The sequence below is a fragment of the Bactrocera tryoni genome, chromosome 2 (assembly GCF_016617805.1).
Source record: "Bactrocera tryoni isolate S06 chromosome 2, CSIRO_BtryS06_freeze2, whole genome shotgun sequence".
Taxonomy (NCBI): domain Eukaryota; kingdom Metazoa; phylum Arthropoda; class Insecta; order Diptera; family Tephritidae; genus Bactrocera; species Bactrocera tryoni.
The window spans coordinates 29,280,453-29,350,745 of record NC_052500.1 but is presented as its reverse complement, the minus strand read 5'-3'; the positions used below and the strand labels follow the sequence as shown (position 1 = coordinate 29,350,745).

The following is a 70,293-nucleotide window of genomic DNA, read 5'->3' as shown; positions in this document are numbered from 1 at the left end:
TTCCGATTCAGTTTATACCACATACATATGTATATCGGTCAATATATAAGTTATCCTAATGAGCCTCTTTCCAATAACAGTCTATCCCTGAACCAAAATTGGATAACATCGGGTCATTCGGGTCGGTATTTAATGCCGTTAAAATCTGTAGCATTTCTGTGTTTTCAAATATCAATAAATTTTTTTAGTTCCGGCGATCGATAGCAAATGAGTGGTTATTTATTTACATTGTTTATACATATGTATTCTCAAGTGGATACACTTATTTATTTCTTACTTTAAGGACCTACATAAACTCATGATAACATATGATAACAACATACTTATGTATGTGAATCCCATCTATCATGATATTCATTCGGACTTTATAAAGCCACAACCAGTTGAGCACTGTATCAGTTTGATCTGACCGCGAATTCTAAAAACATGAAAACTATCATTATTATTTCGGCTGTGCTTTGCTGCTTCTTGCTGTGTCACAGCACAACGGCTTTGAAACCGCTCGATTCACTAATAGCCTCTACTGACGTGGAGCAACCAGAAGGTCTTAAAGAAAATAATGGTGACTTAACAATCGACGGCTCTATTGAATCCAGTGCACACATCGAAGTTCCAGAGAAGGTAGCCAAGGATTTACTAAAAGCTATGATCGAAGCTTTTCAACATATGCAAGTTTCTGGCGAAGTAACAGCTGAGGTCCAGGTTAATACTGGTGCAGAGGAACCGGCAAGCGTGGCGAGTGAGCCACAAAATCGCACGACTTGTGACTCAGGGTACTGTAGTATGTACTGTCGTTCGATAGGACGCTACGGTGGATATTGCAGCCTTTGGTCGGCCTGTGTGTGTGTATAACGCACATAGAATTTGAAAAAACAAAATACATTTTTAGAAACAAAGCAAATTGTAATGAATTTCAATTTATTTTTACACTCCCGCAATAAGTTGCTGCAGAGCATAATAGTTTTATTGACCAAGCAATTTGTATCACCTAAAACTAATCGAAATGGATAAAGAGTTATACTTATATAGTTATTCTGTTACAAGTTTAGGCCGTTATAACCATAACACATTTTTAGATATAATAATAAAGTAAATTTTATTTAATAAAGACCCCAAATTATATAACACAATAGACAAAATGATCTTGATTTTGTTTTTCCCAGGCAACCTACATACTGACCAACTGATTTAAATAAAATACTTGATCTTTTCGATTTTTGCAATCAGCAAAAATACTGATATAAAGCTTATATTTGTAGTGAGCGATCGATCATTCGTTAGTCATGATCAAATTATTCAAACAAGCGAATATTATTGAGAAACCATTTTGTCAGCGTCTACTGTATCAACATCAAATCCAAGAGATAGATCCGAAGTACGAATACGAACCACTAACAACCTAATTAAACGTCTTGTAACCCAAGAACGAAGACTGCGCCGAGAATGGCAGAGTAATCGATCCCAATCATCCACGATAAATTGAAATTAAAAGTTGCTGATAAAAAATTAAAGAAAGCTTTAGAAGATGAAGACGAGGCGCACTTAAAAAGGTTTAAGGACGCCGAACTCTTCTCAATGAAATTCACTAAGGAAGGCCGAGAAAAACTGTAAGCCACCAATAGAAATTGAGAGACCTCTCAGGCAAAACGCCGGTGCTTGGGCCTGTTCTGAAGAAGAAGAGACAAACTGTTTTGCAGATCATCTTAGCGAAGTATTTCAACCAAAGATGCCCTATTCCTCGATTCCATTTCTGTCCCACAAAGTACCGAGGACTATTCCCGAAGTGTGTTCAACTTCATCTGAGATAAAAGTTGTAGCAAAAATGTTTACTAAAACGACGTCACCTGGCTACGACCACATAAAACCGTAAATGCTAATAGAGTTGCCAAATATTGCTTTTAATTTCTTATCTCAACTTTTTTGAATGACATCCCAAAGTTTGTATATTTTCCGAAAACATGGAAAAAGTCGTAGATTATCATTATAGCCATATCGGAAAAAAACGCAACTCTGCTGTCATCATATCGACCAATTAGCTTATTGCCCGTTCTGTCCAAGCTTTTTGAAAAAGTATTGCTACCCAAAACCTTTACTCCTCTCCACCAATATGAAACTATTCCAATTCATCAATTCATCTTTCACGAAAATGGTACTATTGATCAGGATGGCATTTGAGGTTAAAGTGTACTGCTCAGCGATATTTCTCGACGTAGCCCAAGCATTTGATAAAAGTATAAATGATGGACTCATGCATAAAATTAAAATGACTTTGGCAAAGAACTGTTATCAGTTGTTCACATCATACTTTCCTAACAGGCGATTTACAGTTAAAGTTAAGGAATTTATTTCAGTGGATTATCCAATTATGGTTAGAGTTCCTCAAGGCAACGTTCTGGGATCAATACTATACATACCAGTGCAAAAGTGCTACATTCACAGACGACATCACTATTATATGTCGAAGCAAGTGCTCGTTGGAAGCTGGCTATCAAACTGGCGCATAAAAGTGAACAAGCAAAAGTGTAAGAACGTCACGATGTGATCCCTTAAGCAAACGAAGTTAAATACCTCGGCAACCACCCAGATAGACATTTGACTTGGAAAAGTCACATTTCTGCAAAAATACAGCACCTCAAACTCAAAACCGCCTGCCTAAATTGGTAACCTATGTTTAGACCCTAAAATTCTTCGATACAATTCAATCTTAAACCAATATCGATGTATGGTACACAATTATGGGGCTCTGCCTATGCAACTCATAAAATGCAACGATTCAAATCAAAAATGCTCATAGACAAGAATATACTACGTAGAGATTTTGAAATACCAATGGTAAACAAGTGACATATACCTGTCGAAACCGCAAAATCATCCTGATCACCTTTCGAAAATCTTATCTTTCCCAGCTAGCCTAACGAGCGACGTTCTATATATCATCTATTACTATTAATGGACTTAAGCAGTAATTCATTAGTTATTAAGATTATGAAACAAAACAAAATAACAATTATATTTATATTGCCCTTTTTGTTTTGAAAAAGAAGGCTCTTTTATAAACATTTTCCTTATAATTTTTCAGTCAATCTTTATTAAAGACCAGCGCTTATCTGTTTCCTGTGAGGATCCTATCGATTTTGATACTTTTTTTCTATAATTTTCTAAATTATCCGAAGATTGTTGAGAAAGCTTCACTGCTGCCTAGGATATTTTTCACTATCTACAGAAACTTTTTCCAAGCTTTAAGTTCTGGAACAGTCAGTTCATAAAATTTTTTATTAACTAACGTATTTGAAGATTATCAAAATTTTCCAAATTACGCACTTTCTATGTATACCAAGCTTTGGGAAATTTGTACGAACGAAGTTACAACTATATTCTCTTCCCATCTTTGACAAATTGCTTTATCATTTTCAAGTATAACTTTATCACGTATTAAACCACTGGCTGATTTTGGAACCCTTCCATTCCACTGTACAGGTTTCTGAGAATTTGGCTATCTCCACATTTGCTTTTTATTCAAATCTTCCGCATATTCGTACATGGAACGAATAAAATCGGGTGAAAACTCGCCCTAGACAACATAAACCTAACAGGCCTTATGTATCTGAAAGTATTACCACGTCTTTGATCCTTCTAAGGTGCAAAAGTCCTTACTTCTTTTTCGTATATTTTCGAAAAGGGGTCTGAGAGCAAGAATCACGTGATTTGCGCAAAACCTTTATCACAACTGGTAAAAGATATTCAGGGCAACAAAAAAAGTTTTGTAAAGTTATGTAATGTATTAAATGGACGATGTACAAAATTTTATCGGAAATGGTTAATTAAGATACAAAAATACCCAATTGAGAAATTCCAAGTCAGGGTGATGGTACGAGGTCAGTATAGTAAAATCCTCAAAGGGTTTGGCGTTCGTATGTGTCAGTTTTTTTTATGACCTTTTAAATTTTTTCCTTATCTTGATGTTTTTTCGCTTAGTTGTAATATTTTGGCAAAAACCCTTTGAGGGTTTTACTATACTGACCTAGTACCATCACCCTGACTTGGAATTTCTCACCCCCCAGATTAGCTGTTGTACTGTGATATAATACAATTTACATATTCTTTCAATTTACACAATAAAAGTTTACAGTCATCGGAGCTTTTCAAAACATGAATGTTTTTAGAGAAACACTATAACATATAGCTGGCCGATCAAAATAAAGTTCTTATATGAAAACTTTTTTACTTGTGAAGTGTATGGTATGATAGCTTCGATGGAACTGAAGTTCGCTTTTTTTTCTTTTCAACATATGCAAGTTTTACTTATGATTCAAAAGGCACTCGTGTATAAGTATTTTAGTCTAAGTTTAAAGTGTTCACTCGCGTAATGTTTGCTCACTTCACCTTGAGATGTATGGTGTTCATATTCTCATAGCTACATATATGATACCAATACTAGAATAGGCTGAGCATCTTGCACCAAACGGGGTATTTAATAATTGTAAACAATTAAAAGCAGCCATTAATTAGATATATGTATGTATACAAAACATTTATTTAACCAGAGTGGGGTCCTCACAAGGCTACTTGAAATTTACCACATAAGATTTACCATCAAGATTGACATGACATGATACATGAAGTACCTTATCACTTTGATACTGCTGCTGGGTTTGAATAGCCTCTGGATGTGACCAAAACACCAGTATCATTCTGCTACTAGTAACAGACCCGCAAACATGAATACTATAGTAATTTTTCTCTTGTTGTTTACAGGTTCTTGTTGTTCGTAAATGTTATCCGATAATGCCATTTTGAGCGATCCATTTCCAGCTCTGCGCTCATTACCATTGATGCTTTCAATCATGACAAGTCTCATGTAGTGATTTCGTGATCAGTTGCCGAGAAGCTGATCAAAATTATGGTGTAAGCCTTCCTTAGATGCTGCCCATTGTATTGCTTTGGGACACCACGGTAGCTACTGCAAGGATAAACCTATCTGCCAATGTCGTTATTTCGAAAGATAAAATTGAACGTAATGTTTACATAATGCCGTTAAAATATGTAGCATTTCTGTAAATACAAAAGAAAGACCGAATCAAATCTACATACATACATATGTATATTCTGAATAAAATAATAATGGGAATTTTGAAAATGGCAGAATAGAACAGATGTTTGCAAAGCGATCAGCGTTCGATTGTGCCACACGTGGCCCCGCCCTTTAAAAAGTTTAATGTACATATCTCCTAAACCTCTTAAGCTGCAACAATCAAATTTATCTGAGTACAAAACTTATAAAAACTGTTACCGACACTGTAAAAATGGATGAAATCGGATGATAACCCCGCTCACTCCCCACATAATAGTATTGTTAAAAACTACTAAAAAGTATGAGCTGGTGTGAAAATTTGATAATGGGTTTGGCACCGCCCACTTTTTGGTGAAATCATATATCTCAGGACTCGACCAACTGACTTTAAATTTAGTACATGGCATTCTACTTACATTCTTATGTCACATTGTAAAAGTGGACGAAATTGAACAACAACCACCTACTTCCGATATAGCACAATTTTAAATTCCACTTGATTCGGTCAGTTTCTAGTAGAATAATGTCTATGGTCATTATGACCAAATATTGTATAAATTCAATAAAAACTGTTCAGGTACTTAGGGGACCGAATATTTAAACTCCGGCACCTATAGTTAACTTTTGATCAAAAATATCGGCCAATGTGTTATATATAACTGAAATTATAGGATAATCCTTCCCTTATAATTTTATGTCAAATGAATTTTGTTAATTAAATATTAACCCCACAGTGAAGCAACAGTTGTAAAGACCCATGATTAGTATCTGAAGTATGCAATATCTATAGAATACATATACAGTTATGTATACATGTATTTAATTAAGAAATTAGAATCAACAAGTTAGGAAGGGCTAGGGCGTGATGCAGCGTTATAAGTAAAACACGCTCCTAAGGGAAGTATTGGCCTGATTCAACCCATTTGTGGTATACAGACTTCCTATACCAGGAAAGGAGTCTCTCTGAATCTCAATTATACTATGCCTCACACATTGACTGATGCTTTCAGTCCGATTTTTCACACGGTAACATAGTAATGTCCGTAAAATGTCGTTTACCAAGTTTGGTTGGAGTCAGTCGGACGGACCTCGAGTTACGTGTTTTTATCTAAGAGTGGGCGGTGCTACGTCCAGCGTTCAATTTTGACTCCGACTCCTTTAAGGGGTTACATGGGTTTTCTCGGGCAAACAGCGGCCTTTTTTCAATAATTTTTTTACATATAAAAAATTAAATATTTTAATGAAATGTTGTTTTATTTAAAATACTCATATTTAATAAACATTTTGTAAAATTTTCAAATTTTGTAAAATTTTCAAAATGGCAGTCATTACGACGCCATTTCCGGCAGTCCCTCGGAAAAAAGGTGCACCCGCGTTGTCAGCAGAACTTCTTTCAGGATCATCTCAAATAAAAATAAAAAGTACGTGTTTTAGTAAAGACAATAAACTAGGTATTGAACGAAGGGGAAAAAAAGAAAATTGGATTTTTGGCAGACGTTTTTATAAAAAAAATGCAAATTTCGATGAAAATTTCTCGACATTTTTTTTTTTAATAGTTGTAATTAAAAAAAATCCTTCGTTCAAAACCTTGTAAATGATATCTTGAAGACCTGTGTAAAATTTCATCAAGATCGGTTGAGTAGTTCGCGAGAAATCTTGACAACCGACTTTGAAAACATAGTTTCGAGATCAACGCGTTTAAAGACGGCGCACTTAGCTAAGCTAGCCTCGAGCGCACAAGTTCTCAAGGCTGTATTTCCGAAACCATTAGTCGGATCAACTTGAAAATTATGGACAATATTCTAGAGATGTTATAGAATTTAATAAGACAAAAAAAATTTCGATTTTTTTGAAACTGTGAAACCCATGTAACCCCTTAAAGCCACGCAATTTAAATGCGAGCTCTTATTATTATTATCAACGAACGGCACTTGAATCAAACAACAACAACAATTTGTACTGATAAACTGAGTGAACGAGGAAAATCAAAATTTGCTGACTTCACGTCTACCGCAAACTGCTGCGGTCACGTGGCTATCCATGTGACATATTGTGGTTGGTCTAGGATTTGATTGGTTTATGAATAAAGTTTAGTTCCAAAGTAACACTTAAGAGCTGAGGATTCATTTCGTCTAACTTATGGCAAAATTCAATAAAGAAGATCAGATGCAAAATAGAAAAATTTTTGGAAATCAGGTAATTGTATAAATTGTATATGTATATGTATATAAGGGTGATTAAAAAAAAATTTTTTTTTTTCAATTGGTACTCGCAAAAATAGGTTCCTAGATACCTCTAAGAAAGCCTCTCCAAATATGAGTTTTTAATTGAAACGGGAAGGTCCTCCGCCCAACGGTTTTCTATTTTTTCTTATTATCAGATAGAAAAATTTATATCTCGCTTCCAACTACTTCAAAAAATATCTTGTTAATTAGGTTTTGTAGGAAATTGAATGCTCTAAAATATGGTCTCTTATGATTTTTTCGTAAACCCAACCGTTTAAAAGATATTAACGGTTGAAATTTGACTATTTTTGGAAAAATTTTTGTTTCTTATGAATTTTATAACTCAATGAAAAAAAATTATTATGAATAGATTTTTGGAGAGGCTTTCTTAGAGGTGTCTAGGAACCTATTTTTCAGAGTACCAAACGAAAAAAAAAATTTTTTTTTTTGATCCACCCTAATATGCATTGATGTTTGACGATGAATATCTCGTAAACGCTTAACTTAACCGAAATATCATAGTAGACCATTTTTATAGAGCAGTAAATTTCCTACAAAACCTAATTAACAAGATATTTTTTGAAGTAGTTGGAAGCGAGATATAAATTTTTATATCTGATAATAAGAAAAAATAGAAAACTGTATGTAGGAGAACCTTTCCGTTACAATTAAGAACTCATGTTTGGAGAGACTTTCTTAGAGGTGTCTAGGAACCTATTTTTCCGAGTACCAAACGAAAAAAAAAATTTTTTTTTGAATCACCCTAATGTATATGTTTTCAAATGTAAAATTACTTAAAACGCCATGTTTTGATGACCAAAAGATTTTGGTAGTTTCGCAACAAATTCGGTGAGCATTTTGATACCAGTGAGAACACTGTTCGTTCTATGAAAATATTAATTGTACCTTTTTGTATTATGTAAGCGGGTAGGAAATTAGATTAGTCTTTTTTAACACCCAATAGAAGTGATGCGTTTTCGTCATGGCCAAATGTTACATTAACATTTGCATGTTTGGATTTGTATGTATGTTAACACACTTAAAATGCAAAAAATAAAAAATTCGAAATTGAGTTTTTTATTTAACAATTCACTATATCATATTATATACATATGTATATTATTTAAGCTCCCGCTGTCCAATATATCCAATATATAACCATTTCATAACCAAAAAACAAATTTTGTTTCAATATGAGTGGTTTCTGTTATTTCGTTTTTCCTTCACTACTAAACGTATGTAACGTATGTGATGTTACATTATTTTGCATTTTAGGTGACGATATGTAGATACTTACATTCATATATAGTTAAAATAGCTTACTCCACACATAGTAGTCTTACGTTAAGAAAAGGTTACAATATATTATGAAATTGTGTTGCTCAATCAGATTAGAATAAGTATCACCTAGACTGCTTATATCGCCGTCTGTAAAAACTCAAACATTTTCTCTAGCATTATCTTATACATATGTATAAGTATGTTCTTTGCAGGTACTTCCCCTATGCCTATACAACTTTCAACACATATGCATGTACATATGTAGAAACAACAATCTAGTAAACTTGCAAAACAAATAAAACAAGACACAAGTAAAACGTTACATTCGTTTGAACAAAAGCGATAACGTCCTTCACAAATAAAAAAGTTTTTGCAAAACCACTTGATTTTGGTCGTTCAGTTTGTACGTCAGCTATATAAGTATGTATATGCTATAGTGGTCTTCTTTGGGAGAAAAATACTTGACTGATTAACCGAGGGACTTGTGCGCGTACACACATATAGACGGACATGTTTAAATCGGCTCAGATCATCTAATCATTTATTTATACTTTATTTGGTCTCCCACGTTTCATTCTGGATGTAACAAACTTCGTGGCGAACTTAATATACTCTGTTCAGCGCATAATTAAAGTACATAGCCTCGACTGTCGTTAGCAGAGATAAGGTAGAATTTATCAGACAATCGCTAATACCGCAAAAAGACCAAATAATGCAAGTAGTAACACTGAGTATTTCCGAAAACGATCAGATAGTCCCGCGTTTTCGTGAGTTTAACATGACATCATCTTAAAATATTTGTACATTTAAAGGTAGGTTTTTTATAAAATACAAAATATGGGTGTGTCAAATTATCCCAAAAGAAGTAGTTCACACGCGGAGTAGATCTTAAAAAAAATTAATATATGCTTTATTTAGTAATTACCTAAATCAATCATTCTCCTCTGCTATCGCATAGTGTTTTCTTATCAAACATTTCTGAAGAGCCCACTTCAGCGTCAAATTAATGTTGACAACTGATTTCTTGGAAATATTTAAATAAACAATTTTTTGTTTTCAATAAAAGTGTCCAAAACGGAAATCTTGAAATTTGTATAAATAATTCATCTAATTTTAATTTAATTTAATATATGTACCTTGTACTCAATATCACATTTCTCTGAAATGGAAAGCACTTTAAAATCGACTTACTATATTTCTTGCTATCTCAAGCAGTTCAAACTTAGCAAACACTTTAACTACACTCAGAAGAAAATATCAAGTCTGTATGTGTCATGACTGTTACACAAGCCAGTATTTATTTGAGGCGACCGTTTCGCCCTAGTTTGGTCCACTGCTTGATAGCTTGTTGGTACAAAACCTATAAAAACTATTAATAATAAAGGCATTTTGCCTAAAAGCGGCCACAGCTATTTTGTTGGGCCCGATAATTGTTCTGTTTTGACAGTTATCTGCGAGCCCCTCAGCGGGGCGGAAACCGAGCCAAACAATCAGTAAAGGTGTAACTGAGAAATTGGTACTTCCTTTCAAGTACCTCTTCAATTACAAAAAAATACTCAATTTATTTGCGTCTGTGAGTCTTCTGTACTCCTATTTCCATTTAAATATCCGCAACTCATGATAGATAAATCAGTTCAATTCACAACGGCAGTGATCAGTAGAAAACATGAGGACTCTGTCTAATTTATCGGTTGTGTTGTGCAGTTTTTTGCTGTTGCATGTTGCCTCAGCTATTCCTGCCACCGAAGCTGAATTAAATGGTCCAGCTCAGGTTCAGCAACCTGAAGATCCTGATATAGTGAAAAATAAAAACGGCGACATAACGATCGATGCCTCGATTCAATCCAATGCTTATATCGAAGTTCCTGAGTCGGTGGCAGAAAATTTGTTGAAGGCCATGGTTGAAGCGTTTCAAAAAATGCAGATTTCTGGCCAAACCACAGGCCACAGCCAGGTACATGTACCTGACGTGAAACCGGTCAACATACACGAAGGTGCTAAACCAGAGGCTCGGACCTATTGTAGGACACGCCGTTGCGACTCCCACTGCTTCTATCGTGGCTACCGTGGCGGATTCTGTAACATATTTTCCAAATGTTTTTGCTATTAACTATATTTACCGTTTATGTAACAAAAAATGACATTCAATGTGCAATAAAAGTGCTTTTTTGTTTCAAATAATGCAGCGTCTAAAGTCTAGCTACTGAGTTAGAGGGCTGAAAGTGCTAACCTACTCGTTTTTAGTAAAAAAAGATTATTTTTCGAAATATTTCAGGGCACTGCATTTAGACATCACAATATATACGTACCAATCGCTATAGCCGCTTTATTCGAACCCACAGCTTTTGGTTTTTGTAAGAGATCGACTCATCCACTTGCTGTCGTAAAAGATTCGTACTTTGGCCTGGCCGAGATATCACCACAAACAAAACATATCTAGGTAAGTAGGTGTACCCTCATCAGGGGTTCAATTAGCGCCAGACCTTTATAATATACCTATTTCGTTTCACAGTTGCGTTCAAACCCTTCGCTACTCTCAATGAAACTACTTATATTCGCTATTCTTTTTGTAGAGAGCCACTGAAACTTTGTAGCCTAATACGATCCAAGTTCTCTATGCCGCGTTTTAGATAGAGCAGAGAAAATGGAAAACATGGAAAATGGTTGCAGCTGGCAAATATTGTTATAGAACAGACCTATTTTTAATACTTGTTCTCCAAAATCAGTTATCGGTTATAGTCGCTGTATGTCTGCATGTTCTTTCCCTGAGCTTTGCGTATAAAGCTCTCTCTTGATCGTTCCCAGCGCACATGGTAATTAACTCCACCGCCGATTAGTCTAAAGAGCTAGAAGTCTAGGAGTCTCTTGGCCAACTCTTCTATTTTTTCGTGGCTGAAAATGTTACTGTGACCGCGAATCCAATCAATGAATTGACCTGCCTGTGAACTTAAAGCTTTTCGTCAATTGTCATCTATCCTGGACTTAAGCTTTCGGGATCGGGGTTGCTTTCTGAATTCACCCGTAGTTATTAAATAAAACTCCACTGTTCTTCTCCAGGCTTTGTACTTCCGCTTAAAAGATGTTGGCTGAGTTTAGTAGGCGGGTAGAGAGAGAGTTTTATCAACTTTTGACCCGTTGGCATATACAGAGGCAGTATCCTCCTTCCCTACTAAACCTCTTCTCCATTCACGTCTATAGCTTAACCTCCTTCGAAAGTCACAATCTAACCTTGTCTAATTTATTTAAGTTTAGCTCGTTCAGTATGGTGCTATGTCAATAATTCTTCGGCTAAATGGTTATTGCACGGTGAAAGGCCCCGGAAAACGAAAAAGTCGGTCAAAGCAAAGTTTCATCTAGCCTTTTCTTGGAACAAATGGAATTATGTGCCGACAACTCTTGGTTTTTGCACCACGATAATCGACAGTCGCATACTACATGTATTCTTCTTGAGATTCTCGCCAAATTTACAACCAATAATGAGCCGCAATCACCTTATTCGCATTGTTTAGCTCCGTATTCCCGACCGCTGCGGGAAAACCGTTTTGAAGACATTAAATGTGAATCGCTAGGTGCACTGAAGGCTATTCCGGAAACTGACTTTAACAACTATTTCAAGAATCAGAGAACACTTTGGCGCAAGTATATTGGGGTCGTGCGGAATTACTTTGAGAGGACGACCGAAGTATATTTCAAAGAATAAATTAAGAATTGGAGAGTTATGAACAAAGTCTTACTATTTTTCCCATAGTAGTAGTTATATGCATATATTAAATGAGCGATGTACAAAATCTTATTCGAAATGGTCACTTCTTGCTTTCATAAAAGCCCACAAACGATGTGGTCACTGTTCAATAGCAGCACGCACGGTTTCGGTTGGTATATTGGATATGTATTAAAAGAAACCCGTTATCAGCAACAAACGAATTCCACATATTCTCACCCAGTTTTAGCTTCGTTCTGTTTACTTTCTATTCAACTGACTTCAGTCCACTGTATAAACTTATCAGTATGTCTGTGTATGTACAATGCTTCAGCCATTCAAACTTGAGTTTCATATTACGTGCCACAAATGTAAACAAATATCAAATTCACCAGTTCATTTTTCCACAACCCTCATATCCACCCCCACAATTTCGCCGCAAAACAAAGGCGAGAAACTCCCTTATCATTTATTTTCCACCCCTTTTTCGTTGGGTTGCCAAACCACACTGCTCCACAGGACAGCCTTTCACTGCGCAACAGCAAGTCCGAGTGTCAAGAGCGCTGACACTCAGCATAACAACATGTGGCAAAGGCAAAGTGCGGTATAACGGCATCAAGAAGGCAGTAATCGTCAGTCTAACAACCGAAGTGTGGGCATTCAGTTTTTCTTCTAAGTTTGCTTATTGCATTTCATTCTAGAGTTTATTTTTCGCTTTTTAATTGCAATTTAAACAAATTGCAGAATAGTTATAAAACGCAAAGGCAAAAAGCAAATATATAATAAGTAACGAGGCGAAGGAAATATGCAATGCATTCACCGATAAACGCTTTCGAGTTGAATGAGCGTCTGATGACCGCAGTACAGACGGGCAACTTCCATGGCGTGCTCGATTGTCTGATGGAGGGTGCCCGGGCAACCATTGTTTCCACATCGTGTGGGCGTACAGCTGTTGGCACCGCGGCGCTGGTGGGTGATGCTGAGATCCTTGAGCTGTTGATACAATCCTGTGAAGAACCTGATTTGGATATATTTAATAGAAGTGAGTGACCAAGTAGTAATGACCAAGTAGATACATGCATATGTATTTATGAGTGTGTGTGTGTATAAATAATAGAAAAAATCGATATGTGCATAGGATGCAAAGGATAGGGCTTTTGAACCCAGCTGTTTATTTTAATATATTCATATTGAATTCATATCTCTTAAGCTAATTTTTACCGAAAAAGACAAACACGAACCAATGAACGTAGAAGTCGTAACCAAGTCCCTAATAAACGAGTATAACAAAGATAAATTATATTTATATTTGATTATCAACCGCCATTTTCCCCCAAGGTCAACCGACTGATAAGGAACTGCACTTTAACTCATTAAAATACGATTTTCTTAACTTCGAAAACAGTCGAAAACTCCTTGTTCCAAACACAAATTGAACCAGAACAAGTAAGGAAGAGCTAAGTTCGGGTTTTGTCGAACATTTCATGCTCTTGCTACTTGCGTGGATTAAAGCCGGGGTAATACATTCAGTTACTTGTTAATTATATGGAGTCTAGGGAAAGTTTTCACAAAACTGTACCGTTATTAGAACGAATTTTTAAACACGCTCTCTCAAATGCATTAGAATAACTCACATATTCGCCGATATAAGCGATATAAAGTCACCCGGAAGTTCGAAAATCTTTATATGTAGGTTGCTATATATACATATTTCTGGCCTAATAATGTAAATAGGCATATTTATCAACGAAAATGTTTTTTTTATTTTTATTTTTTGTTTTTTTTTTTTATTTTTTTTATTTTTTATTATTTATTTTTTTTTGGTCGATTGCTGTTTTATTTCGGGCTCATACGCATAGATCCATGATTCGTCACCTGTGACGATCTTATAAACGTCTTTTGAAGCACCGCGATCGTATTTTTTCAGCATTTCTTTACACCAATCCACACGAGCCTTTTTTTGAGCGATTGTCAAATTGTGCGGGATCCAACGAGAACAAACCTTTTTTACGGCCAGGTGTTCATGCAATATCGAATGTATGCTGGTGGGAGAAATGCATAGGCATGCCTCTATCTGAAAGTGTGTTACATGACGGTCTTGCATTATCAGTTCACGTTTTTGGACGACCTTCACGGAATTCGTCTTTGAGCGAGCGTCGGCCACGATTGAGGTCGTTGTGCCAGTTTTTCACAGTGCTGTAGGATGGTGCTTCATAGCCATACAATGATTTTAGTTCATCGATGCACTCTTGTCGTGATAATCCACGTCGAAAGTTGTGAAAAATGATCGCACGAAAATGTTCACGAGTTAATTCAATTTTTTGGCCGAGAGGAATTTTTTTATTCCCTGTAAATAAAACAATTCACGATTAAATGACAAAACGTTCTGAGTGATGTTATGCTAAAAAATGTCAAACTTTCCAATGGAAATGTCAGATTGCACCTGGCAACACTTAGTGTTGCCCAAGGCCAGAATATATATAGCAGCCCTCGTATTAGGAATATGGGAGCAAAGGGAAGTATTGAACCTCCTCAAACCATTTTTGATACAAAGATATACTATTATCAGGAAAGGATTCTCCTAAAATTTCAATTGTATAACTCATATATTAACCGATATTTTCAGTAAAAGTCAACTATATATACTGAAGTCCACATATTCGGTACCCAGGAGCTTGAACAGTTTGGGTTCCATTTTTACAATTTTTGTTCATAAGCTGGCATACTTCAAAGCTTGAATCTTCTTGATTTGTATATAGGAAAGTGAAAGTTTTAAAGGGAATTGAAAATTGTGTTATATGGGAAGTAGGCGTGGCTGTAGTCCGATTTCGCCCATTTTCACACTGTAACATAAGAATGTCATGTGACTTGGTTTAAAACGGCCGATCTGTCCCCGAGATCGGAAATTTCACCTAAAAGTGGGCGTAGCCACAGCCATCATCCAATTTTTATCCAGGCTCCTATAAAGCTCTCTCATACTTCCTTAGGCACTTTTAGTAGTTTTTAGCAGCACCGTTATGTGGGGAGTGGAGAGGTTATCATCCAATTTCATCCATTTTCACACTGTCGGAACTCCATAATATTTGCGCAGGGCGAATTAGGTTGTTGTAGCTTGAGCTTCTTCAAAACTTTTTTTCCCACAGATGCCCCTTGCCCCTGCGATCTCCTGTGCCAAAATAGAGTTCTTTATTGGTTTCGGTTTTGTGGGCGTGGCATTGATCCGATTACGCCCATCTACGAAGTCTTACTTTTTTTCACCAAGTTCCATTAAAAAATCTTCATTCTTACGCAAATTAAAGCTTGCACGGTCGGAGGGACAGACAGACAGTCACCCGGATTTCAACACGTCTCGTCAGCCTGATCATTTATAAGTATATATGTACATAATCCTATGTCTATCTCGATTAGTTTTTGGTAATGCGTACAAAACTATTATACTCTGTAGCAACATGTTGCAAGAGTAGAAAAACGTTAACTTTCTTTCCTCCGAATCTATAATACCTTTCACAAATGTAAATGTTTCTACTATATACTAGATTTCGATCGATTAGTTTATCAGTTCCGACAAATGAGGACCTTTTTGCGAAAAAGAGAATGTGTAGATAATTTTAGATCGATATCTCATAAACTGAGTGATTCTTCGGATATATGCATACAGACATATGAACATTGTCAAATCGACTCAACTTGTCACGCTAGTCATATATATTTTATTGGGTCTGGGTGTTACAATCTTCGTGACAAATAATGTACTCTGTTCAGATTGTAAAGAGACTTCGAATTAATTGGTGTTTCGAAGCAGCAATCTTTGGATGCGATAAATATACCATTGAGACAATTGAATGTGTACTAGAATTTCCAAGCGTTTAGGACTGTTACAGAACTTCAGTCCTGTCAGTATCTAAAAATTTTATACTTCTAAATATAATACATATCTCACTCCTTTTTCGGTACACAGACCACTCCAACTCATTTGAAATGGAAACAGAGTGCACCCCGGACGGCATGGATAACCTCGAGTGGGAGGATGAATTTATCGAAAACTGCAACGATTGTGAGCAGAGTAGTGGAGAGCACGTAGCACAGGATGCTGAAGAAACTTCCCTCTATTATTATTATGCCAAAACGTTCGAACGTACCGGTGCCATTATCACGCGCATGGATGAGCCATATGCTATCGCCACGAACTGCGGACACCAGCAAGATGTACATCGCGCAGATGCGCTGCTGATGACACCGCTACATTATGCCGCAGCTTGTGGACACGTAGAGTGTGTGCGTGTACTACTCTCACACGGCGCCACAGTGGATGCCGTTAATAGTGACGGTTACACACCATTACATGTGGGCGTGGCCTATGCGGAAGTGGCGCACATGCTGCTGAAACACGGCGCCAATCCGAATTTAAAGACGCTAAACACCGGTGAAACAGCGCTGCATTTGGCTATAAGGAATCATTCCGTGGCAGTGGTAAGCTCATTGATACGTTTTTATAATTTCTGCTAATAAAATATGCGTTCGTTACAGGCCAATGTTATTTTGCAAACAAATATGAATATCAACGAAACGGATGACATCGATCAGACGCCGCTGATATGCGCCATAGTGGCTAACCTGGACGGTCTTGCGGCGACACTGATCGAACGCAGCGCACGCATCAACCTGCAGGACAAGGAGGGACGCAACGCGCTCTACTACGCGGTGGTGCAGAATAATGTGCCGCTCACAGTGCGCTTGTTGCAACGTGGCGCACGGCGCATCACTTCCCATTACCTGCTGCACCATTGCGTACGCTACAGCATGCGAGAAATGGCTGAGACCCTAATCAGCCATGGCGATAGCTTGAATGTGCGCAACAAGGATGGTCTCACACCCATTCTGATTGCGATACTCAGCCAAAAGATCGACATGCTGGAATTCTTGCTGCGCGTGGCCACGGCGCAACAATCACAGGGCAACACGATAGTTGATACCGTCGAAAACGAGTTGCTCATCGCCGTGCAATATATAGATACCGTACAGGACTTCATACCCATTGCGCGCATATTGTTCGCGCATAGTGAGGGGCGTTGGATGTGTGCTTCATTTACATCGATGTCGTGGTCGTGTTACATTCCGTATTGCCAGACGCCACTGGCGCGCGCCGTTATGCTCAACAAATTCGATATCGCCGAGTTTTTGGTCAAAGAGGGCGTGGACATAACACAGGTCTGTGGCGATCATGGCATCAATCATTTGCGCGCTACAAATGCGTCTGGTGCATTGGAGTTCGCCAAGTTGCTGGGTGAGCGAATAATTTCGTAGTTTAAATGAAAAGGGAAATAGCTTTATTATATTTTCTATGCTTTATAGTACATACTGGCTACAAATTCCCAATACTGCGTACCGAATTAGCCAATAAATGGACCGACGAGCGACGTCACTTTGAAGTGGAAATGTTTCGGCTGCGCAGCACACCCTTGTCACTGCAGTCGCTATGTCGTATTGTGATAAGGAATCAACTTTTAGGCCTGCTCAGTGGTTCGGCCGTGATGAGACAACGATACTCAACAACGAAGCGTGAATCGAGTTTGAGTCGTATGATAAGTCTTTTGGGTGTACCAAAGATACTTCAAAAGTATTTATACGATTTCGATGACTGCGCGTCTGTGATGAAAAATACCTGTAATGTGGATGGCGGTGGTTAGCATGAAAAGTAAGGCTGTTATATAGGTATAAGTGGATAGTTCGTAAAGTTTTTTTTAGGATTAAGATAGGATTTCACACAGTAATATTGGGTTGACGAACGAGTAAACTCAGCGTATGTGTGGTACCCATCTTTAACATTACTGAGAGTCATTAAATATGAGTAAAAGGGTTGGATTGAACGTACACTTAACCTAAAAATAATGTAGAATGAGTTAAATGATCGCTTTTCAAAGTTGATTACGAAATATTAACGTATTCATATATTGATATTGTAAGTTTCAAAACTTACTTCCAGTCATCAGTTGGTATTTTTCGATCAGCATACGATAGACTAGGCATTATTAAAGCATGGCGGTTTGAACAGCTCGTCAATTAGGTTAGGGGTTAGGTTATAGTCAGACTCATGAAAAATTACCAATTTCAAATCATTTTATTGCCAGTAAATGATTTTATTTTTTAATTTTATAGCATCATTATATAGGGCTTTGACTTGCCTTCCAGAAATTTTACAAACAAATTAATAATTTTAAAAGTAATGACTGTTTGTGTTGCTCCAGCTCCAACAGAAGCTTATTGAGGTGTCCATTGCTAATCCTTGATTATTCATCAAAAATCAAACGCACAAAAAAATAATTTTTTTTGATGGAAAATCTAGTGCCTGGTCGATGCTTTTTTTATTTAACAAAATGGTGGTCTCTGTAATCACTTTTTTTTCAAATTTTTGAAAAAAATAATCGTTAATAGTTTATCGAAATTATAAAAATACTGGGCAATTGTTTTTCATGTTTTCAAAAATCTGTTTAAAGTTCATTGAAATCTACCGAGCGGTTTTCGAGCTACAGTAGTCTAAAATTCAAAAACCATAGTTTTGAAAAACGCATTTGAAGGTTTACACGAACGTTACAGACCATTCAATGCACCTTTTCTATTTATCGAGTAATTCGAAAATTATTTGTCGGATCTACACAGAGAATATTTCTAAGTTGCTACACTTTAAGGCGTTATATACAGTTAGAAGCGAAAAAAGCGAATTTTCCAGAATTTTTTCTGACAAAACTTTTAATTTGATTGATCCAAAAATTTTTACACTTATTATGGCATCTTTTAACTGTATTTTAAGACTTAATATTGGTAAAAATATTTACTTGGAAACTACTGCTAATCTCCGGGAACTCCTCTCACAAAAAGATCTTTTACAGTGACCACTATATCTCTGAACTGGATCCGCTGAAATTAAAAAACAAATAACTTCAAAACCAAACAGATTTCGTTAAAGTAATGTTAAATCTAGTAAAGCAAATCGAAGGAATAAGAAAAATTAAATTTTTTGACATAATGATGGTTCCTAGAACAAAAAATCGATATTTGACCAAAATTTCGGTCTTTAATTGTCTATAAAAACAAATTTTTGTCGCTAAGAAAAAATCTTCATTTGAATACTAAACAAATATATTTAAGTTGCTCGTGTTAAAACTTGATCCTAAACGGTTTAGTTAAGCCGTTTACGAGTAATGTTGGTTGCAGACTTTGAAAACACGATTTTGAGAAAAACGCGTTTAAAGTTTGGTCTTATACCTCCAAGCACTCTGAAACGGCTTATAAAATTTGCGTGTAATTTCAAAAATATTCACAGGAGCAATATGAAACTTTTTGTGTGTAATCTAAAATATATTTACATTAAAAATATAAAATTAAAAAAAAATCGATCTTTAGAAAATTCTAACTGTATATAACCCCTTAAGAAAATGCTAATTCGATTTTTTTGAAAATTCTGACATCTCCCAACCCCTTTTATGAGCTGACAAGCCGTTGTTAGAGCAAACTTATATTTCTTGCAATTGAAGTCCGGGAAATGGCTCTTATGCACTTAAGGTTTAAAGAAACAAAACATACATACTTACATATTTATGTACATAGTTTTAAAGAAAAGCATAAATACATTTAGTAATAGGTGCGGCACATTTCAAGTGTTCCTTAGGTAAACCCTTTTATCGACATAGAGGTACCCCAATTAAAGATTGCATTTGAAACTAAATGTTAACAAAAAAAATAAGCATATTTACTTACTATGAAGTTGTTGTTCTACCGTAGTCGCATAGTAGAAATGCATTGTAGAATACAGCAGAAGAATAACAAACATGCATAATTATCATTTTGAAAATTTTATAAGTATATAGATATCAAATTTTATTCGTTTTTGAAATGCAATTATGTATTTTAAAAAATGATTTTTAAACTTTCTCACATCATTTATACAGTGTTTTAAGAAAAGTAAATATAAAATACAACATTTTGAATACAACTCATACATATGTATGTATGTATGTAGTTTGTATGTAATATATACGCATATAAATGGTTACATACATGATAAAAGCTCAATAGGTGCAACAAACACATAATTCCAACCTCATCACATTAATAAGATCTCGTAGCGTGTAGTTAAAAATATATTATAGCATATACATACGAGTACTATAAAGTTGTAGTTTAATTAATAAACAAAAAATAAACGTCAACAGGTGAGCATGTGCTACATTTGTAAGGCCAAAGTTCCAATTAAGCAATCGAGTCAATAAAACATTGCAATACATCCAAATATCTAAAATGCCAAACTTTTATTCCAACAATGCTTTCGAAACAAATGTATTTGGTTTCCTAAATAAAATGCAGTTTTCTTATATTTTAAACTAATAAAATACTACAAAACGGATTAATATACATATATGTATGTATATATGTTAACCAAATTGCACCACATCGAAATCAATGTATGCCTCTGTGTAAAAATGCAGCTAAGATTTCGCTTTTGCGTCTTTGCTTGATACTTTCTTTCAACTAATTATGCTTCGGTCGCATTTTCTGTTTGCTTTAGTTACTTTGTATGCTCCTTCACTTCGACTCTAAGGCTTAAGTAATATTTTGAAATCGTCGTTGGCATTCTCCATTATATATTCGTAGGGGATTTTCTCTTTCTTATCCTTGATTTCCTTCAATTTCGGATCCTGCTCCAACAAAAATTTACAAACATCCAAGTGTCCACGGATAGCAGCACGATGCAGCGCAGTCTGCCCGTATTCATCTTGCAGCTGGAGATTAGCTTTCGCAGCAACCAGTAATTTCACAACATTTAGATGACCTAAAACAGCAACACAAAATTTCTTTAATTGGAATATTAATTAATGGCGTGCAATATATATAATTACCCATCATGGCAGCGCGATGCAAGGCTGTGGCGCCCGCCTTGGTGATGGCATCCACGTCGGCTTTGCCATCTTCAATTAACATTTTGCATATTTCCACGTTGCCATTGCGCGCTGCATAATGAAGCGCAGTGTAGTCGAAATCATCGCGGTCCATCGATTTGCCGCGGCCAATGAAATTGCGCACGCGCTCCGGCTCATTGTAGATGGCTGCAGGGAAAGAAAAGTAAACCGATAAAAGAAGATTTTAAACGAGACTAACCTACTAATTCACAAGTGAGCGAAGAAACATTGGAGACCCTATAAAACATAAGAATGAGTCGATTTAGACATGCCTGACTGTCTGTGTACAAGCGTGCTAATCGAAACCATAAAAACCGTTCCCACGATAGTCGGGTCCAAGTAATCGGAACGGATCCGGATTTTTATCCGAACAAGGACTGTCAACTCGGCATCATGCCTCGAAATTACTATAGGAGTGTTTTCTGCCGCTACAACAACTACAAAAAGTCGGGTCTAAGTAATCGAAACGGACCCGGATTTTTATCCGGCCAAGGACTGTCAACTCGGCATCATGCCTCGAAATTACTTTAGGAGTGTTTTCTGCCGCTATAACAACTACAAACAGTCGGGTCTAAGTAACCGGAACGGATCCGGATTTTTATCCGAACAAGGACTGTCAAGTCGGCACCATGCCTCGAAATTACTTCAGGAATGTTTTCTGCCGCTACAACAACTACCAACAGTCGGGTCCAAGTAATCGAAACGGACCCGGATTTTTATCCGGCCAAGGACTGTCAACTCGGCATCATGCCTCGAAATTACTTCAAGAGTGTTTTCTGCCGCTACAACAACAACAATAAGAACAACCACAAACTGGTCGATAAAAATTCAGCCCTTATATGGAAGACTTTTGCATTTGACAAGATATCCTCATGAAATTTGGCAAGGATTATTCTCCAAGGCAACAGTATAATTCCCGAAGAATTTGTTCAGATCGAACTGCTATAGCCATGTAACTCCCGTACGAACTGATCAATCAAAATCAAATTAGAGGTCTTTTTATACACTTTCATGCTATAAGAAACGCACCTGTGAATGGTATACTAGCTTCGGTGCAACCGAAGTCACGTTTTTTTTTTATAGAAATGCTCTAGTTATAATTATAGAAAGATTGTTTTTAAAGTTTTATTTGAATTTCGTTCAATCGCACCTGCATTCCAGATTCCGCGATCGAATTCCATATCAGTTAGCGTTTGTTGCGCTGGCGCCGCCTGCTTGTGACACTTGCAGTGATCCGCGTCATGTTGATCCATTTTTACTAAATGTTTATAATTTTACTTTTTAAGTTCTTTTGAATTTTGTTCGATTTATGTATGTATATTTCTAATGTGTGCTTTTCAATGTTTATGATGTGAACCAATTTGCGTTTTTAATTTCGCTTTTAGCTAAATGAGAAATTCAACACTTATTTTTGGGGTTTTGGAAAAAAGTTTTTTTTTTTTTTTAACTCCTAACAAAGAAAAATAATATGTTTACAATTTTCTTAAACTTTTAGTTTTATACGTATGTTTTTAGTATTAAATATTTGTTGAATACACTAGATATTTTCATTATTCTTTTTGTATAGCATAGAATTTATGTAAATCTGTCGGTTATGTCTTTTTGTTAACAATTAAATTTGCAAATTTCAATAAGTATTAAACTTTAGTTGTTCGGCTGTCATGCTACGAAGAAGGGTGGTTTAAATTTCACGTTGCATAGTCCAACTGATCTCCGCCTCACCACAACTACAAATCACTTTATAGCTCAATTGCGCCAATGTATTTACCATATCCATCGGTGGAATCGTTACCATTACACCATTCACGGCACCCTTTAAGCCGTTACCGAAACGTTTGGACAACGCTTGGATTTCCGTATCGTTAAGACCGAACACGGCGCATGAGCGATCGTGCAACGAGCCCTTCACCGTCACATATGTGTAGTTCTCTTCGTTTTGTACAATCGGTACGGGTATGGTAACAACATTCGCCACCGAATTCGGCACGGAGTTTGTTGAGGTCGCCGTCTGGGCAGCCACCGATGATGTAGCTGTGGTGGTGACGTAATTAACGGCTGCTGCTGCAGCACCGATATTGGTGTTCGGGTTGCTGGGGGCGGGTTGCGCCTCTGCGGGCACAGGTTGTGCGGGCGCTTGTGTTGGTATTTGGGCGTCCATTTTTTTTTGCAACACTTGTTTCTTTAGTTTTTGTTCAACTTGTCACTATGCTTTGGTTGGTGGAAAATTTAGTTTAAATGCAATTTAATTTAAAACAAAAAACGAAGAAATTAAAAGTGTAAAACTTAATTTCTTCTAAAGTCTTTTTTATGATTTCAACAAAATTACTTCTAAATTATGTTTTCTTCTTTCACTACTATGCGCGTTAAGCACAGCGATAGCTTTTGATATTGTTGTATTCTGTAATTAGTAAAACTGTTTCGATTGCACTCGTTTGTTGAAACTAATTTGTTCTAACTTTGCGCGCGTACTTTTTCGTGATGCAACGTTATTTTTGTTGTTGTTCAATCTCTTTAATCCACCTCCTTTTGACTTTTTGCATATGTTTTTCTCGTGGCGGGGAGATCAGAGGCTAGTCACGAGCTTTCGTTAGAAATCACATATAGAGTTACATATGTATGTATATTTTATGTTTACTTTATTTAATTTCTTATTCAGGCGAGTCAACTTTGTGATAGCTGCCCAAACCAGCTGCTTCGCGTCCTATATTCGAAAGATTCTCACGCACAACGGATTCTGTTTCTAGCGGCTCTGGTTCGTGGAACTCTTTGCGCATAGTCCACATATACTCGTTGTAGTCCTGCTTAACGGATGTTGAGGAGGAAGCGACCACACGAAAACCTAAAATCTATGTAAATACAAACGAAAATTAGTTGAAATATATTGAAAGATTAAACTGTATTTTATATATATTTTATATATATACATACATATATAACAGTGTGCGTTAATATCAACATTTCATTAAATTTATTAGTTTACTATACATTTATTGTTTCTAATATGTTTAATCACTCTTTTTCATGGAAGAACATTTGCGTCGCTTTTACGAACTTATATTTTGTATTGTCATTTTTGTTACAACAAAAAACTTAAATAACCTCATTTTATTCTAATAATACCGTAAATATGGAAATATATAGGCCACCGCGGAATAATAAGAATAAAAGATGCTATAAAATTTACAAGGAAATGGCTTAATTCTGACCAACCAAAATGAATAACTGGGTTCCCACAAATGACAGTCGTCAGCAACATCTACAGTTACATTTACATAAAAAATGAATAGTCATGTTAATGACAGCGGTTTGAGTAGACTGGACTCATTAAGAATAACATGACACACATAATCGAATATTTCATAGTCTTGCAACTAGCATGGATCACAGCCGGGGAAAATACTTACAGGTGTTGGCAAAATTTCATATTAAAAAATTTTGTGAAAGAATTCAAAATCCATTATTGGACGAAATCGTGAATGGAAATCAATTAAATTCGGTATCTTACTAATTTGTTGAAGGTCATGTGCTCACTTAGTTTTAATACTATATTTTACTTCGTGTCAGCGAAAATTATATGAAAATGCTACTCAAATAAGATATATATGACATAAATTCAACCGAAGATGATAAATTTAATAAATTGAGTTGATGAGGAAAACCACAACCAGAGCATCGGAATTAATATTTATAAGGGATAAATGATTTTACATCATATGAAAAGTCGGAAATCGCTATATAGAGTATATTGAGGGCAGAAAACGTTGTACGCTGATTGCATTAAATATTCAACAACGATTATACTATATTTCTATCACTTTATTAGCACTTGATTTATATGCTGTAAAGTGAAATATTCATATGGAATTTACAATTTTTATATATAGGAAGTAGCCGAGGTTCTTGTCACGCACCAAATATTGTTGAAATGAGTCGATTAGGTTCCTGACATAAAATACTTCGCCTAAAGGTGGGCGGTGGAACAAATTGTCCAGTTATGATACCGACTCCTATAAAACGCTTCCGTACCAGCGCGGGTGTAAAACTTAAAGCCTTCGACGGAGTTATTTCCTGTTAGTAATTTTCAACATAACCGTTATATGGGGAGTGGGAGTGATTAATAACTGTTTTACTCATTTAGCAAGTTGGGTTGAAATAGCTTTAGTAGTTTGTGAGATAAGATATAAAAATCCAAAATATTAACTAAAGTATAAAACTCTTCTTTCCTCCGGAACTTCTGCCGAAATACAAGCTTCTTATAAAATCCAATCCTTCATACTTTGCAATTTTCTATTTACCGAACAAATTTGCGGATAAAAGATAAAGTTCTTAAAATATTTGCATTATGTTGTGTACAAAATTAAATAAATCTTATGTACATATGTACCTCAAGCGCTGATAAGATTCGACATGGATGCACCAGATAAACTATTGTTGTCTCATCACTGTAACCGCCACATGAAAATTTATTCAACTGTTCAATTTCATCCGCTGCAAAATATATAAAAAACATTAATTTTATTGTAATATTATTATAATATAATATTTTAAAACATTTTTAAGAAATAAACGTAGAAATAACAAATCAATTTGTATTAAAAACAACAATAATTTTTGGAGCTTTCGTAAAAATAAAAATGCCAGCAAATTTGTTTGGAAACTCGTTTGCGATATTGAAAAATTAAGATCCAAATAAACAACGAAAAAAGCTTTGCACAATACAAGCAAGTATAAAATTTCACGAGTGATAGATAAAGAATAGCGAACAAAAGCAGACTTAAACAATATAATAAAGAAATTTAAAGCAAAATCACAAGTGATGTCATCACAATGAGTGACGATTGTAATTAGCAGGGTGGTGTTGGTGCTTGGCCACAACTGTAGGTCTCGATCGAATTCAGGGCGAAGGATTACTTCATCGCAGGAATCAATAAAATGTCCACATACATATTTGCGGACACAACACAAAATTATACGAAGTATTCAAAGATATATCGAATTTTATCAAGGAGTTCATTGACGTTTGTGTCAAAGAAAAGTTTAGCAGCACAGTGTATGAGTATTTACATACATATATGTATGTAAATGAACATACTTAGGCACGAACGTTCTTAGGGAAAAATGCAGTAATTGACAAAAGCAAACGAAAAATTAAGTCATTCACACGCACTAGCCTTCGTATTATGAACGTATTTAATTTACAAAACAAGTGAATCGTCACGATCTCTTTCTAAAAGGTGTTTAGTTCTGCTTCACACAAATTGCACGGCATTGCAAATGTAAAATTTGTATTGTCAACGTTATTCTTAATACGCAAAAACATAAATACACTTTCGATTTTAATTGAAATATTTTTCTTGTTTTGCAATTTCAAAGCGCATGAACTTAGATTTAACAAGTCAATCGGCGAGACGTACGAATAGAAGCATTTGAAGATTTGCAAATGGACTAAACAGTAATGTAAAATTCAAATGTTAATATTTTTAGATTTTTCCACAAGTACACTGGTATTACATATATGGTAAATTGATTTGTAGCTGCGGCTGCTTTTACTTTTACTGGGAACTAGCCAGCATATGGCACAAAATCACTAAACGACGTCCGTGAATGGAATGAATTGGCATTAAATAAAATTGAAGTGAATGCTCCTCTCTCCATTCGGATAGAGTTGGCAAGCAGTTGCGCTGCTATTAAATTGTTGTTTGGCTGCGTTATTTAACTTTTGTTTTAATTTTGTTTCATGTTGATTTGTTTTGCTTGTTTTCTCCTGTTCTTTGCTCATGCCATTTGCCGGCGGTGCGTCATTCAGTGTATTTTACTGCAAAATATTGCATGGGTGAAAACAGTATATAAATTGACTTTAGTACATACAGTTGTTCACAAAAAAATAGGAATGACCACATAAATAAAAGGAATTTTTCAATTTTATATAAGAAAAATGTTTTTTGTCACCAAAATTTTGGATATACATACATATGTATATTCACTAATTATGTATGTATTAATATTTCCATAATCCATATGTTTTTGTATATACATATTTCAATTGAGTGTAAATAACATGTTGTATCACAGTTTATATCAAATCAACTGAAAAACTAGTTCCACATAAAATTAGAAGTATTCTATGCAGTATGGAAAACTCAAAAAAATTTTAAATTAAAGCGGGTTCAAACCTTTAGACAATAAAATAATAAATATTTCACTGAATAGCTAATATTTTTTTTTTTTTGCAAATTGCCTTGAGTTTCTTTGTCACTAGCGGTACTTTTCGTGGACTTTTTGTTCTGTAACCCTATATCGGGATCGTCACAAGGACTAGGTGTCTAATTTTTATTTTTGTTGGAAAGCAATAATAATGGTCTCCGATAACTAGAACGAAAAATAACAATCTTAAAAATGTATTCCGTGTTTTAATGTTAATATCCCGTTATGTGTACGGCTATTGTACCTCATCAATTGCATGTGATCCAGAAAATATATAATAAATACATTTTTAAAATTGGCACTTCTATTATTTTATGAACAACTGTGCATATGTATATACTAAGTAGAAAGATATCATTTTTACATATCAGTTGGTTAACATTAAGTACGTGTATCTAAACACGCGCAGAAAGCCCAAAGGTACTGCGCATACATATCTTCATACTTATGTATAGAGGTTAGTTATTTTAACCGCATTAAGGTTATTTATTGGATTTTTATGGGACACACCTAACGTGAAAAATCTGAAAATTACCATTTTTTTGCCATTTTCGTATTTCAATAGTGTATACCATTAAAAATAATGTAATGTTTGAAATAAGTATTTTTATGCATTTAGCTATTCCCAATTTCGTTATAGTGTGCACACTTCTAGCAGGTACATATAAATATGTATAAACTATTTAATCATTCTGTAGCTACCGTATGAAAATGTCACACACCTGCGATAAACTGGAACGTGCACATTGCTACATACATATGTATATGGTACATATACTCATTATTTGAATATATAACCTTATCATAGCCTATGGTAGACACTAATTGCTTCTATGAAGTAAAAGCAACGAATACAAGTAAGAGATAAATTCGGTTGTAACCGAACATTTTATACTTTCGCAATTTTGAAAAGCCAAAGTCGGAGGCATATTTTTTGATATTGGCTAATTTTATTTAAAAAAAAAGACGCTGCGAAGAAGTCCAACATGTATTATTCGAAGTTTAAATGGATAAAATTAAAAATATTTAAAATCACAGATGCTTTTTTCTACTCTGACACATTGCACCAAATTACAATTTTGTATATATCGGTTTCGATCAAGTTTCTGTGGGTGACGGATATTCCGATTCCGCCCATCTATGGCATTGTTATGCTTCCAAGAAACACGTGTACCAAGTTTCATCAAGATATCTCAATTTTTACTCAAATTACAGCTTGCACGGGCAGTCAAACAAATGAACAAAATAATAATACTCTGTAGCAGCAGGTTGCAAGGGTAAACAATTTAAAAAATATAAACAAAACTTTTAGCGATTTGATTAAGATAATTAGCATGTTTCAAGTAGAAAAAAATCAAAACAGCAACAAAAGAGTTACAACAAGATATTTGAGTAAAAAACATACATACATACATAATGCGTTCATAGGTTTTCATTTGTTACCTTTTAGGCCGGAAACCAAGACACGCCAGGGATATTTATGGCTGTATGACGCTAAATTGCCGCGTATGATAATGTAAGGCATTTGTCCAATAACGATGGCGTCAGCTATACTCTAATTGTGAGAACACTTTTACAATAGCGACGGCGAAGAAACCTAGGTATCAATTAATCAGTCATTCACTTTATTGAGTAACGTAATGAATTGAGTATCGTAAGTCAATAAATTGCCATAAATTATCCAGGTAGCAAACAAAAGTAAAACGCTTTTAAATCTGATAGTCAAACGTGTGTGAAAACTACGAACACCTCCAAACAATCACGACAAAGCTTCTAAACTAACTGATTTTTAATAATTTATTCAGTAGTTACGATATGCTATACAAGTATATATGCAGTCTTAAAGCTTTTAGACCAGGCTTTTTTGCACAAAAGCTATTATACCCTTCTCATAAACAAAAACATTCTACAGTCTGATTTAAACAATTTCTTCAGGGAATTGTATCATTGCTTTTGACATGAAGATATCTTGTCAAATAAAAAGGGTTTTCTAGAAGGATTGAATTTTGTTCAGTTTGTATAATGGCTAAATGCTGTATTCGTCCGATATCGGCAATTCCAAAAAATTAACAGCTTTTTGGCGAGAAAATGACGTGCGTCGATATCTCAAAAAGTAATTAGCTAGTTCGCAAAAATGTTCGAGTTAAGGGTTCAACGTTTCCTTCTTGTTGCTACAGACTTTTTGGCATACTTTATGAACCCTATTCAAGGTATAAAAATGCAAGTAGTAAATGTTTCACTTGCGAACAATCCATGTATGTAGTTCGCTTTAATTATTTAGACGGACAATATTGCATGACAGTTATATTGCGTGTTTGGAAGTAAGTAATATCAAATAAATATTAAATTGTATGTACTGCTACCGCTTTCCTTGATTAGGCGCAAGTTTAGCTAATTCTTATCCTATGCCAACATTTTTTTACCTACAGCGTGAACATAAGAACATTTTTTTATTGGTCATAATAAATTGATACATTATGCACCTACGTATTTTGTTTGCATGATTTCTGATGATAAGCTTTATATTAATATTTAATAGCCCCACTAAAAACAACCTATAAAATATTCAGGAAACAGCAATATATTCTTTTCACTTTTAACAATAAAGGGCTGTACTGCATGGTAAAAGCTTGTTGTATATTTGGCTGCAAAAAAAAGTCTGAAAGTCAAAATGAATAACCAAATAACCAGTTCTCTTCCGACCTGTCCAATTTTTTAATTGCAAGAGCATTGGTCGCAACTTTCACAATTTAATTTATGCAACCTCATAAGCACAAATCATTTTAATTCACTGTAGCTATGATAAAATATTAATTTAGATAAAATTACGCTGCTTTGATTGACTCACTTTATTAATATTTATTGTAGTTTTTCACCGCATTCGTGGTTGTTAATTTATGGTTGTGCTCTTGTTTAGATAAATATTTGTTATACCAAAATGCAAAATTTTTGTTGAAAAACCCCGAATTCACCAGATTTTCTATTAATTTAATAGTATTTTTCAGATGGCTTATTACTGATTCTCACTCAAAATTTTCTACATAAACGTCAGAAATAATATAACAAAAATGGATAAATAATAACGCGCATCTCCACTGGCAATATTTTTGTGTGGGCATTTGTTATCATGCAATAATCATTATAAAAATTGCATTGGATACATATATCTGTTAGAAAAATGGAAAATGTAATAAATCTACTTTTTCGACAAATGTATATATATCTTAGAAAAATTGGGAATTACGGAATGTCCATTTACCAACTCAACAAAAAAAATATGCAGAAACAGTTACATATGCTAACAATTATTATGTACATATGTATGGTATTTAGATTTATACTATTATAAAATTTCTGTTATGGCTATTACTTTGCTAAATATAAATTTACGGAACCAAACCTCAAACATCCTGCATGGCATTTCTCCTTCCTGACCATAATTTTCTGCAGAAATGACAACAGCTGTCAAATATTAAATTGACATTTGATTTCAAAATTTATATTTCAAAAAATATTGCTAATCATACAAAATATGAAGTCTCTGCTTGCGAAATTGACAGCAGCATTTCTAGACATCGTCTATAGCCTATCGAGCTGCCACGTAATTAACGGGGCATCTCGACAGGATAAAATCTATGTCTTGCGAACTGTATTGCCGTGCCTATTGCCTGTGGAGACTCCACATTGCTTATATCTTACAATATATCGCAAACTAATTCATATGCCATATATCGTAAGCTATAAGCTGTCACTTCAGCAGTTTGACAGCGCAGTTTTCATTTCTATAAAATAAATTTCGAAGAGGCAACATATCCCATTTGCACATATGCCGACGGCATTTTCATTTCGGTAATATGAAAATTAGAAGAGCGAGTATTAAGACGGTTGTGTTATATTATAGAAATACAGTACATTTTCAGAATAACATTTTTTCAAAAAATTAATATTTAGTTTAATATTGTTAATTCACAGAAAAATTATGCAAATTGGGTTGGGAGTAAGCGAAATTTAAAATATAATAAACTTATACTAGCGAAAATCAAAATATCATTGCTCATTTTAAATTTATTGTTTTAATTGGTATATAAAGTGTATGCCACAATTATGACATAGTAGTCCAAAAATATGAATTCTTATTTTTCCCAGAAATATACATTTGTAAAAAAAAAGGATCTTTATCCTTTGTTATTATTTCATTTTTCCCAGAAATACATTTGTAAACAAAAGGATCTTTATCCTTTTTTTTATTTTCCACATAAAAGATTTAAACAGTTCAAGGGCTCAAAACATGGGCTACATCAGCTACCTACCCAAATGCTACCTTCGCAAATGATAAAATAAATTTTTCAAGAGCTCAAAGCATGCGCTACATCAGCTCGAACCTACCTACCCTACGCCTTTGCGCAAATGATTATCTTATGATAACAAATGCCCACATACAGATTTGGCAATGGCAATAGCAATAGATTTGACAGTTCGCAAGACATAGATTTTATCCTGTCGAGATGCCCCGTATGAATTAGTTTGCGATATATTGTAAGATATAAGCAATGTGGAGTCTCCACAGGCAATAGGCACGGCAATACAGTTCGCAAGACATAGATTTTATCCTGTCGAGATGCCCCGTAAGGGTAAACTCAATATTCAGTGTTGCTATTGCAAAATAGAAAATGTAATCGAAAACGATAATAAATCGTAAGAATTTTGTCCACAAAGGACCGATTAAAATTTTTAATTATTGTCATATACCACAATTAATCTGAAAAGTTAATTATTAAAAAACTGACGGCTAAACATCTGTATTATTAATTTAATAAATTTCTCGTTAACGGAGAATACAAAAATATTAGCCGAAAGGTTCACTTATAATAAAGTTTTTTGTTGCATTCTATTGTTCTATAATTAAATATTTAAATATTTGTTTTCTTTAAATTTCTGGCACTCATTATTTACAAGATTTATACAAATGTAATGTAAATTTAGTTAATTTCAAAACATTTTATCGATAAAAAAATTAAGGAACATAACATCCCTGTTGTTGTCGGAAGAGCCTTCCGATTAATGTTTTCATTCTTTTCTTTTCATGTTTTCATATATAAACAAACAGATAACTGAGTCAACTAGAACAAAAATAACTAAACAATTTTAGAAATAAGCATTTGGTATATATTCTGATAATATGAGTGTAGTTTTAATCAATTGAATGGCTGTTCTACCATTCTTGAAAGTAACGGAAGAACCATTAAAAGCTTTACGCGAAGGTAATATATCTAATATTAAAACAATGTTATAATAAAACTACAATACCGAATGGCATCGGAAACTTAGCAGTGCAGTTTTATATACATACACCCATGCTATTATTTATATTATATACCTACAGGATGCTGTAGTACGAAGAGCAACTATAGAAAATATCTATACATCACTAAAAGAAAATATACAATATTTTAGTCTTAACTCAATTTTTCAGTGAGGAGCATTATCGCCGGTAGCCAGAGCTTGTCTATAGTTACATAAATTTCCATATATACGCTCCCTAATTTCAATGTATATGCTGCGAGACAGTTGATGAGCGATCAGCAGCTGTAGCGGGCAATTGAGAGCATTTTACATTTGTTTGCAAATTAACCGTGTGGCATTAATATTGAAAATAATAGCAAATGAAGTTTACAAAGTGAATATATAAACCAAAGAGAATATTTCTTAATAACAGCACCTTGAAAGTACCATATTGCCAATATAAATATTTCAAGTATTTGAATTTTAAAGTGGTGGCGAAGTCAAATTCCTTTTACTCAAATAGGCTTAGTGTATTTAAATCTACAGAGAAAAACAGTCGCACACACAAGTGGCAAAGACCTTGGTCTACAAGAACGTTTAAAGTGAAATTCATATAGAAAAATGTCGCACCTAGGAATTTTCTTTTTGTTGCTAGCCTTTGTGCTAGTTGTTAACTCTATACCTGCGTATGCAGGGGTCGCACACGCTCATAAACACGAAAAACATAACAGTAAAGAACGGCTTAAGGATGGAATATATGCTGGACGTGATGCACATCATCATGAAGACGGTGACCATAATGTGGAATTTGATCATGAAGCAATAATAGGTGAGTGGAAATTGTATTTTTATAGGAAGTTCAAATTTTTAAAATGATCAGATTGCCAAAAAATAATTTTTCCATATATTACTTTATTTACTTTAATTATTATTAGCTACTAAACCAATTTATTAAAAACATTAAATAATTATTAACATTCATTAAACATTCCGCTATTAAAGCAGACATAAAAGCATTTAAATTGGTCTACAAAATTTTTTTGATTCTTCTAATAATACAATTTTTTAGATATATGATGTTTAAATATAAAAGATAAATGCGCAAAAACTGCCAATATGACAAAAAATACCTTGCTGGATTTATGAGCAGATTCTTTAAGAATAAATTAGCTTCCTATAACTCACAACGATTGTGTTGTTGTTGGTGTTGGCATTACCAACGTTTTGAAGGGACGTGTCAATTGTTTATACACGTGTGTTTCTTTTATTTCCAACTTATTTATGCATACACATGTTATTAAGAGAAAGAATGGAGGCAAAAAACTTCCGCATAAACATTTAATTTAGAATTGTAATTTTACTAAAAATTATGTATACCGGTTTTTCTACCTTCCTCTTTTAGGCAGCCTCAAAGAAGCAAAGGAATTCGACAAACTTACACCTGAGGAATCTAAAAAGCGATTGCTTGTACTTATAAAGTTAATGGATTTAAATAAGGATGGCTTTGTTGAGCGTCATGAGCTAAAAGCTTGGATTTTAAGGTCTTTTAAGTGAGTTTTATGTTGTTGATTAATGCTTTCATTATCTTCATTCTAAAAAAGCACTATATATTACTTTAAATTTTAAAACATCACGACAATCACGTGCTAGTTGCCTCCGCTTGCCGGTAAAAATTCAAATTAACTTACATAATTTGTATGGTATATAGGTTTATCAACCTCACTGCCATGTCGTTGGTCTATTCTTATTATAATAGGGGTACAAACAGATACACATACATTTTATTATCCAGTATTACAAATGATTATACATGTACATAGTTACACATGTAGATCAGCGAGCTTAATACTATTAACATGTGTAAATTTTTTTGCTAAAAGCTTTCTAACCTGCTTTTGGCAATATTTCTTTATTCATTACCTTTGGGGTTAAGTGTAATCAGACAATTTGAATTTTTTTTGCCAGTAAACAATTTATTAATCAATATCTTTGGGGTTAGGTGTAGTCAGACAAATTTAATTTTTTTTTTTTGCCAGTAAATAATTTATTTTATTAAGGTATTTATCTAAAGTTTCGACTTGACAAAATTAAAAAAATAATAATTTTAAAGTAATCGCTGTCTGTGTTGTTTCAGTTTCAACCAAAGCTCCTTGCGGTGACCATAATTAATTCTTGGAGATTCAACTAAAATCAATCAGACAAAACAAATTGTTTCATTAACAGAGCATCATTTTAGGCCTATTTGAAGCTTTTTGTTAAATTAACAAACTGGCGCCCTTGGAAAAATGGTTTCCAAATATTCGGGGAAAAAACCAAAAGTTATTTTTTTCTTTCGACCAGGCATTAGTTTTTCATGTTTTCAAAAAGTTATAATAATTTCATTGAAATTACCTAGCGATTTTTAAGTTACAGTGGTCACTATTAAAAAAAAAGCATTTTGAAGTTTTACACAAACCTGATTTACTTCAAATTTTCAAAAAATATTTCTGTGATATATATGTATGTATGTAATACTTTAAATTCTTTGGCTAGTCAGAATAGCCCTAACCAAATACATATACGCTTAATTGCTTTAATAATAAAGTATTTACAAATTAACAAAACCTATTAATATATCTAAAAACAAATTTAATAACTTAAATATGTTATGTAATAATTAATATCAATTTCAAAAACAAAAACAGAAAACTTGGTGAAGAGGAAGCAGCAGATCGTTTGGAAGAAATCGATGCGGATGGTGATGGAAAAGTCACATGGAAGGAATATCTTAAGGATACTTTCGAAATGGAAAATGAAGACGAAAAAAAGGAATTAATTGATTTCGATAGCTACGATGAAGAGAAAGAAATGATTAAATCAGATAAGGAGCTATTCAATGCAGCAGATTTGAATAAAGATGGCGCATTGGATTCAAAAGAATATGTGCTTTTTTATTCACCAGAAGAACATCCAGAAATGTTACCAATCGTATTGGAACACACGCTACGCGAGAAAGATACCAACCATAATGGTGAAATAGATTATGCGGAATATATTGGCAGTGCAGGTCAAGATCGTAGCCGCGAATGGTTAGTTGAAGAAAAGGATCGTTTCGATCACTTGGATGAGAATGAGGATGGTCTACTAACCGGTAATGAAGTACTCAACTGGGTGGTGCCGAATAGCGAGGCTATAGCTACAGATGAGGTCGATCATTTATTTGTATCGACAGATGAAGATCATGATGATCGCTTAAGCTATTTGGAAATACTAAACAATTACGACACATTCGTTGGCAGTGAAGCTACGGATTATGGCGATCATTTACAGAATATAAATCATTTCCTTGACGAGCTATAAGCGGACAAATTAAACAGCGGGTTTAATAAAATTTCCGTTTAATGCCATATTTTTTGCGACACCAAACGCTTGCCCAAACGTACAATAGCAAATTGTGTTTTAGATTTTCGTTTAGAAAAGTATATACATAATTATTATTAATTATTTAGTGTAGTTTTATCATTTCTTAATATTCCTCCGCCTACTTGTATGTAAAATAGAATTTTCTAAGTATTTATTGTACAGTAATAAGAATCAATAAATTCACCACCACCACTATATTGTGTTTGTTTCTAAAAACCAGCAACCGGTTGCACTGAAGTGGTAATACGCTTCGCACAAACAAAAGAATCTACACAAGAACTTGATTTCGTCGATTACTTTGTATAGCAGCTATATACTATAGTGGTCCGATTTAAGCAATTTGTTCGGAGATTATACCGTTACCTTAGAAAATCATCTGTGTCCATTCTTATGATAATCGAGTCTAAGTAAACGGGGCGGACCCGTACTTTTAACCGGCCAAGGACAGTCAATTCAGATTATGCCTCGAAATTACTTCAGGAATATTTTCTGTCGATACAGTACACAATAATCTGTGCCAAATTTCGGAAAATATCTTGTAAAATAAAAAAGTTTTCCTACAAAAAGTTGATTTTGATCGCTAAGTTTACCCACCTGAATGCTTTCAACACAATTAAGATGCTTTCCCGCTTATTTAGACACACATAGTTTTTTTTATTAGACATAAATAGTTTTATAATGCGTGTTGTTGAATATTTTTCACATTTGAACAAATAACTTAACTAATTACAGTTATTTTCTAAAATTGCTGACTGCCGATGGCATTTTTATTTTTGCGCTAGCAGTGCAACAACTTATATGACTAGAATTCACCCAATTCCGCTTTCGATAATTTACATTTTTCAATATTAAAGCCTTGCATATTTGCAAAACGTTTTAAATAGTTTTAGGATAGGCGGAAATTTTGTTAACTCAAATGAACAAAATAAAAAGCAACACAGTAACAGAGTTATTCAATAAGAAAAAAATTGTTCGTTTAAAAAGTAAACTAATTACAAAGAAGGATCAGGGTAAAATGTATCATATATATTTATATATGTGTTTAAACACATGCTGTGTATACAATTTACAAAATAACTGAACATTAACCGCAATGCAAATGTATACTAATACAATCTTATAAGTTATCACAATATTGCACCAAATAGGCCTTTGTATTTTTAAATAATTTTACACTAAGTTTATTTATGTGTATGGAATAGGCATACAAACGTCAAATAAAGAAAAGTTATCGAAATGTTTTCCGATTAATTTACAAATAACAATACAAAAAAAAAGAAGAAACATTAACCTCCTTCACAAATAAAGAAGTTTCTTTACAAGAACAAAGTTTTGATTGGCCGGTTTGTATGTATATCTCAAAAACTGAGAGACTAATTCGCGTATATTCAGACGGACATGACTAAAACGGTTCAGCTCTTTACGCTGACGTGTACATACATACATATGTACATATGTACATATATATTGATTCCAAATACCTTTATATTATAACATAAAACAAAAAAAACGTCAATTTACAAGCAAAGAGGAAAATATTCCAAATTCGTTTATATTAAAACATAAAGCAAAAAAAAAAACGCGAATTTACAATAGCAAATAGGAAAATATTATAATAATAATACTGATTGAAATAAAAGTGATTTGGAACTAGATGTCATTGAAAGTGCAATTTATAACTGCTTTTATGTCAAAAATATATCAAATCTAAAAACACATATTAAAAATATAAAAATCACACCAAATATACAAAAATTATATCTTTTATAGATTAAATTTTACTATATACCTATATTTAATTTTAAATATTTTTTATGTTTTTGTCAAACTTGTATTGGTCATCATTCATTTCTTCATGCCTTAGTTTACGCCTATTCAATTTCCTGCGCTTGCATTCAAGTTTTTCTAAGTTTTATTTTTTTTTTAATAAATGCAAGTCTAATTATTGTTTTTGTTTACATCTAATAATTATTTGTAGTGACTAGCTTTTATGTAGTTATAAGCTTCAAATACTATATATGTATGTATGTTCATGCACAAGTTTGTATACAATTTGTTGACTTTACAGTACACAAACTTCAATGAAAAAGTTTATGCGACAATTTCCTGCTTATTTGTATGTGTGTGCCTTAGTAGCGAATTTACCATATAATCGAAGCAAATGCAGATAGACAGATTTGTTTATATACAAGTGCATATAGTCTATATCTTGCATAATATATGGCACGGCGGACTTCACGGTTTATTAAATTATGCACTAAGATTTATAATACATTTGTTCAGAACTCTTATTACTCACTTGTTTTAAACAATATTTCGCTTCAGAAATTAATTAAAATTAAAGTTTAACTCAAATTTTAATCATCGAAATAATTTTAACAATTTAGTAAAAATACTGATTGCGCCTCAAAATATGCATTGACATTCTATTTACGCTTCTCCGCGTTGAGCTTTTGTGCTTCAAAGTAGAAAAGCGATTTTAAACGCCAATTTGTCAATAACCATTTAGGTGAGGCCAGGCTGTACAAGTGGCTGAACGTTACAGGGCTCAATATGGTACTATTTAAAGAGCATAAGAATCTCTAATGTTTACGTTTTTTAGTTTTCTCATTAACAAGATTAATTATTATCAATTATTATCAATTAATATTGACGATTATTTTAATTATGAAAAGATGGTGTACCGAATTGCGTTGCGTGAATTTGACATTCTTGTCAATAAGCTTACTACCTTGTTCTCATGTATTTTATACCAAATTAATTACATCGCGGATTGCTCATATGCTGATAGGAGTGATTTGAAGCAGTTTTAAAAATTAGTTCAAATGTTCCAGCAAACAAGGACGCATATATAATTATAAACTATATTTACAAAATTCAATTTGTATAAATACACACACACACACACTCATATACCCATGTTAGTACCACCGTTCTTTTAGTATTACTCCAAATTCCACTTACACAGTGTCAGCTGTTACAATTTAAAAATCGCATAAAATGTCATAGTTGTCCACTTGGCGCAGTGGCGCCACATCGTTCACCACTTCGCTCAAATATTGCGTAATGAGTGGCGGCAATTTCAATTTTACCAAATCCTCTCTCGTCTTGACGTGCTTAATAATTTCGGCTCGACAACGATCTTGCAGATTTACAAAATCCCGCCGCGTACATTTCAGAGTCATTTCAGTTTTCGCCGCAGTCGAACAGACAATCGGATATAGCGGTTCCTTTATCTGTATAGATTAATGCATATGTAAAGATTTTCAAATTAATATATTCAATAATTTTTGCTTACCTTATCTAAACCCCTAAAAGCTACACCCAAACATTTGCCATCTTTGTAATAGCTGAGCGTACCCTCGATGCCATCGAAGAGCACGCCTATAACTGTGGGGTGATTTTCTTTGAAACGTTTAGTGTACAGCAGCGCTACACCTTTGTGCCAAAGCACACCCTTGTGCGATAGACCCCAGCCATGCTCGTTCTCACCGAGCATATTCCGAAAGGAGTTGGCGTGAAGTCCTGCAATGTTAGAATTATGTGAATAGTAAAATTGTCATTGGGACAACCGTAAAACTAAAAAAAATTTGAAGGGAAAAGCGAGCTCAAAGCTCTTTAAGGTCTCGCTGAGAGTGCGAAGACAGCGGAGAGTCGATTCGGCACCGTTCGCATCCACTCGGTCCGACGTATGGAACGACTTGGCGTATTTTACGGCGAGATCTTAAATTGAAAGCGTACAAAATACAGCTTGAGCAACAACAGGAACCGTTCGATCTTCCCAAGCGACATCGCTTTGCTCTATGGGCTTTTGAAAAGTTGCAAGAAGACCCGACGTTTTCGAGCCAAATTTTGTTTAGCTATGAGACTCATTGCTGGCTCAAAGAGATTCATGAGTTGCCATTTCAGCCAGAAAAAATAACAGATTGAAGTGGTTTGTGGGCCAATGCAATAATCGGTCCATTTTTCTTCAAAAATGATGCCGGTTGAAATGCTCGAACGAGTCAATGAACTTAGACTCAACGGATGGACCATCTGAGACGTATCCACCGCCAACATTGGAAAAAGATAGTGTTCAAAAAATAAATGTCAAAGAAAGAAGTAGGGAACCTAGAAATGGATCACTCTTAACTTGTATATAATTGGAGCCAACAACTGTGACATATAATAAGCGTTTGTTACTGCTTATCGCCTCGCTCCCAAGGAGCTTAATATGTAAATATCCATTCGGCTGATATGAGCTCAAGACTACCGAACATATACTAGCCGATGTCGGAATTTTTAAAAAACATTGGTTTCTGATGAGATTTAAACTAATGATTTGCGAGTACTGTTTTGAATAGTAAAATGCTTACGTGCTTGCTTTGTGCCGATACCAAACATAATACTGGTGCCGAAGACACGCTGCGACACATGCAATTCCCAATAGAAGCGGCCATTATTCAGCGGGCGTTTGCCTTGTACACCCGCCGTTCCTTTACTCCAATTTGGATGAAAATGCACTGTGCGATTATTGGGACCACTCAGCACTATTTCTTTCGAACGATGCCGTTTACTCCACGTCCAATTGTCCTCGCAGCCATGCTCCAGCGGCATGACTTTTTTACGTCTCACCAATTGAGAGGAAGTTCCACTTCCGCCACCACCACTTCCATTAACCGCATTTGTATTGGCCGCCGACGAATTCAGCGCCGGCATCGATGCGCCATTTAACGGTTCGTTAAGTCTTGCATCCGATTTGGCTGATGAGTTTAACGAATTATTGTCGTCATCCGAGGACATTTTACTGCCTTTACTTTTACGTTACAACTTATGTATGTATGTACGTCCAGATACTTGTAATTAAATTGTTGAGCTACAGTATAATCGATTTCAGTGCCACGTTGCACTTTTCTAGTGTTCTACTGTTACTACTAAGGTCACTACTTGACAGTTTCTAGCATCTAGAAAACGAGAATTCTACAAGCGGCAGGTGTTTTTGTATTTCTGGCATTTGAGTAGTCTAGTCACTGTTGTCTGACGAAAAGAAGGTCACTTCCGGTTGTTGCGTATTCTTCACACCTGCAAAAGCACTTTGTCCTGTTCAATTGCACCTGTATAACGGTAAACGTTTTGTTACATACACATTTATCTAGTATCACTGCCAACACAACTTACACGTTTGACCCACTCGGCACAAGTGCTTTGTCTCGAGAACCCTTTTGTGTCGCTGCGTCTTCTTGGTTGTCGATATTTTCAATTCTCTCTGTTCGCCTGTTGCCGTTTAACTGCTAATAGTTATTGTTTAAGGTACCAATAAGATTGCCGTTCTTGTATCTAGTTGAAGTGAGAAAGGTTATAAAATATATTTACTAAAAATGATTACTAAAATATTTCGCTGGATATGAGTAAACAAAATAAAAAAAACCGACAAACACGATTTTGAGGAAATAAAAATATTTCAATCATTCGTACATACACCCATACATACAAACATGCTCATTGATGGAAAATAATTGGTGTGCTCAAATAATGAAAATTATTTGCTGGGTTTATCAGCACCTTATACCCGAGCACAACTTATTGCCGAGCAGAATTTCGCATGGGAACGCTATCTTCAGCCAAATCAAAGAAATCAAGGAAAAAGAATCATTCGATCTACGACCTTAAAAAGTTTTGAGGTAAAAATGGAACGATGTCGCCTTTGGCGTGGTCTACCTTTTTTGGGTTTCAAAATTTAGTAGTTTTGGGGTGAGTTGCTAGAGCCAAGAGAAAATCGGATGAAATGCCGCAACTTACTTTTCTTCTGAAGCTCGTGTAGAATGACGCCCAACGACCCTCAAAAGTATCCTTCAAAATAATATATGTATAGTATATAATACTCATAGCAAAAATACGCAAGAAAGATTTCCCATTGACTGCTAAAGTTCAACTGGGATTAGGAAGAAGTTTTTTTGTTGATCGGAACTGCGATCGGAGCCTGGATCTGTACATGCTTACGTAGATAGATAAATAAATAAATAAGTGAGGTAAGCACCGCGACCTAAGGTCTATTGTTTCCTCTCCTAAGTCACAACGACTCACTTAGCGCCAGCACATTGATGAATTCCAATATATTGCTTGGTGCTATTTGGAAACATGGATCCAAGGGCCTTTATCATGCGTCTGCAGACTGCTGTCAAGAACCGCCAATTTGCACAAGAAGATAGGACCATGTTACATAAGCGCTTCTTAAGCTTAGAATGGCCAGAAGTAGCCGGAGTTTTTCTTTTGGGAGGTTGATTTCGTGGTTAAAACCCTATTAGCAACTTAGCATAGCGCATGCCTTGGAGTTATTGCCAATACCTTTCCTGCCTACTCCTTCCGCCTTACGGAGCAGCTCCATTATGGTATGAGAACCAACCGCAATAAAAGATTCCGGCCCTAACATGTCGGTCGATGCTGTGAGCTCGTCAGCCAGTTCATTCCCGGCTATAGCTTTGTGACCGGGCACCCAGATAAGCTGCACTTGGTAAAGATCTGATAAACTATTCAGTCGTTCTGTATACTCCTGCACCAACAGCGATTTGACCTGGTAGGCAGAGATCGCTTTACGTGTCGTTAGACAGTTGTTGAGTATGGCTATACGTTCATTGCGATAGTTGCGTTGGAGACTTATATCTACTCATCATCTTTTAGCAAAGACCTTTGCTTGGGCTATGCTGGGAAAATTTCGCACAGGTATGGGGAGTTTGGTGGTTCTACGACTCCTGCAGCAATTCTCTCTGACGTTTTCGAGCCGTCGGTGTACCGTCGTTGATTGTATTATCCCTAAGCTCGACCAACTGCGTGGAATCATTCTATGCAGCCTTACTGTTAAGAGTCATTTTGGACTTTCTAGTGAAGTTTACTCTTTTGGTAATGCTGTCCCTTGGGAGAAGAGACTCTAGTAATTCACCACTTAAGGGCTTCATTCGCTGGGATGGGGTTACCTTTCCTCTGCCAAGCCCCTTTGGCTACCTGCCCGATTACTAGGTGAAGCGGTGTGAGTTCTAGATGTCTTATATATTTCAGCGACTGCCTCTTGAGAATTATTCCGAAAATAGCGCACTCTCTTTATACTCTGATATTCTTTAGAAATATCCAAAAGATAATAAGTCTAGAGAATTCCGGAGATGGGGGACGTGTTCCAACGTTATGGTGAAGAGAAACACTTCCAATTGAACTTCTTGGGGCAGCAAAAGTTAATAAACATTTTTGGGCTAAGACAAAAACAAATAGAAATCATTCCAGCATATTTCACTACTCGGATAAGTCACAGTTTGAATACAAATATTATTTAGATTCCCTTACATATAGGTATGTACGCATGTGCGCACTTACTCACCTGTAGTTTTTATGTTTTTCGTCACTTAAAGGTAGGTTGTTGTTATTGTGGATGTCTTCGCTGTCGCTAGTTCTAGTTCAACAGCCAAACTTGGGGACAATTCTTCGACAGATCCCGCCTCTTCAACACCATAATATGCAACACTTTCTATGGAGGTCGCTAGACCAGAGTCCGTGGTATCGATATCAGAGAGCGAACCATTAACATTGTACACCGAAGCGAAGGGTGATTGGTAGCCGCTGGATGAATTTGATGTGGACGTATCCCACAATGGACTGCTACTACTAGAACTACTACTGCTACTATTATTGCCGGCGTTTCTTGCTCTCATGAACTCTTCATATTGCTGTCGCCTCAAATACTGCCTTTGAAGCTGATATTGTTTTTGCATTGGGTTTTGCTGCTGCTCTTGTTGTTGCTGTTGCTGTAGTTGTGTTTGATGTTGTAGTGACGTTGTGACAGTCAATCGATTTTTCAAATTTCGCTTCAATTCACGACTTACTTTACGCTGCTGCCGTCGTTGCGCCCATGTCTGCTCCAACGTTGTCGAAGTGCTGCCACCGCAGAGTGGCTGCCAGAAGCGTGGCCGATTCTGTGTCGACAGGTAGCCGCTAGATTGCTGTAGCTGTTGCTTGTGTGCCTTCTGTATTTCCAATTTTTGCAAATGAAAATGATGACAACAATAACCCTGCGGACTGTTAGCGCAAAAACGACAAGCCTCAGCTAGAATGCCTCCAGCACCATCTGGTTCACCACCACATGTGGATAGATTGTTTCGTTTGCGTGGCTGTCTGTTACTCTCTAAGCCTCCAGTATGGTATTGCTCTAGCAGGAGCTTGCGTGTCGCAGCTGAGGACGTCTCAGCGGCTTCCTTAAGTAGACGTGAATTCTTTGGATTGATCCATCGATCGTGTATATGCAGGACCAGACGTTGACAGTATAAACATAGCGATTGAAACAATAACAACAAAACGATAATCATATATGATTGAAGTTTGCGTGCGAACTAGAATGCGAACCCGACTTAGAAGCGATTGAGGTGACAATGTGGAGACAAAATTTTCTGAATGATGAAATTTTAGACTTGATTAGCACACAGTGTTGAAAACTGACTGCGCTCTGCTGTTGTTACTGCAGACACAGGGTTTTCTTGAATATTTCTATTGTCTGTGAAGTTGTTTGCTGGTGATGGTGGTAATACAGGCAGTGTAAACTTTTGGTGAGTCTGGGTATGTTTTCATTTTTTTTTTTGTGTCGAATATGTGGTGGTGACTTTTTCTTAACTTCTGGGGTTGATTTTTACGTTCGACTCAATTTTTTAGTGCTTACAACTTATTGGATTTTTTTTTTTATTTATGCACATAGTATGTATATGATTTTCATAAGAATTGAGTACTGGAAACGCGATATTGCACTTTTATTTTTGAACTACAACTAAATCAAGGACTTAGTGTAGAACTAAATATTACTTTTTCAATGAAATTATTTTCATTCGATTTTATTCTTGCACGAACACTTATCGACTCGGCGCTCACTCGCTCCTTAGCTCGTTAGTTCGTCTGTATTACTCCATTCTTGCCCGACTTCTGTCAGCCGTCTGCTCTGCTCAAGTGCGCGCAGGCCGCCCAGCAACCCCCTTTTCGCGTCGAATTTTCCAGTCTGTCATGCAATCTTCCATCCAACCCCGTTTGACGTTTCCATTAACATTCCTCGTAGTCACTTGTGTATTTTCCACCCCCAATTAGACTAGTTAATATCTCGCCAGATTACAAATGCACATATACACACACACACATATGTATGTACAAGATATAATGTTATATAGTTGTATGTGTGTTTCCCTCTATTTGCCTTTTTGTTAAACTTTATTGAATTCTTTGTTTTGTTACTGGTTTTCGCGTTCCCCCAACTTCCCGTCCGCTAGTTTCGTTCATTCATTGCACTTGAAACGAAAAAGTTGGCGTGTCATTTGTGCACGTGGAGGGACGCAAGTGTCTCGCGTGCTTTCATCCCTAAAGCAGTTACCTTTGCAGATGTGTCGAGGTCTAGTACGTATTTACATATGTACATACTTACATACATGCTCGTATATATACATATGTGTATACATAGATATGTAAATTTATTTCAAGCAAACGCACATGCGCCCGCATTTTTGGCATGTTTATCAGAAACAGATATCAGTTAGTTACACACAACTATGTACATATACATATATATATGTATATACATACATTCATTGATATAAAAGTGAGCCAAGTTAGGCGAAGTTCGTTTTTGTTAAAATGCGACATACTATAGTATGTATGTACATATGTTTGTATTAGACTGAAGTCCCACTTCGTTGAACTTTATTTGTCTCCTAAAAGAGTAACAACTAGAAGCTCTGTTAGAGTCATAAGTAGTTTTTATTGAAACAAATCTACATTTTATCACAGCACCGAAGCTATAATACCCTTCACGGGTACATTTATTTTAGCAAGAGGATACTTGGTTGACACATGACTCAATCCCCCCAGCAACCTAGCAACCATATATATAAAAACACCAACTTCGGTTGCAACGAATATAGAATGCCTTTCACAAATACAAAAGTTTCCATATAAGAACTTGATTTTTATCGGACGATTTATACGTATAAGGCAGCTACATATATGCTACAGTGTATCTTAAAAACTGATGGACTAGTTTGCGGTGTCCAAGACTGGAAAAGATATATGTATAAGGCCACTATCATACTATACATACGCGAGTCAAAGTGGTGTTCCTAGAAGGGTTAATGGATATACATACATGCATACAAAAGGAGTCGATCAACCGAAATTGTCCTACACGAAGTGATTAATGTAATTGAAAAGTCACTACATCACAAACAATGGCGGCCTTTCTTGGGGTACATAGAAGGGACTTTGAACAATATAGAAATAAGCACGATTATTTATTGTCTCAAACATAGCGGTATAGATGGTGTGCAGATGGAGACGATCGGTGGTTATGAGCAGAAGGGCTATAGCGTTAAATGGTTAAGCGACACAATCAAACCATGTAAGCAGTGGGACTCTTCAAGGAGGTATCCTTTCCCCGCTTTTATGGTTGGTGGACGGAATACTAATTCAACTGGATGGAGGAGGTGTGAAAGCAATAGTATAGGCTGACGACAAAATGTTGGTGGTGTCAGGGATGTTTTCTTTCACAATCAGGTTACACCTATGGGCCGTGGTGGGCTTTTCATTAGTAAAACAAAAATACCACAATTCAATCCCACGCTTAGTGGTACAACAATTCCTCTATCCCCACGGCAAAATATCTAGGGGTTTAAATTGATACTGATTTGGAAGATTAACATTAAAAAACGAATAAATAAGGGGTTACATAGGTTTCCTCGGTAAAAAACAGCTTTTTTTGAATTTTTTTTTCTCATATAAATAATGAAATATTTTATTAGAATTTTTATTGTTACTAACATACACTATTAATAAAGAAATTTTGAAATAAAAAAAGAAAATTTTAACTAGGCCATTACAACACCATTTTCGAGCGTCTCAGTTCTCAAGGCTTTATCTCCGAAACTATTACTCGGATCAACTTGAAAATTTATGACAATATTCTGGAGCTGTTATAAAATTTAATAAGACAATAAAAAATTAACATTCTTGAACCAATAAACCCATATAGCCACTTAACTTATGGAAAACTAGTTTGGTGACCAGCCGTAAACAAACAATACAATATCAGCAAATTAAATGGAATACAAGGAGCAGTACAGCGGTTACCGGAACTATCAAGTCCTGTCCGACTGATGCGGTCAATATACTACTGCATCAGCTACCAATGAACGTGTATGCTCTGAAAGTAGCCGCAAGTTCTGCTATTATAATTGAGGAATTAGGAGAATGGAGACGGATAGAGTCTGGGCATAGCGCCATCATAATTAAATAAAATATAAGTAAATCAGCCTACACACTTCCAGGGGAGGATTCCCTCTTTACGTGAAAAAAGTGGTATATATGTTTTCGGAACTTCTTTTTCTATTCGCTTATCAAACTCAGCCAGAATCTTTCAAGAGAAGGCCTGTGAAATTATATTTAATAACTGCGAGAGGATACAGAAAGCAACCATATACACGGACAGCCAGGCGGCTTTGCTTACCTTGTCGACACTACAGATTAATTCCAAAGTGGTCAACAACTGAAGGTAAGCCTTCACTGCCAGGTCAACTCCGGCGGACGAGTTAACAAAGCTAAGAACCTCTTTAGACGACAGGGAGCTTTATAAGCATTTTGTACAAATCGATAACAAAGCAAATATGGCTGAAATATGACAGGAATAGAAGGTCCTATCTAGGTCCAGATAGCATATACAAACTTATAGCTACTATAACGGGCACTGGTCTTTTGGGAGAATGGGCCCAAAATGTGCCTGCTTCATAACAATAGCTGCCGCAGCTGCAAGAAAGAAGAGAATACGGATACGGCTTTCCTTTGCCTCTGCGAGTGCTCAGCTTTATCACAAATCCGTCACAAAATACTTGAAACCCATCAGGCAACACCTTGCATGTTTGTCCACAAAAAGCACAACGGATATACTTAAGTAGTGTCATTGAGAGCACCAAATGGTTCGAGCGCATCGAAGAAACGGAATAGCAAAGCGATAAGGTCCTACGACAATGCATCAAATGGCGCAAATTGAGCCCTCGGTGGCGGCTACCTACCTGCCGGCGTATACTACTGTGGGCAAAAAATAGTAAGACTTTTTATACTCTTGCAACCAATTGCTACAGAGTATTATAGTTTTGTTCACCTAACGCTTGTACGTATCACCTAAAACTAAGCGAGACAGATATATCGTTATACATATATATGTAAGTATAAATGCTCAGGATGACGAGAAAAGTTGAAATCCGTCCGTCCGTCCGTGCAAGTAAAAAATGAGTTATCTTGATGAAACATGGTATGTGGGTTCCTTAGTACAAAAAAAATTACGAGCTCGTAGATAAGTGTAGTCGGACCACTGCCACGCCCACAAATCGCCATTAACCGAAAACATATAAAGTGCCATAACTAAGCCCTAAATTAACGTAAAGAGCTGTAATTTGTTACAGAGGATCGTAGGAGCAAGAGGCTCTTTTGGGCAAAACTGTGCGTGCCCCCGCCCTCTAACAAGTTCAATACACATATCTCCTAAACCCCTTAAGTTACAACAACCAAATTGAGATCTTATAAGAACTTTTACCGACGGTGAGAAAAAGATGAAATCGGAGGCCAACCCCGCTCACTCCTTATCTAACTGTACTGTTAAAAGCTACTAAAAGTGCGATAAATCAATAACTAAATATGCCAGAGACATTAAATTTTACCACTGTGATGGTATGAGAGTCCTTTATGAGAGTCGCTATGAAAATTGGACGATGGGCGTGGCCCCGCCCACTTTTTGGGGAAAACCCATATCTCGGAACCCGACCAAACCGGTTTCGACAAAATTGAGTACGTGTAATTATTCTTACATTCTCCTTTCAAGTTATCAAAATGGACGAAATCGGACAACAACCACGCCAACTTTCCATATAGCACAATTTTAAATTCCACTTGATTCGTTCATTTTCCAGTGCACAAATCAACAAGCAATTAATATATCCCTGGATTCCTTATGACTAAAAATTTTTTAGTCATACAAAATTGTTCAAGCCCTTAGGTATCGAATATTTAGACTCCGGTGCCTATGCTTCTAATTGACTTTTGATCGAAAATGTCGGTCGAGGTGTGATATATATAACTGAAATTGAGATATAATCTGTCTTTTATAATGTTTTGTCTGTATGTCAAATTGGGTTGAATTGGACGAAGTATTGATTGGTACCTTAGCCCCCATATATTTAATATACAGATTTTCGAACTTCCGGGTGACTTTGTACCGCAATATGTGAGTTATCCCAATGAAAATAAGAGAGCATGTTTTATTCATTACAGTGTATCTTTGTGCCTAAAATAGATAGATTTGAGCGAAAACTTGGCCTAGCCCTATGTAACTAATATCCGAATTTTCGAACATACGGCAGACTTTACTCCATATGATTGGTTTTACAACTTAAAATATTTCCCTGGCTTTAGTTCTTGCAAGTTACAGGAGTATAAAATGTTCGGTAGCTCCCGAACTTAGCCCTTCCTTACTTGTCTTCATTTCGAAATGTTATCAATAATAATAAACAGTAACTCGATATTACAGTACTCTTATATTATATTTGTTGGATTCGCGTTCATCACAACGATTTTTAATTATCTGGAAAATCATCGTGTGAAGGGAAATAAAAAAAATTTTGGCAAAATTTTTGATAATTTTAAAATTTCAGGCGTCCAGTTATCAATTCTTTTTATTATGTTCATATACATGTCCCTGAAGAAACATACGATACAATTTTGTGCTGTTTTCATTTCTTTTTGCTGTAGCAACAGCTAATGTTTCAGAGGCTTTTATGAGCTTGGCAATTTTCACATTTCGTTGCTTATTAGTGGCAAATCAATGCTTTTAACGAAGCCCCTGTCTCCATGTTCCTCAGACATGACTTCGTTTATTGATCCAAAAATTTGTACATACTATGTATCTTTTAATTGAATTTTAAGACTTAGACTAAAAATATTTATTTGGAAAGGAACTGAAGTTGATCTCCGGGAGCTTCTCTCAAAAAACACGTTTTGCGGTGACCACTATATCTCCGAACTGGATCCGCTAAAATTGAAAAACCAAACAAATTTCGTTAAAGTAATGTTAAATCTACAAGGTGCCTTCCAAAGTAAACAGGACTTAAAAAAACAGAACAAATGGTTTTTTCGGCGAAATCAATTTATTTTATTCAAAACAGTCTCCTTCTGCTTCAATACAGCTTTTTGCACGGTCCAAAAGCATGTCGAACGAGTGTTTTAGCTCGTTGGCCGGTATGGCCGCCAGTATGCCGCCTTTTGAATGGCCTCTAATGCTTTCTTCTCATGAGCAAATGCATTTCTCAGAAAAGGAAGAAGTCGCACGGTGCCATATCAGGTGAATAGTACAAGGAGTGATTAATAATTAAAATGTGATTTTTGGTCAAATAATCGGTCACAAGCGTCGATCGATGAGATTGGATTCTGAGCAATTTTTGGTCGTCAGTCAATTTGTGCGGAACAAACCGTGCACACACCTTTCGTAAGCTCAAATGTTCGGTCAAAATGCGATAAATCGATTTTTTGGAGATTTGAATACGGCTAATTTTTGAGGAATTCACGCACAGTTTCGTTGGATTTTCCGGTGATCACAGATTTTGATTGACCTAGATGTTGATCGTCAGTTATGTTCTCACTACCACTTTGAAAACGATGAAACCACTCGTGCACTCTGCTATGTGATAGGCAATCATCGCCATAAACTTGTTTCATCAATTGAAACGTTTCGGTAAAAGTTTTACCAATTTTGAAACAAAATTTAATGTTGGTTCTTTGCTCGAAGCTCATTTTCGCACCGATAACACAAACATACTGACACTTAAAACGCAATAACTTCACTTCCAATCAATGAAATTTCATGAAATTCTCACTGGCCAATCGATAAAGATAGCAGATTCTAACGCACCAGTCGACATATAGATGGCGCCACCAGGGGGCGCTAGATTCAAAAAGTCCTGTTTACTTTGGAATGTTCCTTGTAGTAAAATTCTTTGACATATGCCATGGTTTCCAAAAAAAAAAACGATTTTTGACCAAATTGTACGCCTTAAATTGTTTATAAAAAAAAAAAACAAAAAATGTATCTGTGCAAATCTTCGTTTATTTACTATACTTAAAAAGCTGGTGCTAAAATTTGAGACTAATTGGTTTAGCCGTTTTCGAGTGACCAATATTACTCGAAAACGGCTAAACCAATTAGTCTCAAATTTTAGCACCAGCTTTTTGAGTATAGTAAATAAACTTTGAAAACACCATTTTGAGAAAAACGCTTTAAAGTTTGAACTTGTATTTCCAAGCGCTCTTTAACGCCTTTTCAAATTTGCGTTTAACTTCGAAAATATTCACCGGAACCATATGAAATTCTGTGTATATTAAGAAAAAAAATATTTAAAAAATAGATTTTTTGAAAATTTAGAAACGACAACATTAATGCAGATGGAATCAGTAATAGTAATTAAAAAAATACCCGTTATTTTTGTACACATCTTGTTTACAAACATACATTTATACAAAACAGTTCTTTAACCCAACGTGGGCTACACGGATATAAAAAGCTGGCGAGGGTCATACTTATAATCGGTCCTTAAGAACTAATCACACTGGGAGACAAATCCTAGTATGCAATGCCTACTTATATATGTGACCTGGTCTACGGAAAGGGGGTAGGTGTAAAAAAATCAATTTCCAAAAAAAACTGACGAAACGAGTTGTTTACTTTTAACAGCTGTTTCCCAGAAAACAAGTTTTCGCACGTTAGCTCTTTTTTCGTAGACCAGGTCACATATGATAATCAATTTTTCTTATTAACAATGGAGTGGTTAGCTAAATAAAGTCGTATTGCGGTGATTGATTTACATTGATTTACGTGTGGAAAAAAATAATATTTCAAGAATGCTTGTTTACCGTTAAAACACTTCTCGAACGCATTCGCATTCCCTTAGAAAACAGAAAATTATGTCAAAGCAGATGGATATATCGACCAGATAAATGTCAGTCTTAGTCGAAATGATTTCCACATGAAACTCTACAGTCGGTCAACTAATAATCTTCTGACAACGCGCTTGAAGCAAATTGTGCTCACCAGATGCATGTGGTGAGTTTAGTCAACGACCATGAAAGTATCGTTTTTACAGATGAAAAAATAATCATTATTGAAGCAGACCGAATATTCGCAAAAGCTGTCACTTTTCCAAAAAATGTTATTCCAAGGGTTCAACGTGGTCATCATCCAGCTGCTGTAATGCTTTCATGAAAAAGGTGTTAAAAGTTAGGCAAAGCTGTATCAGAAGGATGTTTAGAAGGCGTTATAAAGCAGTTAAGTAATACTCTCTTCTATGAAGAGCATTAAAATTTCCATCAAGACTCTGCGCTCTAGCACACAAAGCAAAAATTACCTAGCATTGGCTGCAGATGATTGACCATCTGAGGATGTAGTTTTGAATCCATTGGACTACTATTGGGTGGGCAGAGTTGGAAAAGATACAGAGCAGATACAAAAGGGGACTAGTTTCCATAGCCTGCGCTCATAGGATACCATAATGTAATATTACTAAAAGGTTACCAAAGATTAAGTAATCATATTGGGCTAGAAGTTTGGTTTTGACCGCGTTTAGACAAATGAAAAAAAGCAAATTAGCCGGTGAATTGATACTTGCTGTTATTAGAACTCTCTAAGAACTCTTGATTTCTGTATATGATGTCTCTTTTCCTTTAGAAGCGACCGCAAAAGATTTGTTTAACGAGCCTTGGAACGATCGCAAGTCGGTTTTAAAAGATCTACGTCTAGGTGCTACAGTTTCCATGGTTAGGTGAGAGTGTAGGCATCTCAAAAGACCGGGTCGGTTATACTTGTATCAAGCATGATGGATATTGAATTTGCTCAGTCCCGACAACAATACATATTTTTTTGTGGGCTGAGTACCTGTCGGACTGCCTTTACAGGCTTTACTTTTACTTACTTACTTGTACCTCTTTTGTTCGAACCACCTCATGAAACTTGTAAGTAGGTAGATTAAGGGGTCGGCAGAACATTCTTGGCCCCGGGCGCCCGAAGTTGTAGCCACGCCACTGACCTACTGGCACTTAAAAAGATCTGATTAGAGAAGGTATTATAATAATAAAATTCTGTAAGAAGAAACAGAAATTAGTTTTGTTTTCAAAAAGCATCAAATTGAACACATTGTGCTGCTGAGTATATATGTATATCATGCACTTCAAATCCATTGGTCAATTTAAGTACAATAATAATTAATTACAGTTCCATTAGTGGCTCCGCAAAGCTCAATTAACAAATAATTTCCAAAACACTTTCGTTTGAAGAGCAAAAGATTATATGTATTTGCATTACCATTGAAGCTTGTAACCCCTTACCACAAGTGTTTGTTCATTGCTTGATAAGATACAAGCGTACTTATCTAGACGATAGTAGAATTGTGCTTAAATAGGCTCGATCCAGTGATCAATGCATCAGTTTTATTGCTTCTACAAGTGAAAAGACATGAAGACAATCACTGTTATCTCCGTTGCTTTGTGCAGCTTTGTGCTGTTTCACTCTATCTTAGCTCTTCCTCTCGACGATTCAGAAAACTCACAGGGAGACCTTGTTGTCATCGACTTGGTGCCCTTTGAACAACCCGAGGAAAATCGCGACATTACCATCGATGCGGCTATTCAATCGAATGCTCATGTCGAAGTTCCTGGATCGGTTGCCGAGGATTTACTAAAAGCTATGATCGAAGCTTTTCAACAGATAAAGGTGTCTAAAGAGGTTGCTGTTCAAGTCCAAGTATCCGTGCCAGACGATAAACCAGTTGGCGAAGAGAATGAACCGCAAAGCCGCAGTGGTGGAATTTCATGTAGTCTAGGTGGAGCTCTCTGTAGTTCGCACTGTCTGTTTTTGGGACATATCAGGGGAGGATACTGCAATTCCAGAAAAGTCTGCGTTTGCCGTTAAAAAGGAAAAATGAATTTGATCTATTATCGCGTGGAAGAAAATTAGTTGCTACCTACATGTGTTTGTATGGACTTTAACTGGCTTTCCATAACAAATTGTAATTGATTTTAATGAAATATTAGTAATTTCAAAGCAGTTTTATTTTGTTTTAACATTTTTAATACACATTTCACAGTTTTGAGGTATACCGAGGTTGAAGAAGTTTGGATCCTTTCCATTAACCAATTTTCAGAATAACATCCTTCAAGAGGATCTGTATGCCGATGATTGTAGAAACTCGTGAAACAAAATGAAAAACAAGGTCAACAAGGTATCGAAGTTCGGGCAATTAGGACGTGTCTACAACTATATGTAACATGATAGGCATCTATATTTTCTTTAAATTTTCGTGGGACCGATCGCTCGTTCAGTCGCTGTAAGCGCTCCTAACCAATATATTCCATTCTGAAGCCCTTTCAGATAACTGTTTTGAACAATTGCACTAAATCGTTTCTTTTATTACGAACTACTGTTAGTTGGGAAATGAATGACGGAGTAGTGTTAACAGATACCCTTTAACGTCCTCCCTTTAACGTCCTCCCATTAACCGGGATTTACATTTGCATTAATTAATGTTGGACAAACGGGAGTAAAGGCAGGACCAATCGGCCCAAAGACCCATAAATAACAAGTGATAAGCCCATTCTTCATTATATATATATCCGAAACATTACTCCAACTCATAAAAGTGTATTCTTGTGCCCAAAATAGATAAAAATGGGCGAAAACTTGACCTAGCCCCCAAAGTTGTGTCTGGAAAGTCATAGGACTGAGTCGATTTAAAAAAAAAATGTTTGAACCCACTTTTACAATTCTTTAAAAACTTCCAAAGAGGCTCCTTCCGGGGGCCACATCTGAGCTGTAGTGTGGCTGCGGAAGCATTGGGATGCCGGCCTTGGTTATGTAGCTGTTCACAAAAAAGGCAGTGTGAGTCGGGGCATTGTCGTGGTGCAACTGTCGGCTGCGATGTCTTGTCGAACCCGATTGACCCTTCGCTTGAATCTCTTGAGGACTTCCACGTAATGCTTGGCGTTGACGGTTTGTCCAGCAGGAATAAATTTATAGTGGACGATGACTTTGATGTCAAAAAAGACAATGAGCATCGTTTTCACTTTGGATTTGCTCATTCTTCCGGTCTTTATCAGCGATCTCTTCCCGGCCTTTCAAAAAGGCCTGATGATGCCGAAATACATCACTTCTTGCTTAAGCAACATCTGGGTAAGCCTGCTTGATTATATCAAACGTCTCTGTCGCAGATTAACTGAGTTTCACACAGAATTTAAACGCGTACCTCTGCTCTAACGAATGCTGCATTTTCGGCTTGCACCACTCACAGAAACACGTCGCGCAAAAATGTTTGTCCTGACTCTCCAGGTGCTCAGAGACAACTGACCAGCTGCTCCTTCGTTAGCTAGGAACGATCTCTACCGAATCCAGTCGGTGCGCGCACACTTCGAAGTACAGTCACGGCGGAAGAAAATCAGTCCTATTACTTTCCGAACAAACCCTGTATAGCTAAAATCAGTGTTTTCGATAATCCGGCTGTCTTTTCTCCATATGATTGGTGATTGTATGTGTGGTACCTTGATAAAACTTGGGAATATTGTTTTAATATATGGCATGTTGGTAGCATGCGTAGTAATAGATAAAATCAGATCAATACTACTCCCAACTCCCGTTTACTACATTTAATAATTTTCATTTTTCTAACAATTCCTATGCCGAATTTGTCAGCCAGTGTGTGAGTTATACGTTTCCGATCCTCTTGTTGACCCCGAACTTAGCCCTTCCTTACAATCAAGCTGATGGCGTTGCGTTGGAAGTGAACGTCACTATATTCTAATCATATTATATTCTATATGCTGCATAATCTTACTTAAACGTAAAGTTTTTGGGATAGCAGCTAGTAAATCTGTTTTTTGCGAATTAGTCGATCGATTCGAAAACATTTTAAGATCCCACTTTATTTAGAAATTTAGTGTAAAAATATTGTATGTTGCCTAAAATCTTGATTTAATTGATATATTCGTTATTTGTGTTTCGTTTTATTATTTTTTTCATACAAATATACAGTTTATTAGATGGCTACTACACATATTACATATTTAGTTATGCTTATTTTTTCATTCGCTTATATTTTACATGCTAATATTACAATTAAAAAACAAGAAGCTTTAAACTTTTGAAACTTCATAGTTTAGTGGCAATGGCAGATTTTTTGTGTTCATTTTTGTTTATATAAACATTATAATTAACACTTGGGCAAGTACTTTTCGACTACATGTTATTATCGCTAGAAACTACAATGTGACCGTCATGTTGAAGATGAGCATTTTCTAGTACTCGTTATCTGGGTATAAAGGTATTTTAAGGAATTCATAGCAAGGGTTTTTTTGTGTTCTAAGATTATTTTAAATTGGATAAAATATTTCGTTTGATTTTGTCGATTTTTGAGTGTAGGGTTTCATAAAGTTACTCAATAAAATTTACTTTAGTTATATAATGGTATATAGCTTTTGGGGAAGAACAAGATTAAGAACTGCTGCTTATGTTGAATTTTTTATACAAACTGTACATCTAGATACTCGTTGCAGCAAATTGCCAGCCTTGAGTGTTTGCATTGCGGGGCGTTGGAACTGTTCGTTGTTCTCAACTGTGACTAACCAAAAACTGGTCATGGTTTCGTAGAAATGGCAGTGACCCTTAGCGCCATTACATTCGATGAATGGTGTGGCGCGGAAATCTTCCAAACATGAACCGGGCGATGCTAGTGCTTGACCACCGCCGCCATTACCAACAGCAGTGTGCTAAAATTGAAGTAGAGAAGAGAAAGTTGGATATGTTTATAAGAAAATATGATAGGTATTGGTGGAGCAGTAAAAATTACCATTACAAAACTGTAGCCTATCCATAGGCTTTCCCATCCGTTGGGACAATCTGGAATGGTTAAAGATTGGCTATGTACAGCGATTACATTCGCAGGTGCCTCGCAGACCACGCAACGCGATATGTATTTGCTGATCTCATTGTTATTGATGGGCATCATCGGTATTGGTGCGGATGTTGAAAGCCAGAACGTTTTATCGTTTCTCGAAGCGTAATTGCATATGTTGTTCTGACCACATGACATTACTGGCAGTGTAGAGAAGCGGCGCACGCAAGAGCCGGCTGAGCCGAGCTCTTGGTTGTGAGCATAATCGTTACCATCTACATATAACATTGAGTAACCGGTCCATAGTTCAATTTGGCCGCTGGGACAACGTGGTATCTCTTCGGATTGACTGTGTTTAACAAGTAATATGCCAGTCAGGTAATCTTGTGCCGCTGTGCATGCCGCACCGGCTTGACCTTGTGGTCCAGGTTGACCAGGAGCTCCATCGCGTCCTGGTAGACCAGCCAAACCTCTATCACCTTTTGGTCCGGGACGTCCTGTTTGACCAATTAGACCAGTCATACCGATTTCACCTTTCTCACCGCGTTCACCCTGTAGACCAGTTAAACCACGTGGGCCAGGTGGTCCACGTTCTCCTTTTTGTCCGTCATATCCGGGTTGACCTGGTTCTCCTTTAGGACCTGGTGGTGGCACTAAGCCGGGTTCACCCTTTTGACCAGGTGCTCCAGGTATACCATCGCGTCCATCTCGACCCTTAGGTCCAGTCAAACCTTTCTCACCAGGTGCTCCTACTGGTCCAGGTATTCCATCTAAACCTGGGTAGCCGCGATCACCTTTCATTCCATTGCGACCTACTAAGCCTTGCGGACCAGGCATACCTCGTTCGCCTTTGTCTCCCTTTTGTCCTTCAAAACCAGCCAAGCCTCGTTCACCTTTCGGACCAGGGAAGCCCATGTCACCTTTTTGACCATTTTGACCAGGTAAGCCATCAGCACCGTCACGACCGGGCACTCCCATGACTCCTCGATCTCCCTTAGGACCTGATGGGCCCACTGGCCCAGGTAAACCAATTAAACCGGGCACACCTGCGAGACCAGGTAGACCCTTTTCGCCCTTCTGACCAGGTACACCAGGAGCTCCTACAAATAATTTTATTTTAATTTACCTACGAATCGTACAGTTTATATTTCGTTACCTTCGCGTCCGTTTCTTCCAGATGTTCCAGACAGACCCTTTTCTCCTTTGATTGCTGGTCCAGGTGCACCAGGTTCACCAATAAGACCTTGATCACCTTTTAGTCCTGGAGCGCCATTCAAACCAGGCATACCCACTGCACCAGTTAAGCCGCGCTCTCCCTTTTGACCAATTAAGCCAGGTAAACCTTGATTACCTTTGGGACCCACAGGACCTTGCAAGCCTGCAACTCCGAATTCACCCATTTCTCCTTTATCACCTTTAATTGTAATTGGCACTGCATCACGTCCATTTTGTCCTGGGAAACCTCTTTCACCCTTGAGACCGGGGGCTCCAGCTAGACCGGGATAACCAGTAGCACCTTTATCACCTTTAATACCTTCTACACCTATGGGACCAGTATCTCCCTTGTCTCCTTTTGCGCCAGTATAGCCAATTGGACCAGGTGCACCTGGCTCACCAGGTCTTCCTTCCAAACCAGGAGCTCCTATGGCACCTGGTAATCCCATTTCACCTTTATCACCTTTTTGTCCATTTAAGCCATTGAAGCCAGCATTGCCTTTTTCTCCAGGTTCACCATTAAGTCCGTCGATACCATCGCGACCACGATCTCCTTTATCACCCTTCGCTCCAGGAAGTCCGTGAATGGGTATACCAGGGAAGCCTTTCTCGCCAGGAAATCCGGCTGCACCAGGACGACCTTCTTCGCCTCGCAAGCCAGGTAAGCCAGGTTCTCCCTTTTGTCCTTTTTCAGCCGCATCACCAGGTAATCCTTGAGGACCATCGAAACCAGGCGCGCCTGTGGAACCTTTTTCTCCATCGAAACCAGGACGGCCATCAGTTCCAGGAGGTCCTTGCGGGCCAATATCACCTTTAGAGCCCATTAAACCAGGTGCTCCTGGAGGTCCTCTAGGCCCAGTTGCACCATCATTGCCAGATAAACCAACTTCGCCCTTGTCTCCCTTCATACCTGATAGGAAATAAATAGATTTTTTACAAAAATGTATCTATGTATATATGTACTGTACAAAAGTATTTAATTTCTAAATTTAGAAGAAAACACCTACCAGGAATGCCCTCTGGACCAGGAGAACCACGCTTCCCTGGGGATCCAGGAGCGCCTGTAAAGCCTTTAGGTCCATCATTTCCAGGTGCTCCACGTTCACCCTTAATTCCAGGCATACCAACATAACCTGGATTTCCAGGTTCTCCTTTAGCTCCATCACGACCTTGAACTCCATCAACACCAGGTTTTCCGGGGGGCCCAGGAGGTCCATTAGGTCCAAGTGGTCCCGTGTCACCCTTAGGACCAACAGGTCCAGTCTGTCCCGTCGGTCCAGGCAAGCCCGCATCACCTTTATCACCAGGATAACCAATCGCTCCATCCGGACCTCGAGGCCCAATTGGACCAGAAATACCACGATCGCCTTTTTCACCAGACAGACCATCACGTCCTCGTGGACCAGGTGGACCAGCCAGAGCTATACCTTGTTCACCCTTTTGACCGCGCTCTCCATTTCGTCCAGGGGGTCCTCTTAGACCATCTTTGCCAGGGTTACCAGGGGCACCCATAGCTCCAGGATTACCCTTTTCACCACGAGGGCCAGTCAAACCGCGTGGACCCACAGGTCCTACTGGGCCTTGTGGACCTCTCTCACCTTTCTGTCCTTGATCTCCTTGATCTCCTGTATCGCCAATTGGACCCATTGGTCCTGGCATTCCTGGTGCTCCTCGGTCACCTTTGTTCCCTTTAGCTGGTACTGTCAATGCGTCAGCGTCACAAGTTCCCGGGTCACCCTTCTGTCCAGGGTAGCCTCCAGTTCCCTTGTCTCCCTTAATTCCGTCACGACCTGGTCGGCCTGGTTCGCCCTTAATGTCGATACCGGGAAGACCATCAATTCCGTCGCGACCGGGATTACCAGGGGTACCATCTGTACCAGGTTGGCCAGCGTAACCCTTATCACCCTTAGCACCTATTTCGCCTTTGGAACCACTTATTCCAGGCAAACCCGCCTCACCACGGTCACCCTTCAATCCAACTGGACCAGGGTAACCTCTATCTCCTTTTTCTCCTTTCTCACCCTTTACAAGACTTAAGTCGATTATAGCATCTTTACCCGCAGGTCCTTCGGGACCAGGTAAACCATCTCTGCCATCTTCACCTTTTAAGCCGGGTGGTCCATCTTTACCAGGAATTCCATCAGCACCCCGTTCTCCAGGCGCACCAGTAGCACCAGGAGGACCACGCAAACCGGGTTCACCAGGCAAACCATCTAAACCGTGATCACCCTTATCTCCTTTGAAGCCGGCAGGACATTGTGAGCATTTTCCTCCCGCATCTCCTTTTGGACCCATATCTCCCTTCAGTCCGGGACTACCAGGTCGTCCTTGGTCACCTTTTTGACCAGGCGCCCCAGCGCGACCTGGAGATCCAGGTCGTCCATATTTAGAATCACCTGGTGCTCCAGCATTTCCTTTGAAGCCCCGTTCTCCCTTTTGTCCTTTAAGACCGGGAATACTGGATTGAATAATAAGAATTTATTTCTAAGTTTGAAAAATCCAAAGTTGTGTACTTACCCGGGAATACCATCATCACCTTTAGGACCCATTTCACCAATTCCAGGAAATCCGGGTTCACCTTTTTGACCTTCTGGACCTGGTGGACCAGTGTGCCCCATAGGACCAACGGGACCTGATGGACCTGTTCGACCGGCATTACCTTTTTCTCCTTTCTCTCCAGGAGGTCCTTCAACACCAGGACGGCCAGGTAAACCTAGGCCGCCCTTTGGGCCAGGGTAACCTTGTGGACCAGGAAGGCCATCAACACCATCCAACCCTTTAGGACCGGGGGCACCAGTATAACCTCGGGGACCTTTAGGGCCCGGTGCACCAGGGGAGCCTCGGCCACCACCAGGAGGACCTGGAGGACCAAGTAATCCACGTTCACCAGCTTTTCCAGGACGTCCAGGTTCACCTTTGTAACCAGGTTTGCCAGGCAAACCGTTTAAGCCAGTCTCACCGCGATCACCTTTCTGGCCTGTTGGACCAGGAGGACCGAAATTTCCTTGTCGTCCCTAAAAACGCGAACAAAAAATTTTCCGTATTGCTAAATATTCGCTATAAGCACAGCTTTTAAAAACTTACTCTTCCACCAGGACCACCGGGTAAACCTTTTTCACCTTTCGAACCGTCTCGTCCCATGTCTCCTTTTAATCCGGTTTCACCTTTCTTGCCAGGTAAACCTGGTTCGCCTTTTTCACCTCTCTCACCCTTTTCCCCTATAATGCTTTTCTCACCGGTTGAAGGTTTCACAGAAGCTGGTTCACCCTTTTCACCTTTATCACCCTTTTTACCGGGCTGTGGTGGTGCAAAACATGGCGCACCTTTGTCACCTTTTATACCACGATCACCGCGTGGACCTGATGGACCATATGGACCAGTATCACCACGATCACCTTTAGGACCCTGTTGACCTTCGGGACCAGGATTGCCCGAACGACCAGCAAAACCGGGTTCTCCCTTTTCACCTTTAGCGTAATCTCCATTTTCTTTTGCCGGCTCACCTTTCTCACCCTTAACACCTGGCTGACCTGGATAACCGCGTGGACCGGGCATTCCGCTAAGACCTGGCAGACCAGTAAGTCCATCTTGACCATCACAACCATCTTTACCAGGAGCACCCGTGGCACCGGGATTACCAGAAATACCTTGTACACCAGGTACACCAGGCATACCAGGAATACCGGGTACACCGCGTTCGCCCTTGTAACCGCGTGGACCTAATGGACCGGGATCGCCTTTTTGTCCTTTATCGCCAGGTGGGCCTTCAGGTCCTGGATATCCAGACATACCTTTAGGACCGGGTGGACCCGCTTCACCAGGGAAACCTCGATTACCCTTTTCAGCAAAACATTTCGGAATGCAACCCACTGTGCCAGATGTACAATTTCTTGGCGGTCCGTTTCGATTTGTTCCTACGGTATCTATTATCGCATAGCTGTCATCAATCGGTGTACGCGGAGGCGTCGATTCATCTCTATAATGTTTTGGTGGACTATAAATTGCACCAGTATCAGCAGTTTTCCAAAATTGCTAAATCAATACAAATGACATAACATACAGAAATCAGAAAATGTTTTATGCACAAATAATAATTTTTCCTACCGCATTCGCGCCTAGTAACGCTCCTGCTATCGTAGCGGCAAAAATAAGCCTAAAAGAAGAACGTTCAGATGGTTAATTAAAGAAAACAGCGACTTAGTAGAAGTAATCGTATATATTACGGATATAGTTACATATAGCACATGGCTCATGACGTTTAAGAGGGAATAACAAAAAAAATATAATATTCATATATGTACATATATTCCCCTAAGGAAGTATTGAGTGGAATAACGAGCTGAATTTCAAATATCTGTCTCTCTATCCATCTGCTCGTATAAGCCAATAACTGAGTATACCAACCTCCAGTTTAGAACGGAATAAAAGCAAACCATTTCCACGCCCATAAAATACCATTCCCATGACAGTCGGGTCTACGTAACCGGAATGGACCCAGATTTCATCTGAATTGGTATAAAACATTACAGTCAATGGGTGTGGCACCGCCTATTTTTACGACAAATCTTATATCGCAGGAACTACTTAACCAATATTAACAAAAATATTGTGATAAATAGGTTTTAATTAAAATATCGGAAAAAATTGGTTCAAAGATTGTCTTCATTTCCAACGTAATAATTTCCGTGTTCTAGCAAACTTTATGCTGAGCTTTATTCTACGTACAAAAACAACTCTTGTAAATATGTATATAGTATATAGAGGTAATAAGAGATACCTAGATCCTCGTAAAGGATTTATATGTATATCCCCACCTCCCATATAAAAGGCACCTAACAACTCTGATCCGTAAATGGTCAAAATCAATTCATATATTCCATAGCCCATTTTGGTATGTTACTGGGTACCCGTCTCACATATGACTTGATGTTATCGCAATACTTAAATCCAACTGAATAACCACAAGCTACGAATTATAGCCGACTATTCGATCAATTTTAATTAAATTTAATGCAAAACATTGTCATTGTTATATATATATAAATGAAAAGGTTAACGAGAAAAGTTGAAATCGGGAATAGTATATGTATGTCCGCCCGTCCGTGAAAGCTGTAACTGGAGTAAAAATTGAGATATCTTGATGAATCTTAGTATCCGGCTTCCGTAGTACAAAAAAATTACGATTCATAGATGGGCGTAGATGCGTGCCACAGCCACACCCATAAAACACTATTAACCGGAAACCAATAAAGTGCCATAACTAAGCACTAAATTAAGATATAAAACTTTAATTTGGCACAGGGGATCGCAGTAACAAGAGGCACGTGGTTTGGCCCGCCCTCTAATAAGTTTAATTTACACATCTTCTAAAGCTACAACAACCATAAAATTTATAAAATTTGAACGATGGACGTTTCGAACATCCGGCTGACTTTACTCTAGGTGATTGGTGATTGTATGTAAGGTACCTTAAAGAAACCTAGGGAATCTTTTTTAATATATGGCATGCTAATAGTTAATAGATAAAATCGGGTCGATGCTACCACAACTCCCACATACTATATAAAATGATTTTCGTTTTTCTAAAAAATCTTTTGCCGATTATGTCGGTCAGTGTATGAGTTATATATAGTATATGCATATATAAATTGCTTGGATTCCGATCCTTACGGTAATTCCTTGGCTTTTATTCCTGCAAGTTGCAAGAGTATAATATGTTCAGTTGCACCCGAACTTAGCCCCTCCTTACTTGTCATATAAACACTTTATATATGATCTGAGCATGCGATAATATGTGCTGGAGTAGGGAAACTCAGGACATAAAGATTTCATATGGAAATCCATGTTATGCTTTGCATGAATTTTAAGGTCTGCTGTGAAATAGTAGTTGCGATGAATCAGTTACAGAATAACACTGGAAGTAGACACCAATAACTTCGAATTTGGGTATAGTTTCGCCTACTTAGGCATTAGCTTTACAAATAATGTCAGCTTGAATTTAAAATATTGCCGATGAATAGTTTATATATATATTTGTTTCATATGCCCATGCTTCTATACTGGTTTGGGTCTGCCATTGGCTGGCGAGGGGTGACCACTAATAGTAAAAACGCTGATCGTAACAGAAATAAAAACAGGACATATTTAGGCAAAATAACATAACACTTAAGCAAAAGCTTTATAATTATTAAAGAAAGCTTTCAGCTTTCATATTCGAACAAAATTAAACAGCGTAAAGACTAACACCAAGGCTTGTGTGATTTGTGTAGACCTCTCCATATGTGTGCGAGTGGAAGCCGAAACACAAACATATGTGAATATCTCATGCACATAAATGATCAGAAGAGCGTATTGCTTTGTTGGAGGCCATGAGATGAATATCGGGTTTATTGAAAGAGAATTAAACGAAGAGATATGTACATTTAAGAGACTTTATTTTGCCGAACGACTAGTCACAGACGTGTTAACAGTGAAATTCGCAAACATAATGTACTATTTCAATTTTCCTAAGTGCTAAAAGGCGATTGAGTACAAAAATTATGCGAAATATGGTTTTATTTGAATGGTAAGCCTGTGAAACGTTTCTAAAACTCGGAATGTTTTCAACCTTTGCTGAAAAATTGTAAAAATGCGTAAGCCTAAATTTCGTTCCCCAATACGTGTATTAGTTGCATTTTTTCGATTTTGAGTACTAAAAAATTTATGAATTTATTATTTCTTGGTATTCGTTAAGTTAAGCGAGTTTCAGGTCTAAATGTTGAGCAGATAAGCAGTGCTTTGCGTTTACAAAAATCTTCATAGCAAAACAAAGGTGCTTAAGATTTCGATTCACATTTTTAATTATATTAGCCAACAGAAACATTACAGCGCGCATTTGTCTAATGAAGATCTAGACGACGGGCTTACTTGTGAGCGTTTCTAACCGGATGTATCGATAATCAGACACCTGTTTAAGAATTAACGCCAGCAAGTTAAGTTTTTGAAATCAATTGTAACGACATAAGTTATTTGAGTTTAAATTAATAAAAAAAATACTAATAATAAAATTAAAAATATTTTTTTGTTTAATTTTTTTTTATGTAATTCGCGTTATGCCGACGGAATATCAATTTCGAGAGGAATGATATTATTTTGTAAAATGCGCTTAGAAGTCTATTTATGTTGGATAATATAGAAAATATTATGTTTAAGATATATTTATTACAAAGGTACATAATTTTATCATTTTTTATAAAATAAGGTTTTCAAGCTAAAATATTACATATAATAATATAATATATATATTATTATTATAATATAATATAATATAATATAATATAAATAATATAATATATATATTATTAAAAATTAATTTTATGAAGAAAATATTAAATTAATTTCTTTATATTTAAGTGTGAATTATTTTCAATTTATTTGCATTTTTTATTGATTTTATTTTATTTCATTTTATTTTATTTTATTTTATTTTATTTTATTTTATTTTATTTTATTTTATTTTATTTATTTTATTTTATTTTATTTTATTTTATTTTATTTATTTTATTTTATTTTATTTTATTTTATTTTATTTTATTTTATTTTATTTTATTTTATTTTATTTTATTTTATTTTATTTTATTTTATTTTATTTTATTTTATTTTATTTTATTTTTTTTATTTTATTTTATTTTATTTTATTTTATTTTATTTTATTTTATTTTATTTTATTTTATTTTATTTTATTTTATTTTATTGATTTTTCTTTATTTGATTTTATTTTATTTCACTTTATTTTATTTTATTTTATTTTATTTGATTTTATTATATTTTCTATTTTACAAATTTTTTTATTCAATATTTATGAGCTATAATATTATATATACACATTTTTTCCCATGCGCAAAATATTCACAGTTATTACTTAAAAATTAGCAACCAGTATTTGTAGTAACTTAGACAGGGCTAAGTTGGCACTTACCGCTTCCAGTGGGGCTCCATCATGCCCAACGCTCAATGCACGCGCTCCTTTCTCACTTTATCCAACTTTTTTAATAAAATAGTCAACAGCCTTAAAAATAATATAAACATTTATAAAAGTTACGAAAAACAAAATATAATAAATAATTATTTAACAAATTTTTTTAATTAAGCAAACAACACAAGAAGCACAGTACAATTTACAAATAATTTTTAGGCACATTTTTCCAATTGAACACTTGTAGATGGTATTAATTTTTTATAAAAAATAATTATTTACTTTTTAATCGTTGCCACTTAGTTCAGTTCGTAGATTTAATTAAAAGTAATAATAAAGTAAAAAACAACTAAATATAAAAAAGTCCACGTATTTATTTATCGTTTATTAAACATTCATTTATTTGGCTAATATTATTATTTTTTTTTTTCGTTTAACTACATAACGAACGGAATAGGAAACACGAAACTATTCAAAATTAAAAAAAATAAGGCGAATTTATACTGCCTTAAACCCCATCAACCCTGGCGCGTTGTGCGGGTACGACGGGCTTCCTAAAGCGATCTAACACTATGGATCGTCTGGAGCGGACTGAATGCTCGACTTGCCGACGCAGCTAGACGAGCATAATTCCCGCAAACGCAGCAAACACCAACACCAACACCAATACAAACAACCACAAGTGAAGAAACAAAACACAAGAAAGAATAAATGTACGACAAATGAAGACACAAAGTGCCAGTGGCGCACCAGAGCTAGAAGCAGCCACTTACTTTAGAAGGCAACACTCGACTAATTATAGTATAACTTCCAGCCAACGGCAAACGTCCACCAGCTGCCCGCCAACCAAGATGCCACATACTCAATCACATCGTACGCTAAATACGGTATATGTACGATAATGCTGCGCATATGTGTGTGTCCACACGGGATTGACAGCATAATATGTGTGAGAGCCGCAGTTCACACGGACTGCACGAGGAGATGGAGAGCTGCGCCAGTAAGTGATAAGCTTTATTCACGATCAGCTTTTCATAAGTACATGTACACCACATACAAAAGATGTGCGCTCGGCTATACCGATTGTGCCAGACCATTGGTTGGCGCATTATGTTTGCGCCGATCTTGCGACATGCCACCCATTCATGACAGCACCGACGTGCCGGCATATCCGTCGTGTGCAAATATATGTATATGCATAGATGCTAGGTATACACCACTACATTGAATATGTTATGTAGTTACATATACATGACATATATAACATATATATATACATATGTATATCTGCGCAGGCTTTCAGCGATAAAGCTTGTAACTAAACAGCCGTATCAAATTTGAGTTCACTTGTGTTTATGTATGTATGTGTGTGCCAACACACAAACGAGTGTACATGTTTTTTGATGTCTTTGTGTTTTTGGAACGGATGGAGTTACGCAAAAGGACGGGGTGTCCATACAGATGAGAGTTCTTCAATTTTAACCTGGTCTCTTGTTCAACCTGTGAACGTAAGGAATGGATAGAGGCTATGAACTTCGAGACATGAATTCTATCAAATTACCTTGCAACCTATTCGTTTTGAGTCGATTTAGCCCTGTCCGACTGTCGAACCATATCGTGCAATAGTCCTTCAAGTGAGAGATATTGATCGCTGCCGAACAAACTGTTCGACCAAAATTAATTTCTTGTTTGAAAACTTTTTTCTTTGACAATATATCTTTACGAAATTTTGATCACGCTACAGTTTCCGATGATGTTGGTCAGATTGCACTGCAATAGCACAGGCACATATGTAGCTGCCATACAAACTGGCCGATCGAAGTTAAGACAAAGATCTTTTTATATGCTTTATGCTAAAAGAAATGAGCCTGTGAAGGTTATGACAGCACACGATTGAAATGTTTTTCTTGTTCAACGTGAAATCGCTGCCTGAATTCCTCCATTCATGAATCGGCCAACCAAGCCAGAGAGTCATCTGTTGTGAATGAGGCCTTGTCCTTATCGCATTCCATTATAATATTACTAGGGAAGTAAATGTAAGCTTAGGTTGGGTTAATCTGGTAGGCCAATGCGCCACGCATAGACCAGTTTTGGTCATTTGCAATACAAGTTGAAGTTCATTTACTAGGTCCATGAGGAGTAGTCATCTTAGTGCACAAGAGATGCTCCATTATTTCGCTGGTGCCCTGTTTTAGACATTTCCTGCAGTCTTCTCGATCTTTCAGCCCCAGTCTCTTCTATTCTAGCCAATAAGAATTTTGTCTACTTTCAATTTACCGTTTTATACAAGACTTAGACAGTTTGGCAACCAGGTAGCTCGTTCCATCGAGTTTTGTTTTTCTTTACCCTGCTTCCAGACTGTCGTTTAGACAATACATGGGTTTCCCAATGTTGATCACGTTTTCAGGTGTTAGCCGTACATCATTCTTGGTAATCTCGTCCACTAGTTCATTGCCCTCGATGCCTTTGTGGCCTGGCACCCAGTAGAAGTGAAGTTGTAAATGTAAAATTATATATAACTTAAAATCAGAGACATATCCTGAAACTGTGTAACAATACCACTGCGCGAAGGAAATAATCGATCCCAATTATAATTACTATCAAATAAGTGATTCATTAAAAGGTTACATGGGTTTCTTCGTACAAAACCGACCTTTTTCCAATAATAATAAAGAAAAGAAATATTTGATGTGCATATATTTTCCAAAAATTTTGTGAAATTATAAAAAGAAAATACTTCAGACTGGGTCATTACGACGGTGCCTCCGTATTGGCGGAAGAACTTTTTACAGTATCATTAGAAATCAGTAAAGAAAAAAACATGTTTTAATTAAGACCAAATAAAAGGTAAATAGCCTAAACAATTCATGGGTTATATTGACGTGAAATGAAAATGGAGGCATCAGACAGTGAAAGTGTAACATCGATGACGATGGAAAAAATGATTCATTGTCGGACTATGGGGTTCGAATAGCAATTACCGGCCTGAAGAACAGCAAAGAAGAGGCCGATGGATTACTGGCCGAACTATTCAAATACGGCGGCGAAGAGCTGACAGGATCATGCATCAGCTTCTTTGCAACATATGGTCGGATGCCCGATGATTGCGACCTAAGTGTGCTATGTACAATTCACAAAAAGGGGGATAAGCCTATATTAAATTCACATATAAGGTCGAGCATAATGAAAAATAGTAAAAGAGCCGTGAAAGTAAGACCGATACACACCATATCTTCGCCGATTTTAAAGCCGCCTTTGACAGCACGAAAAGTTACTTCCTCTATTTCGCTATGTGTGAACTTGATATCCCCGCAAAAAACCAAAACACCAAAAGCTTCGTCAGGATCGGGAAGGATCTTTCCGAGCCAATCGATACCAAGCCAGGTTTCAGACAAGGCGACTCCCTATCGTGCGACTTCTTCCATCTACTGCTGGAGAAAATAATTTGTGTTGCAGAGCTGAATAGAGAAAGCACAATCTTCTACAAGAGTTGGCGTATGCCGATGTGCTTGATATCATTGGTCTCAACAACCCCACCGTTAGTTCTATTTTCTCCAGAATATAATATAAGTACCCCATTATTCCCGTCCTGCTATATGTTTATCACCATATTTACCATTATCAGATGAGTCGACCTTATGTGTATTCGAGAGAAAGGCTTTGAGAAAGATTTGTGGTTCTTTGCGCATTGGCAACGGCGTACACCGTAATCGATAGGACGATGACCTGTACGAGATATACGACGACACTGACATAGTTCAGCGAATCAATAGACATCGGCTAGCTGGTTAAGATGAAAAGCCCGGGTGAAAGAGAACACTTTAGCTTTGAAGGTGTTTGATTCAGTACCCGCCGGTGGGAGCAGAGGAGAAGGAAGAACTGCACACTGCACAGAAGTAGTAGAAATGGAAATACATCTGGGTTATACCTAGATATTTGTATAGGGGTATAACCTTCATTGATAAGCATGATTTATGATTATATTCGTACTTCTCCGTACTGCGGTACTAAACTATGATAGCAATCACTGAGTAGCGGATT

The 70,293-nt window shown here is 36.6% G+C and overlaps 10 protein-coding genes across 15 annotated transcripts; 4 read left to right on the top strand and 6 right to left on the bottom strand.

Moving 5' to 3' along the window:
- Positions 1–10,148: 10,148 nt before the first annotated feature.
- On the top strand, positions 10,149–10,758 carry LOC120768935. The gene has a single exon (XM_040095718.1). The coding sequence runs from the start codon at positions 10,244–10,246 to the stop codon at positions 10,685–10,687; it is 444 nt and encodes a 147-aa protein (XP_039951652.1). The 5' UTR covers positions 10,149–10,243; the 3' UTR covers positions 10,688–10,758.
- Positions 10,759–10,820: 62 nt separating this feature from the next.
- LOC120768934 (ankyrin-3) lies at positions 10,821–19,043 on the top strand. Of its 2 annotated transcripts, none has more exons than XM_040095717.1 (4): positions 10,821–11,017; positions 16,236–16,747; positions 16,805–17,561; positions 17,630–19,043. In XM_040095717.1, the coding sequence occupies exons 2-4, from the start codon at positions 16,256–16,258 to the stop codon at positions 17,962–17,964; spliced, it is 1,584 nt and encodes a 527-aa protein (XP_039951651.1). In that variant the 5' UTR covers positions 10,821–11,017; positions 16,236–16,255; the 3' UTR covers positions 17,965–19,043. The 2 variants fall into 2 exon arrangements, with proteins under 2 accessions (XP_039951651.1, XP_039951650.1); XM_040095716.1 differs by lacking the exon at positions 10,821–11,017 and adding an exon at positions 12,849–13,319.
- Positions 19,044–20,554: 1,511 nt separating this feature from the next.
- Positions 20,555–22,507, bottom strand: LOC120768438 (ankyrin repeat domain-containing protein 39). Its single transcript, XM_040095124.1, has 3 exons — positions 22,382–22,507; positions 21,172–21,378; positions 20,555–21,104 (listed from the first exon to the last, which is right to left on the bottom strand). Exons 1-3 carry the CDS (start codon positions 22,482–22,484, stop codon positions 20,869–20,871), a joined length of 546 nt encoding a protein of 181 aa, XP_039951058.1. The 5' UTR covers positions 22,485–22,507; the 3' UTR covers positions 20,555–20,868.
- Positions 22,508–22,528: 21 nt separating this feature from the next.
- On the bottom strand, positions 22,529–30,477 carry LOC120768440. 2 transcript variants are annotated; one of them, XM_040095127.1, is made up of 5 exons: positions 30,284–30,477; positions 28,879–29,032; positions 25,616–25,719; positions 23,867–24,077; positions 22,529–22,616 (listed from the first exon to the last, which is right to left on the bottom strand). In XM_040095127.1, exons 2-4 carry the CDS (start codon positions 28,958–28,960, stop codon positions 23,880–23,882), a joined length of 384 nt encoding a protein of 127 aa, XP_039951061.1. In that variant the 5' UTR covers positions 28,961–29,032; positions 30,284–30,477; the 3' UTR covers positions 22,529–22,616; positions 23,867–23,879. The 2 variants fall into 2 exon arrangements, with proteins under 2 accessions (XP_039951061.1, XP_039951060.1); XM_040095126.1 differs by having other exon boundaries at positions 22,571–22,681.
- Positions 22,823–23,883, bottom strand: LOC120768439. The gene has a single exon (XM_040095125.1). The coding sequence runs from the start codon at positions 23,387–23,389 to the stop codon at positions 22,913–22,915; it is 477 nt and encodes a 158-aa protein (XP_039951059.1). The 5' UTR covers positions 23,390–23,883; the 3' UTR covers positions 22,823–22,912.
- A 2,050-nt stretch (positions 30,478–32,527) lies between the features above and the next one.
- On the top strand, positions 32,528–36,317 carry LOC120768435 (reticulocalbin-2). Of its 4 annotated transcripts, none has more exons than XM_040095121.1 (4): positions 32,528–32,696; positions 33,265–33,547; positions 34,121–34,268; positions 35,403–36,317. In XM_040095121.1, exons 2-4 carry the CDS (start codon positions 33,340–33,342, stop codon positions 36,055–36,057), a joined length of 1,011 nt encoding a protein of 336 aa, XP_039951055.1. In that variant the 5' UTR covers positions 32,528–32,696; positions 33,265–33,339; the 3' UTR covers positions 36,058–36,317. The 4 variants fall into 4 exon arrangements, with proteins under 4 accessions (XP_039951055.1, XP_039951053.1, XP_039951051.1 ...); XM_040095119.1 differs by having other exon boundaries at positions 33,242–33,547; XM_040095117.1 differs by having other exon boundaries at positions 32,909–33,547.
- A 1,611-nt stretch (positions 36,318–37,928) lies between these two features.
- Positions 37,929–40,926, bottom strand: LOC120768437 (SPRY domain-containing SOCS box protein 3). Its single transcript, XM_040095123.1, has 3 exons — positions 40,476–40,926; positions 39,419–39,645; positions 37,929–39,356 (listed from the first exon to the last, which is right to left on the bottom strand). The coding sequence occupies exons 1-3, from the start codon at positions 40,900–40,902 to the stop codon at positions 39,105–39,107; spliced, it is 906 nt and encodes a 301-aa protein (XP_039951057.1). The 5' UTR covers positions 40,903–40,926; the 3' UTR covers positions 37,929–39,104.
- A 422-nt stretch (positions 40,927–41,348) lies between these two features.
- On the bottom strand, positions 41,349–45,048 carry LOC120768436 (myb-like protein I). The gene is made up of 2 exons (XM_040095122.1): positions 43,466–45,048; positions 41,349–41,436 (listed from the first exon to the last, which is right to left on the bottom strand). Exon 1 carries the CDS (start codon positions 44,445–44,447, stop codon positions 43,491–43,493), a length of 957 nt encoding a protein of 318 aa, XP_039951056.1. The 5' UTR covers positions 44,448–45,048; the 3' UTR covers positions 41,349–41,436; positions 43,466–43,490.
- An 8,591-nt stretch (positions 45,049–53,639) lies between these two features.
- On the top strand, positions 53,640–54,247 carry LOC120769649. The gene has a single exon (XM_040096753.1). The coding sequence runs from the start codon at positions 53,657–53,659 to the stop codon at positions 54,110–54,112; it is 456 nt and encodes a 151-aa protein (XP_039952687.1). The 5' UTR covers positions 53,640–53,656; the 3' UTR covers positions 54,113–54,247.
- Positions 54,248–56,176: 1,929 nt separating this feature from the next.
- LOC120767367 (collagen alpha-1(IV) chain) lies at positions 56,177–67,007 on the bottom strand. Its single transcript, XM_040093341.1, has 9 exons — positions 66,535–67,007; positions 66,256–66,345; positions 62,403–62,451; positions 61,383–62,330; positions 60,816–61,312; positions 59,306–60,756; positions 58,240–59,208; positions 57,039–58,183; positions 56,177–56,958 (listed from the first exon to the last, which is right to left on the bottom strand). The coding sequence occupies exons 2-9, from the start codon at positions 66,276–66,278 to the stop codon at positions 56,698–56,700; spliced, it is 5,343 nt and encodes a 1,780-aa protein (XP_039949275.1). The 5' UTR covers positions 66,279–66,345; positions 66,535–67,007; the 3' UTR covers positions 56,177–56,697.
- Between the last annotated feature and the right edge of the window lie 3,286 nt (positions 67,008–70,293).

Bases quoted from the DNA above. Each gene is read 5' to 3' on its own strand.
- LOC120768935 (XM_040095718.1), top strand. From the start codon at position 10,244: ATGAGGACTCTGTCTAATTTATCGGTTGTGTTGTGCAGTTTTTTGCTG.
- LOC120768934 (XM_040095716.1), top strand. From the start codon at position 13,088: ATGCATTCACCGATAAACGCTTTCGAGTTGAATGAGCGTCTGATGACC. The intron at 16,748-16,804 runs GTAAGCTCATTG...CGTTCGTTACAG, and splicing joins GGAATCATTCCGTGGCAGTG to GCCAATGTTATTTTGCAAAC. The intron at 17,562-17,629 runs GTGAGCGAATAA...TATGCTTTATAG, and splicing joins GGAGTTCGCCAAGTTGCTGG to TACATACTGGCTACAAATTC.
- LOC120768438 (XM_040095124.1), bottom strand. From the start codon at position 22,484: ATGGATCAACATGACGCGGATCACTGCAAGTGTCACAAGCAGGCGGCG. The intron at 21,379-22,381 runs GTGCGATTGAAC...CTTTCCCTGCAG, and splicing joins TCGCGGAATCTGGAATGCAG to CCATCTACAATGAGCCGGAG. The intron at 21,105-21,171 runs GTAATTATATAT...TTGCTGTTTTAG, and splicing joins GCATCGCGCTGCCATGATGG to GTCATCTAAATGTTGTGAAA.
- LOC120768439 (XM_040095125.1), bottom strand. From the start codon at position 23,389: ATGGACGCCCAAATACCAACACAAGCGCCCGCACAACCTGTGCCCGCA.
- LOC120768440 (XM_040095127.1), bottom strand. From the start codon at position 28,960: ATGCCTTACATTATCATACGCGGCAATTTAGCGTCATACAGCCATAAA. The intron at 25,720-28,878 runs GTAACAAATGAA...TATATTTTGCAG, and splicing joins CTTGGTTTCCGGCCTAAAAG to CGGATGAAATTGAACAGTTG. The intron at 24,078-25,615 runs GTACATATGTAC...GTATTTACATAG, and splicing joins GAATCTTATCAGCGCTTGAG to ATTTTAGGTTTTCGTGTGGT.
- LOC120768435 (XM_040095121.1), top strand. From the start codon at position 33,340: ATGTCGCACCTAGGAATTTTCTTTTTGTTGCTAGCCTTTGTGCTAGTT. The intron at 33,548-34,120 runs GTGAGTGGAAAT...TTCCTCTTTTAG, and splicing joins TGATCATGAAGCAATAATAG to GCAGCCTCAAAGAAGCAAAG. The intron at 34,269-35,402 runs GTGAGTTTTATG...AAACAAAAACAG, and splicing joins TGGATTTTAAGGTCTTTTAA to AAAACTTGGTGAAGAGGAAG.
- LOC120768437 (XM_040095123.1), bottom strand. From the start codon at position 40,902: ATGTCCTCGGATGACGACAATAATTCGTTAAACTCATCAGCCAAATCG. The intron at 39,646-40,475 runs GTAAGCATTTTA...CTAACATTGCAG, and splicing joins TATCGGCACAAAGCAAGCAC to GACTTCACGCCAACTCCTTT. The intron at 39,357-39,418 runs GTAAGCAAAAAT...TAATCTATACAG, and splicing joins CTTTTAGGGGTTTAGATAAG to ATAAAGGAACCGCTATATCC.
- LOC120768436 (XM_040095122.1), bottom strand. From the start codon at position 44,447: ATGATTATCGTTTTGTTGTTATTGTTTCAATCGCTATGTTTATACTGT.
- LOC120769649 (XM_040096753.1), top strand. From the start codon at position 53,657: ATGAAGACAATCACTGTTATCTCCGTTGCTTTGTGCAGCTTTGTGCTG.
- LOC120767367 (XM_040093341.1), bottom strand. From the start codon at position 66,278: ATGATGGAGCCCCACTGGAAGCG. The intron at 60,757-60,815 runs GTAAGTACACAA...TATTCAATCCAG, and splicing joins GGTGATGATGGTATTCCCGG to TATTCCCGGTCTTAAAGGAC. The intron at 56,959-57,038 runs GTAATTTTTACT...CTTCAATTTTAG, and splicing joins TAGGCTACAGTTTTGTAATG to CACACTGCTGTTGGTAATGG.